Genomic DNA, 60,948 nt, shown 5'->3' with positions numbered 1-60,948 from the left:
AGTGAAAGGCCTAGAAATTAATTTTCAAATACTTTCCAAAGATTTCATAAAGTGTTTAGAATAGAATTCTTTGTTCAGGTAATTAAGTGAAAATAGGTTCTTTTTTCTTTTTTCCTTTAACATCTGCCAAAAAAATCTATATCATCACAAGAGCATTCTCAATTTTCTTAAATCATGAGAAGTCCTCTAGCTATGATGAAAGACATTTTATGAAAACACACAAACATAGGGAATCAGTTTGGTCTGGGCCCATGTAAAAAGTATACTTTTAGAGTGACTTGTCACAGATGAAAGGACACATAGAGAGCACACATAGCTAGGACAAATGGTGGTGGTGGGGGGATAATTCACATCTCCAACACTGTAGCTCTTGTCAGTCTTCTGATGTTCCATTACTGTTGGGGCTGCTCATTCTCCCTATATCATATGATTTCTGCTAAATGTATATTTTTTTGTCCAGATGCTTTTATTTACTGAATGTTTCTCCACTATACTTGAGTTTTTTGCTGGCCGTTGCTAGGCAATGATCTTTGATGTATGAAATTGTAAAGCTTCTTTCTCTTTCCAGCTTTTGGATTCAGCTGGACTGCTTAACTGGAGTGCTAATGAGAAGAATGGGCTCACTCTTTCTATTCATAACTTTTTTTTTTTTCCTTTTAGTAGAGGGAAGAAACATAAAACCCCCAAATCTTCCAAATCTTTTTTATTCTAGAGTGGACAACATGTTCTCTTCCTGTTCTTTCTGGAGCATTGGCTAAAACAAGCTTTTCATTTGCAGAAGAATTTTGCTTTAAATACCAAGCTTTTTTTCTTCTTCTATATGTCAGGGTCATACTCAACTAAATAATGCCTTCAAGGTTACTTTTATCTTTGAACTTAATTTCCTGGGGATCACAGCTAGAGTATTTTTTTAATAGACATTACTCTAGGCTAATATAAGCATTTCTTAGGCTTGCTGATAAAAACAAGTTATAGACTACACTTAATCAGCCTATATTACAGGGGCTGCTTTCCCACCATAATGTCAGGGCTCTTGAACCTTTATGTGACCAACAAAACCTTTTGAGATTCTTTCTCCAAGAGACCTGGCTTCAAATTTCCACTTTGATGCTTACTGGATGTGTGATGCTGAGGAAGTCACTTCATATCTCTGTGCCTCAGTTTTTTGTTTTGACACTCAAATGAAGTGATAATTGTAAAGCTCCTAGGACACAGTAAGCTCTGTAGCTATTATTGTTAAAGTCTTCCAAACAGTGCCTAACACATAGTAGGCATTTTATAAATGTTAGCTAAATAAAGCTTTTTTTTTTATTATAACTTTTTATTGACAGAACAATACATAATTTTTATTTTTTACAACATTATCCCTTGTACTCACTTCTGTTCTGACTTTTTCTTTCCCTCCCTCTGATGAGGTGTAGATTTGGTTAGAATTGGGTTGGGTTGGAATTAGGATTTCTGGTAAATAAGGTCTAAATGAGGTCTAGTAGCTGTGCAAGGATAGGGAGTTCTGGGATTCCCTTCTGGCGGTGCAAGAGTCCCCTGTAAAGGAATTTACAGACCCCAAAACCTAGATTGATAAAAGAGGTCTATTATGGGGATTGGAAGTAAGGTTAGAGTCTAGTTAATAAAAGGTATTAAGTAAAAAGAAGAGGGCACTGGAAACAGTGGGCAAAGGGTCCTTGGGATGCCAACCATGGCATAACTGGCATGTTTAGAGCCTCTGCCAAGAGAGGACTCCTGCTTGGCTCTTCTTATAATAAGAGATTTAGCTAAAGGGGCCCATGGGTGGAGACCCAAGTTGGCTCAGATCCGGTGGGGGCTGGGACAAGCCCAGATCTCCTACTGGAATTCAGAAGGGATGCTTTTGACCAGGATTTGTGAATCAAAGGTCCTAACTTCCTGAATTGATAATGCATCAGCGGGGGAGGGGGGAGGCTGGGAATCATCTGAATCACAAATCAATTTGAAAGGATCACAAATCAATTTCTTAAAGGGACCACAACCGCTTCACCTCCACTGAGAAGAAAAACAAAAATGCAAATAGTCCACATTCATTTCCCAGTGTTCCTTCTCTGGGTGTAGCTGCTTCTGTCCATCATTGATCAATTGGAACTGAATTAGATCTTCTCTTTGTCGAAGAAATCCACTTCCATCAGAATTGACCGTCATATAGTATTGTTGTTGAGGTATATAATGATCTCCTGGTTCTGATCATTTTGCTCAGCATCAGTTCATCCTGCTGGTCATTTTAAAGCTAATGTTATTATTAGTATCAAACAGTTGTTTCAATGAAAACATTCTGCAAGTGTTATATTAAGGTTAATTATCATTGACACGAGTTATATGGACCTGTGGCCCTTCCCATGTCCATCTGGGTTTAGATGTCTGTCCAGCCGGGTGCAGGGATTGGCCTCTAAGTCCCTCTCTTTTACAGTCTGCAGAAGGAGGGAACTGAAAAGTATCTCTGAGATATTGAAATATGAATCAGAAAAAAGTTCTTTTTTCTTGTCCTTGGGATGGTTTTTTCCAAGCCCCTAAGGGCTGTCAAAACGGTCACGTCCTTCTAGAGACAAATTGAAAAGTGAGAAGACCTTTCAGCTTCAAAAACTGGCCTTAGGGGAACAGCAACCTCCTTCCAATCCAATACCCAAGGGAGCCAATTTCCGTTTTCTTTTCCTACCAAAGCTGTCCTCGGTTTCCTACCCAGTAACCGGTGACTTCAAGAAATTTCAAAATGTGATTGGAAGATATTACCTAGTCACAGCCAATCCTGGGGATGGCCTTGTTAAAAAAGAAAATCTGAGCTCCGGGCTGGCTGGAGTGCAGCGTCTGGTGGGTGGAGACTCTTGTGAGCTTTCTGTTCCTGGAAGATAGGAGCCACAGCTGGAAAGGTCTGGGTCCGAACCGTCGTTTCCTTTCCCCCGCCCCCCTCCCTTCCCACACACCTAGCCGTGATCTTGTGCTCGGAGCTGGTGAGTAGAGGCCGTCAAGGTTAGAGCTTTCATAATTCTCTTCCAGTCTCCCCCACCACTGCCCGTCTCCCCTCCTCACCCCCACATCCCCCACCCCCAATGCCAAGATCTGGAAGAGCCAAATGCGGGCATCGGTGGCGGGGTTGGGCTGCCTGTATTACGTATGGATTCCTGATGAAGGGTTAGAGCTCTGGCAGCTCTCTGGCTTTCTCCCTTTTCTTTTAACCTCTGCTTTTCCAGGTGGGGATGTAGCTATCCCTTGTTGCCCAGCGACTTGCTTTTACAGTATGTTTCTTAGAAGCGTCAGAGCATGGAGTTATAAGGGAGATTGTGGGGAGGTCTGATTGCTTGGATCATCCTTTTCCCAAAGTGCATTATTTTTGTTTTTCAAAATGACCTGGTTTGGCTACTCATAAAGAACCATAGGATTGCTGATCTTTGATATAGGCACCGTTCTGGAAGGTAGATGTATTGTAATGGAAAGGAGTCAGGAGACTTTGATTTGAGCCTTGATTGTGCCATATATTTGTTTTGTGAACCTGGTCAAGTAATTTTACCCCTTTGTGGTGCTGCAAGTAAAGTGGGGATAATATCTGCCCTGCCTCCTGCCCTCACAGGGTTGTCCTGAAGAACAAAATTGAGGCCTTTGTAAGTGGTAAAATGCTATTAAATAGGAAAAGATTTTATGAGATTAGTAATGACTTCCTCCTTCATGTCAATTATTTTTCCATAAATATTCACTATGCTTTTTTCCCATCCCTCTCTCAAAGAATATAGAAATTACTCTCCATGAGGAAACCAAAAGGGGTGGTAAACATTGTTTTGACAATTCTGTGTCAGTACTGAGACACTGTACTACTACAGTTGATTTATAAGGCATTTTACGGTTTGAAATGCACTACTTTAAGAGATGTAACAACCTCATACACTCCTGAAGAGGAGGAAGTTGAGGCACTTAGAGATGATGTGAGCCCAGAGTCATATACTGAGGGTGTCCCTGATCTGGGCCTTGAGCTCAGGTCTTCTGATTCTGAGACTAGCATTTTTTGCACTCCACACACTGTAAACCCTGTTAAGGCAACAGTATGTGAATTTGTATGCGTTAAAAAAAACAACAACAAAAAAGATGAATTCTCCATTCCTTTCTGCCCCTTTGTCCTTCCTCTTCCCCTCCTCCCTTTCCTTTTCCTCATTATTATTAATGCTTTGAATCTGTCAGGTGCATTTTAGTTTTAGAGCATTTTCCCTCATAATTGTTGTCATTTGATTCCTACAAAAAATCCTATAAGTTGAACAAGATAGATAAAATTCTCATTTCATAGATATAGAAATTGAGGCCCAGAGAAATTATTTTTGTTGATCCTACCAAATGGGAGTGATAGCATCTGAAAGAACACCTTGGTCCTATGCTGTCCAGTTTAAGGCCCTGTCATCACATTGTCTGCATTTGATTTTGGGTGTAACTCAGTATCACATAAGGGAAAAAAAGAATGGAAAGAAGTTGGTTTTGGAAAGTGGAAAATGAACTTGGGTGGTGTCCAGGTTAAACTAGAATTTGCTGATCTAGTTGCATCAGGGTGTCCAGACTTTTCAAGGCCACAGGAATTTGAACTAAAGCTGGCTAATAAGGGAAGAACCTTTGGTGTCTTCGGGTAAAATAGAGATGGGGGTGCAAATTGAAGGAGGAGCCTAAGAAAGGGAGATAAATTCATAGAATTTGAAGCTGGAGGGGATTTTACAAATAATACAATTTAACCCAGTTTTCCAAATTAGGAAACCACAGCCCAGGGAATTTAGATAGCCTATTTGAATCCTATTCTTCCAGCTCCAAATCAACATTCTCTCCACTGCACTAAGCAGACAAAAGTGATTAGGTAAGAGGTAGCTGGGCTCAGCAATGGGGGAAGGGAGAGAAGAAGGGAAGGGAGGACTGAGAAGGGGAAGGATGAGAGGGCACTAGAGAGCAGTTTACAAATGGTGATTCTGTTTAGCTTTAGCGCTGAGAGGGAGGGTGATTGAAATGTGTTTTGTTTTTGTAACTCAGATTCTGAGTAACTTATATATTTAGTTTATTTACTCCATTTTTGAATTTAAGCAAATGAAATTTAATTAAAATTGATCGGGTAACCAATCTGAATCTTATTCTATAATCTGGGAGGTGAAAAGAGACCCCCTACTTCCCTAAAGAGGAGGAAGTTTTAAATTGTTTTTCTGATTTCTCATGTTAATTAATCAGTTAAGATTTGTTTCCATTCATGATGGAGTCCAGCTAGCACCAGCAGCACCCTTGTGCTAATAGTGAAGTCATGATGTGTAAAGAGACCTGGATTTTCATTTTATAACTCCAACTTTGTGATAAATGTTGACTTATTATTTTTATTGATACGATAATGCTTCTCAATTTGTTAATTTTATCCTGATGAGAGCCTAAAACAATATATAGGGTATGGTTTTTTTCCTTCTGTTTGACACATGGAAAAAAATCTAAGTCTTGGAGAGCTTTAATATCTTGCACAAGTAAATATTAGAAGTTGAACAAATATAAAAGTTTATGGATTCCCAGTAAAGGAACACTTTAGCTACAAACACTATAGTAATTTATTGTTATAGAAATCTGGTGAGATAATAGATGTTGAGGAGTCCTTTCTTCAGGATTTATATTTATATATAATAAAATCACAATCCATAAAATATTAATAATCATTATCATCATAATATATAGCTTTAAGGTTTAAAAAGTTTTATCGATTTTTTTTTTATTGTCATAGAAACCTGAGGAGTATTATTATCACCTTTTAAAAGATGAGAAACCTGAAGCAAAAAGTGGTTGAGTGACTTACTCAGGTTCACACAGCTTGCAATCCATTTTACCAGTTTCAATAACTCATATTTTATAGCCTTTTAGGCTATAAAAAAACCCTATAGAGTATTTTCTTAAAAACTGCCCTATGAAGGAGATTCTATAAGTATTATTGACGAAGGGAGCCCCGAAATTCTCTCTCTCTCTCTCTCTCTCTCTCTCTCTCTGACTTTGGGGAGAATGCTAAGCTGTCCCCTGAGAGACCCACCCAAGGGAATCAAGATAAAGTGCTTTTATTCTGTTATCTGCGTGGAACTAGTTGAGTCCAGGACCACTCCTACTTAGACCAAGCTGAAGATAGAAATTTCTATCCAACTCTATTGAGTCGGAAATTAGCCCAAAGACATTCATTCCAAGATTTTCTATTCTGATTCTAGCTCAAACTGCTCCCAGCCCCACCAAAAGCTGCCCCCAGCTTCTAGCCAAGGTTTCATTTATAAAAGGGGGAAGCTGGGCTCAATCCTTGGCAGCAGAGGACCTCAAAGCAGGAATCATGCCAGGCCAAGGAACCTCCCTTGCATTGCTACTTATGGGGAACTCTGCCTGCTGAAAGACATTCTCTTTCAGCGTTTACTTTATTTTTCTCACCTATTTCCCTAACAAGACCTTATTCACCTCTCTGTCTAGATTTCTCTGCTAGATCTTTAATAATAAGCTTCTTTTGCCAGTTTTACTTTTTGGGTTCGTAATTTATGAAGGACCTGCACTGCCAGAAGGGGGCTCCCACGATTCCCTGCCCTGCATCAAACTTCATCATTTGGCTCCCTGACCAGGAATCGAGGGGAGCTGAACCTCATCATTTGGCTCTTTGACCAGGAATCGAGGGGAGCCGAACTCATCATTTAGTTCCCTGACCGGGAATTGAGGGGAACCAAACCTCATCATTATTATCCCCAAGTTACAGGTTGAGAAAAATGAGGTTGGTTGTATCCACAGTGACATAGCCGAGTGTCAGTAAAGTGTCAAACCAGGTCTTTGAATCCCCAAATTTAGGATGCTTTTTACTCTACTGCCTTGATTTGTTTTTCTTCTGATTAGAAATTACTTTTTGACTTCTCTCAGATTTGTGATCATTAACCAGATTGGGAAGAATGCAAGAAATATAACCACTAATTATCTTTTTTCCATTGGGAATTTCTGTGAGTGAAGGCTTATAGAGAGTTAAAAATCATAGAACAGATGCTGTCAAAGGGCCTGTAGAGGTAATATGATTTAATTTTATAGATCATATTTTATAGGTAAGGAAAATTGAGGCCAAGAGGCTAAGTGACCTGCCCTAGATCAACTTATTTGACCAGATTTTAGTTCTTCTTATTTCCTGTGAAGTTGGGGAAGAAATTGCATTTAGATAATATTTGTGAAGTGCCTGTTGTATACAAAGCTTTGTTTGAGGCAGACCTTGGGGATTCATAGAAATGAAACAATTCCTGATCAGATTACATTCTATTTTTTAGATATAATATGTACAAAGAAAAATAAATACAAGGCCATTTTAATAGGGAGAAAACACTAATCCCTAATAGGATCGGGAAAGTATTTCCTCAGAGTCACTCAGCTAGTAATTGTTTAGTGTCTGAGGTCAGATTTGGACTAAGAACTTCCTGACTTCAGGGCTGGTGCTCTATCCACTTCTACACCTAGCTGCACCAACCTAAGCTGATTCTTGAAGAATGTTAGAAATTCTAAGAAGTCATGGTGAGTTGAGAAGAATATACATTCCAATGATTGTATAAAGATACAGACAGGATACTATTTTGAGTTTGAGGAACAACTTAAGAGTACAGTTTGGTTGTAACATACTGTATGTACAGGAAATAATAGGAAAAACAGGCTGGAGTCAGAATGTACTGGGCTTTAAATGCTAGATGAGAAGTTTGTTTTTTGTAATAGAGGCAATAGGGTACTACTTAGGATTTTTGAATGGGGGAGGGAGGAAGGGGAAGCAACATGATTAGACCTGTGTCTTAGGAACTTGATTTGGCAGCTATGTGAAGTGTGAATTGGAGAGGAGAACCCCATTATATAAGGAGATCAATCAATCAGAAGATTGAGTAGTTCAGGTGAAAGATGAGACCTGAACCAGAATAGTTGCCATGTAAGTGAAGCAAAAGTGATTAAAGTTGATAGATTCTGGGAACATAGACTTGACAAGATGTGGCCAGTGAGGGAGAAGGAAAAATCAAGGATGACTCCATGGCATAGAGTCATGGGAGGTTATGTTAAGAAAGTTATGAATGATAAGGACAAAGTCTAAGCTTAGGTACTTTGAGGCAAAGTGAGAAGAGTGTAGCAAAGTAGGAAAGACAAAATCATAGATTTCATGCTAGAAGAGACTTCAGAAACCATTGAATCCAGCCTCCCTTTCATTTGACAGATGAGGAAACTGAGGAACATAAAAGGTTATATGTCCTAAGAACATTATGGTTAGTAAATGATTGAGGCTAAATTTGAAACTCATCTTCCTGGCTCCAAGTATGTCCTATTAGAATTCCATTTTGGTAGGTAGGTATAGCAGTTAGAATGTGATGGTGAAATTGGAAGAAATGACCATTTTTATAGGTAACTGAGGTGGAATGATGGCGAACTGAGTAAGTTGATCAACTCAAAAGCCAGGATGTTCAAGTGGACTTTGACATGAATATGAGTGCCCCAAGTGTGAAGAAGGGAGAATGGAGAAAAACAGTTGAAAACAAAGGAGGATGTCTTGGAATCTGGTGGATGAATGACAAGTATTTGTATTCATGACATGGATTAGTAAATGTCAAAAGAAGAAGAGTTGCTAAGTGAAGGTGAGAAAAGGCAGTATGAAAATGAGAATGAAGAGCAAAAAGTATGCCCACTGGTGGCTTAGAGTGTTGGAGGGAGATGAAGGGAGTACCTACTCCTGAAAGAATCATTACAAGAATGGAAAAAATATGATATGAGAAGGTATTTTATGAAAGAGACTTAATAGAAACACAGTGATCCAAGACAATTCTATAGGAATCCTGATGAAAAATGGCTATCTTCCTCCAGAGAAAGAATATTTGTCTGAATATAGACTGAAGCAAACTATTTTTCCTTCCTTTCTTCCTCCTTCTCCCTTTCTCTCTCTTTTTCTTTTCCTCCCTCCCTCTCTCATTCCCTTGATCTCTTCCTACCTTCCCTTCTTTCCTTCCTTCCTCTCTCTCCCTTCTCTCTTTCTCTCCCCTCTTCCTTCTTTCATCTTATAAAAAATGACTACTATTGAAATGTTTTACATGATTGCACATGTATAATCTATAACAGATTAGTTACCATTTCAGAGAAGAGGGAGGGGAAAGAAGGAAGGATAGAATTTAACTCAGAATTTAAAAAAAAAATTAAAAGTTGTTTCAACATGTAATTGGAGGAAATAGTAGACCAAGGGTTCCAGGGCATGATAAAATAGGCAGTCAAAGAAGGATAGATATGGAGTTCTGAAGTAAAAAGGGATGAAAGGAAGGGAGAAAGGATTTTTTGCCTCAATGATAATAATTAGCTGGTATTTTTTTTCACTTAGTAATATTTTATTTTTCTCCAATTACATATAAAGATAGTTTTCAACATAAATTTTTATAAGATTTTGAGTTCTAAATTTTTCTTTCTCCTTCCCTTCCTTTCTTCAACACAGCAAATGATCTGATATACATTATAATGTATAATTATTTTAAATATATCTCCATATCATTCATGTTGTAAAAGAAAAATCAGAGTGAAAGGGAAGAACTATGAAAAAGAAAAAACAAAAAACAAAATGAAAATAGTATAAGCCTCAATCTGCCTTCAGTCTTCATAATTCTTTCTCTGGATGTGAATGGCTTTTTCCATCCTAATCTGTTGGAATTGTCGTGAATCACTGTATTGTTAAAAAGAGCTAAGTCTGTCATAGTTGTTATCATACATTATTATTATTATTATTATTATTTTTTAATAGCTTTTTATTTACAAGTTATATGCATGGGTAATTTTACAGCCTTGACAATTGCCAAACCTTTTGTTCCAATTTTTCCCTTCCTTCTCCTCATTCTCTTCCCCCTCACCCTCCACCCCCGCAGGTTGACCAATACATGTTAAATATGTTAAAGTATAAATTAAATACAATATAAGTATACAACACAGTGTTACTATTAATGTGTACAATTATCTCCTGGTTCTTTTCATTTCATTCAGTTGGCATTTTTATAGTGTGTTAAGGTTTGCAAAGTGCTTTACAAATATTTCATTTTATCTTCATAATAAGCCTGAGAGGTAATTGCTATTATTATCTCCATTTTTTAGATGAAAAAGCTTAATCAGATAAAAGTTAAGTGACTTGCCCAAGTTTACATGGCTGAGGCCCAATATTTGAACTCAATCCTGCACTCACTTTGCTACTCTATCACACTATTTAGCTACTCCAGAGCATGGGGGTAGAAGCTGGGAATTCATGCTTCTTAAAATGAAAAAAGACCTTATAGAGTCCTTGAATGGAGTCAGTTTCTATGTCTCTCCAAAACAGAGGGCCAGGGGTTGGATGTTAGGAAGTTTTCTTTAAATAGTTGGATAAATAAAAAACTGGCATTGCACACTTTACAGTTTGTACTTATATTTAATTCAGGCCCCATGTCCTTATCCCAGTATGAAGAGGCCTGAAACAAGGAGCAGGTACTCAATTCCCAATACCTAACTGGAAAAATGACAAAGAGAAAGAAGAAAAGTAGGAAAGACAACAGATTACAAAGAACTTTTTAAAAATCACAGTAAGGTGTAAGTATTATTGACTCCATTTTACAGATGAATAAACTGAAGTACTAGGTGCTGTGGAGAATTAATCCCTTCCTCTATTTTTTAGGGAATAAAATAATCGAGGGATAGCATGATATAGGAGAAAGAACATAAACTTGGAATAGGAAAGAATTAGATTCAAATCTTGCCTCCAATATTTATATTGCTGGTACCAAGCAAATCATAACCTTTCTGAGACCATAGGTTCCCCATCTATAAAATGGAAATAACATTATACATAGTCATTATCCCATAGTTTTATTGTGATCCAATAAAAACTATATTTTTGGCAAAGAAATGAAAACTGAGCTGTTGCTCATCAATTGTGTAATACCTGAACAATTTAAGTTATATGAATGTAATAGAATATCATTGCACTGTAAGGAATGATAAAAGGGATAGTTTCAGAGAAACTTGGAAAATCTCGTATGAAGTGAGTGAAGTGAGCAGGACCAGGAGAACAATTTATACAATAACAACATTGTAAAGAAAAACAACTTTGAAAATCTACTAATAATGAAAAAGACTGCTAAATAAAGGACTGATTTAAGATTGAGAATGGGACATGACATTTTCACATTGCTCAGGTAGGAATTTGTTTTTCTTAACTATAGATAGTTATTAAATTAAATTTTTATTTATTTTTTCATTCTAGCGGGGGTAGGGAGGTTGGGGGGGGAGTGAATATTACTTGAAAAAAAAGGAAACAAAGCAAAAGCAAAAAATATATAGTCTATTTCTTTTTTTTTTTTTTTCATAATTATAACTTTTTATTGACAGAACCCATGCCTGGGGAATTTTTTACAACATTATCCCTTGCACTCACTTCTGTTCTGACTTTTTTCCTCCCTCCCTCCACCCCCTCCCCCAGATGGCAAGCAGTCCTATACATGTTAAATATGGCACAATATATCCTAGGTACAATATATGTTTGCAGAACTGAACAGTTCTCTTGTTGCACAGGAAGAATTGGATTCAGAAGGTAAAAATAACCCGGGAAGAAAAACAAAAATGCAAACAGTACATTCATTTCCCAGTGTTCTTTCTTTGGGTGTAGCTGCTTCTGTCCATCCTTGATCAATTGAAACTGAGTTAGATCTCTTTGTCGAAGAAATCCACTTCCATCAGAATACATCCTCAAACAGTATTGTTGTTGAGGTATATAATGATCTCCTGGTTCTGCTCATTTCACTTAGCGTCAGTTCATGTAAGTTTCTCCAAGCCTCTCTGCATTCATCTTGTTGGTCATTTCTTACAGAACAATAATATTCCATAACATTCATATACCACAATTTACTCAACCATTCTCCAATTGATGGGCATCCATTCAATTTCCAGTTTCTAGCCACTACAAACAGGGCTGCCACAAACATTTTGGCACATACAGGTCCCTTTCCCTTCTTTAGTATCTCTTTGGGTATATAGTCTATTTCAATAGTTTATATAGTCTAAATCAAGTCTGATTTAAGGAGGTTGTGATATTCTTGAAATAGAGTTGTGAGGGACTTTAAAGATCATTTGGCTCAGTAATTTCCATAATTTTTTAAACATATGATATTCCCTGTTAATGTCTATTGATGCTGAAGGAAGGAGCTGCGTCATACGAGCAAGTATAAAGGTTCTCCCATTTCTGTACTCAGGGTTCTCTCTTCCCGAAAAGGAGTGGGACCTGCTTCTGGCCAGAAATGTTAAAATGGTTCCTTAAGATTTTTCTTTAATAAATTTTCCTTGATATCGGATTTTCAGTGTCAAGATTGTTATTTTTATCAAAAAGTTTAAAAACTACTCTTAACATAGATTTGACTATGTTATAACTAAGAGGATTCTTAATCAATAGTGAGCTTAATCAAACTTTTGATAATGTTTCAATATTATTGACTTTCTTTCAATTGAATCCCTAGTCTAAGCACTCTTCCCATGTTTCCACCTGCTTTTTTTAGTCTAGTTGAAGAGCTAGAAGACATATGTATATGTATAATAACTTAAGATTGCATCCAAAGTAGTTACAAATAAGTAAGACCAGATTATAAACTGAGTTTGTTAAGGTTGATGATGTGGAGTTGATAGGATTGTAAAATATAGAGTTGGAAGTGACTTTAGCTGTCATCTAATCCAGTTCCCTCATTTTACAGATGAAGAAACCGAGGCCCTTGCAGGCAAAATCCAAAATGAAATAGATTGTAAGGAATAGAGCTTTGACCTGAGCACAGGTCATTTGACTAGAAATTCAGCTCTTATTCTTCACTAGGCCAATTTTCTTTTAGGTTATCAAGGTTAGATGTGGTTTAGTAGGGGAAGCTTTCTGTAGGAGACATTTTATTTATATCCCCAAATATTGTTTTATTGGTCTAACATATACTGTCCAAGTTTTCCTCTTCCACATCTGTTCAATTCTCATCCATCCTAACCTATGTTCCCTAAGAAATGATTGAGATTTTCATGAAGTTGCAGAATACAAACTCACCATTGAATGGGTTACTGTAGCAGGACACAAATAAGAGTCTGGGGAAAGAGTCTGCTTTATGAATATCAGAGCCATTATCTCCAGACACTGAAGAAATTGATGACTCTTTACAGGGCTCCCTATGGAATAGCTATGATTGAGTAATTGTTTCCATTCTTGGCTCCCCTCAATTATAAAACAAAACAAAATAACTTTGTAACAAGTAAGCTTAGCAAAGTTAAGCAAAACATCTACAAAGTGGCCTTCTGATAAAAAAAGGATGTTGGTAATTTGTTTCCTCATACATGCTCTACAGACGTTTTTTAAAATGTGATGAACTTGTCTTTTTTCAACACTGAAGTGATTCAGGCCATTTCCAGTAGGTTTGTGATGGGGAGAGGCATCCAGACAGAGGACTATGGGGACTGAATATGGATTACAACATAGTATTTTCACCTTTGTTGTTATTATTTGCTTTCTTGTTTTTTCTTTCTTATTTTTTTCCCTTTTGATCTGATTTTTTTTTATGCAGCATGATAAATGTGGAAATATGTTTATAAGAATTGCACATGGGGCAGCTAGGTGGCACCATGGATAGAGTATCAGTCCTGAAATCAGCAGGACCTGAGTTCAAATCTGGTCTCAGACACTTAACACTTCCTAACTATGTGACCCTGGGCAAGTCACTTAATCCCAATTGCTTCAGGAAAAAAAAAATTGCACATGTTTAATTCATATTATATTACTTGATGTTTAGGGGAGGGAGGAGATAGGAAGGGAGGGAGAAAAATTTGTAACAAGGTTTTGCAGGGTTGAATGTTAAAAACGATCTTTCTGTGTATTTTGAAAAATAAAAAAGCTATTAATCTTAAAAAATGAAAAATCTCCATCATAATTTCTCATGGTATAAGACTATTCCCTTACATTCATCTACTACAACTTGTTTGGACATTCCCTAGTTGCTGGATACCCTCTTAGTTTTCAAGTGTCTTTTTTTTTTTTTTCTTCTTTAAATCATCACTGGAACTGGGAAGTTTGTTTTGCCTATGACTGATCCTTTCTCTCTCCTTTCCCTTCCTATTTTCTTATTAAGTTTGATGTATTTATGTATTAAATTCTGTGTGTATGTGTGTGTGTGTGTGTGTATGTGTGTGTATGTGTGCGTGTATGTCTGTGTATATCATGTATGGAACTCTTCTTTGGTTCAGATAAGAATGAGGTTTTTATATGATACTCCTTCCACCCTTTCTCCCATGTTTGAATATCCTTACTCATGAATCTCAATAATGAGATATAGTAAATTCCATCCCCTTCTTTCTAGCACATTCCTTTTATTCTTCTTTCTTTTCCCTCTCTTAAAACTCTCAGAACAGAACTAATCCATACTCAAGTTCTCAGTTTTTTCTTACTTAACTTAGTACACTTTCAAGACATCAAGGAGGGAGCCTGGTTTCTTCTCTCCTTTTCTCTCAATTTGAATGTTAGATTGCATCATTAGACTCTTTAAATTGCTCAAATAAAGTTTCTTTTCCTTCCTTCCTTGTGTTTGCATTTTAGAGTTCTGACTGGGTTCTGGTTTTTTCATTAAAAAAAACTTAAAAGTCCCTCATTGTGGCAGCTTGGTTGCACAATGGCTCTGTCACCATCCTAGTCAAGACCTGAGTTCAAATCTAACCTCAGATATTTACTAGCTGTGTAACCCTAGGCAAGTCACTCAATTCCATTTCCTCCCCTTCCCCACCCCATCCCCCATCCTTATTCCATTAAGATCCATTTTTGTTGCTTTTAGACTTACACATCCTTTCAGAGTAAAGTTACTTTGCCCCTTTGCCTTTGAACTCTTTTTTCTTTTGAAGTGAAGATAATAAATTTTATTTATGATATTTTTGGGATTTGGCTTTTTTTAGGAAGTGACTTTGCTTTAATTGTCATTTTTCCTCTTCCACCAGATATGTAGAGTTTTCATTTGTGTATTCATGAAATACTGGCAGATAAATGGTATAGTGGATAGAATGCTGGGCTTAGACTTGGGAAGCCTCATCTTCCTGAATTCAAATCCAGCTTCAGACAGTTAATACCTGTGTGACCTTGAAAAGTCATTTAACCCTTTTTGCCTCAGTTTCTTCATCTGTAAAATGACTTAGAGAAGGAAATGGCAAGGCACCCCAGTGTCTTTGCCAAGAAAACCCCAATGGGATCATGAAGAATCAGATATAACTGAAAAACTACTGAACATAAAATAGAGTATCTAGACTTTCTTTTTAGATTGTGGTTTTCAGAGGATCAGATTCTTAAATGATCTCTTTGATTTAATTTTTCTCCTCAATTTTTGATGGCAGATTCCTTACATGTTTTCAGTGTTTTGAGTATGTTCTTATGTTCTAATATTTCTCATTATTTCATGGTGTAATTTTCATTTAGTCTATTCTAGTTTTGAATGATTCCATTTCTTGAGTATCTACTCATTCACCTTCCAATTCTTTTTTATCAAGGACTTTTATTCATTATTTAATCTCTTCATTTTTGTGTAGTCCTTGTGTAAAATTTGTTTTTCCCACCTTTGAATCTTTACTTGTAGATATTATAGAGCTATTCTTCTAGGTTGGATTTTTGAAATTTTTGGATTTACAATAATTCTTTTTAAAATGTAGTATTTTATTCTAATCACATGAAAAGGTGCTCTAAATCACTATTGATCAGAGAAATGCAAATTAAGACAACTCTGAGACACCACTATACACCTTTCAGATTGACTAAGATGACAGGAAAAAATAACAAATGTTGGAAGAGATGTGGGAAAACTGGGACACTAATGCATTGTTGGTGGAACTGTGAATCGATCCAGCTATTCTGAAGAGCAATTTGGAACTATGCTCAAAAAGTTATCAAACTGTGCATATTCAGCAGTGTTTCTACTGAGTTTGTATCCCAAAGAGATCTTAAAGGAGATAAAGAGACTCATATGTACAAAAATGTTTGTGGTAGCCCTTTTTATAGTGGCAAGAAACTGGAAACTGAGTGGATGCCCATCAGTTGGAGAAGTTGTGATAGGTGAATGTTATGGAATATTATTGTTCTGTAAGAAAATATCAGTAGGAAGATTTTAGAGAGGCCTGGAGAGATTTACCTAAACTGATGGGAAGTGAAATGAATAGAACCAGGAGATCATTGTACATGGCAACAACAATATTATATGGCGATCAATTCTGATGAATGTGACTCTTTGCAACAATGAGATGATTGATGCCAGTTCCAATGATCTTGTGATGGAGAGAGCCGTCTACACCCAGAGAGAGGACTGTGGGAACTGAATGTGGATCACAACATAACATTCTCAACTCTTTTTGATGTTGTTTGCTTGCATTTTGTTTTCTTACTCCTTTTTTCCCGTTTTGATCTGATTTTTTTTTTATGCAGCAAGAGAATTGTATAACTATGTTTATATATTTTAGATTTAACATATATTTTAACATGTATAACATATATTGTATTGCATGCCATCTAGGGAAGGAAGAGGGGGACAAGAAGGGGAAAATCTGAAACACAAGGCTATGTAAGGGGCAGGGTTGAAAAATTGTTCATGCATATGTTTTGAAACTAAAAAGCTTAAAAAATAAATAAAAAGGAAATTAATTTTTTTCCAATTATATGTAAAGGCAATTTTATTTTATTTTATTTTTTTATTTTTTAAATAACTTTTTATTGATAGAACTCATGCCAGGGTAATTTTTTTACAACATTATCCCTTGCATTCACTTCTGCTTTGATTTTTCCCCTCCCTCCCTTCACCCCCTCCCCCAGCAATCCTTTACATGTTGAATAGATTACAGTATATCCTGGATACAATATACGTGTGCAGAACTGAACAGTTTTCTTGTTGCACAGGGAGAATTGAATTCAGAAGGTATAAATAATCCGGGAAGAAAAACAAAAATGCAAGCAGTTTATATTCATCTCCCAGTGTTCTTTCTTTGGGTGTAGCTGCTTCTATCCATCTTTGATCAATTGAAACTGAATTAGCTCTCTTTATCGAAGAGATCCACTTCCATCAGAATACATCCTCAAATAGTATCATTGTTGAGGTATATAATGATCTCCTGGTTCTGCTCATTTCACTTAGCATCAGTTCATGTATGTCTTGCCAGTCCTCTCTGTATTCATCCTGCTGGTCATTCCTTACAGAACAATAATATTCCATAACGTTCATATACCACAATTTACTCAACCATTTTCCAATTGATGGGCATCCATTCATTTTCCAGCTTCTAGCCACTACAAACAGGGCTGCCACAAACATTTTGGCACATACAGGTCCCTTTCCTAAAGGCAATTTTAAAATTCATTTAAAAAAAGTTTTAAGTTCCAAATTTTTCTCCTTCCCTCCCCCCTCTTCTTCCTAAAATGGTAAGCTATTTGATATAGGTTTTATATATATGTGATCCATATCACATATTGTTGTGAAAGAAAAAAAAAAACCCAAAAGGAATAAACCTACAACAAAAGCAAAAAGAAAATAAAAATTGTATGCTTTGATTTGCATTCAGACTCCATCAATTCTTTCTCTGAATGTGGATAGCATTTTCCATCATGAATCCAATCATGAAAATTCCAAAGGAATTTTCTTATATCAGTTGAATTGCTGAAAAGAGCTAAGTCATTCATAGTTGATCATCAAAGTTACAATTGCTATGTATAATGTTGTTCTTTTGTTCATTTCACATTGAATCAGTTCATGTAAGCCTTTCCAGATTTTTCTGCAATCCATATCATTTCTTATAGTTCAATAGTATTCCATTATATTCATGTACCACAGATTGTTCAACCATTCCCCCAATTGATGAGCATCTCCTCAATTTCCAATGTATTTGCCATCACAAAAGAAACTGCTATAAATATTTTTGTACATGGAAGTCCTTTCCCCTTTTTTAATGATTTCTTAGGGATACAGATCTAGTAGTCTGCTGGATCAAAGGCTGTGTTTTTTATCCTTTTTTAATAATCCTTTGGGCATGGTTCCAAATTGCTCTCCAGAATGACTAGATTAGTTAACAACTCCACCAACATACACATTAGTATCCCCGTTTTCCCGTATCTTTTCTAACATTTATCATTTTCCTTTTCTGTTATATTAGCCAATCTGATAGGTGTGCAATGGTATCTCACTATCTCTAATAGTGATTGAGTATTTTTATGTGACTATTTTAGATAGTTTGATTTCTTCATCTGAAAACTTCCTATTCATATCCTTTTATCTTTTAGCAATTGCAGAATGACTTGTCTTATAAATAAATTTGACTTAGTTTACTATGTATTTGAAAAATAAGGCCTTTTATTTTAGACACATGCTGTAAAAATTGTTTCCTAGCTTTCTGCTTTCCTTCCAATTTTGGCTGCATTTGGTTTGTGTATACATACTTTAAAATTTAATATAACTAAAATTGTCCATTTTATATCTCATAAATTTCTTGTCTGGTCAAAATTTTTTTTTCCTACTCCATCAATCTGGTGGATAAAATCCTTGTTCTCCTGATTTGCTTATGGCTTCACCCTTTATGTCTAAATCATGTACCCATTTTTACAATTCTTTATAGTGTTAGTCTTTTTTTTTTTTTTTTTTTTGATTTGTTCAAAAATCCATCTTTAGTTCCTAAGTTTTTGTGCTAAGATCATGTTTCACCCCCTGCAGGGCTTTTGGATGGGATTATTGCCCCTACTTGATCTCTACTAGTATTACTTGGGTTCTATACTGACTTCTATCTCTCATGATTATTTCTACTGGTTATCTGGGATTTAGAGTGTTGAGTCTCCAGACTCTCTATAGCATCTCAGGATGTACTAAAGACCTTGAAGCCTCTGGGTCCTGGTTTGGGGTATCCTAATAATAGTGCTGCTATGCCTGCAGTAGTTGCTGCTATTCCTGGTGGCTTCCAAATTCTTTACTGTGTTTTCCTGATCTTCTCCTAGGACTTTTTCTTAGAAGCCTTTTCTTCTTGCTACTTTTGGATACTTGAAAACTATACCTTTCTCTGGAAGGGGGGGAGGGTGTTTCTTTGGTTAGCTGGAAAGGTTATTAACAAGTTTTTCTCAGGTGGTCTTGCCTTGCTAGAAATCCCCTTTCCTTTTACCTGTGTGTGTGTGTGTGTGTGTGTGTGTGTGTAGAGGAGCAATATTAGTGTGGAAGTAGTAATTTCTTAATCGTTATTCAGCCTAGTGTGATTTTTAGGGTTTTACCAGGTATAAGTATTAAGTAACTGATCTTCCTGTTGCCATTTGGTCAGGCAGATATTTTTGGAGCTCAAACTGAGAACCTTTGTTTCCTGGTCTTAAGTATCTCTGATTCCTAAGGAATCAAAGTATGCATTCAGTTCTGACTCTTAGACACTACTAGTAGCTGTCAATCTGGGCATGATAATGTTTGCTTTAGTTTCCTCATCTGTAAAATGGTAATAATAGCAGCTACTTTCCAGAGTTGTTGTGAGAACAAAATGTGTTATTTATTAAATACTTTGCAAATTTTAAAACTGTATAAATTCTGGTTATGATCATGATTTTCATTGACACAAGGGTTGTTTTCTTCTAGAATAACTTCAAAGACCAACCAGAAAGAAGCATTGGTAGCCTGAGAGGCATTGCTATTCCTGGGCTCTTGGCTAGGTTGTTTATACCAAGTTCTGATGGGAGGTGGTAATTAAGATGGTAGTGGGGGTTTGACCCATCTAATCAATCTTTCTTCCTATCTTTTTCTCAGAATGCTTTGTTGCTTATGCTTATGATGATTTGATTATGGAAGGGAAAAAAGGTATTTGGGAGTATTAAAATTTAATTAAAATTAAAAATTAAAATAGTATTTTTAAAAAGGGATAATTTCAAGAGATGGGAAAGAGAAGAAATATTTTAACCAGTATTTGGTGAAAGAATAAATAGTAATCTTAACTTTGAATGTCATTGAGCTAGTCACCCATAAAATGTAACAGAGTGATGATAGTGGTTTAGAAAGCACAATCCAGTCATTTGTTGATAATGAATCACACTCAAAATCAAGATTTATGCAGTTAAAATAAGAAATTGGAGTAGTATATATCACACTACAGCAAGATCTTAAAAAACAGTAGCAACAATGTTAATCACAGACAAGGCCAAAGTAAAAATAGATACAATTAAAAGTGAGTCAAGCAAGGGAATGTGCTTAAAATCATCATTCCTAATGAAACTATCAGTATTAAATATCCACATTAGAGTCCTTAAATAGCACAGCACCTAAGTAACTTTAAAATAAGTTAACAGAATTACAGGAAAATCTAGATAATTAATAATTGTTAGAGATATTATTATTCCTCTTTCTGACTTAGGTAAATTTAATGGAAAGATAAACAGGAAAGAAGTTAAAGATATAAATAGAATATTGGGGAAAATAGAGATTATAGACATTTGGCAATTACAGAATAGGAATCTTAGGGAAGCTATTTACTTTTACAAGATTTGACCACATGCTTTGGGGGGAAAAATCATAAATTCAGAAGGGCAGAAATGTTAAATATAACTCATAGACCATAATGCTATAAATATTGTCATCAGTAAAATAAATATGAATGATACCTGGAAATAGAGGTAATGCTAATGCCAAATGAGACAAAATAATCTAAAAGAATGAATTAATGAATGAAATCAAGCATTTAAACACTTCCTATGTACAAATCATTGGGGTAAGCACTGAGGATACACAGAGAAAATGAAATCAATCCTTTTTTTCTAATAGCTTCCCATTCCATGGGGAGAATACATGGAACAATTCAGCTTCAAGTCAGATGGGAAAGTGCCATGGTTCTTAGGGTGTAGTTGTAAAGCATATGTTAATTTTTTTTTTTTAAGTCATTATTTAAAGTCACTATTCCAAGAGCGGATTCAGAATCTTAAGTTTTCCCTATCAGGATCTGAGGAGAGAAGATAGTCAAAATGATAGTGAAGGTTTGACTTTATTGGCATGCTTTGCCTCCTCTCTTGCCATAAGAATACCTCCCTGGTTCTACCAGCCTGACTTTCCTGCTTTGTTTAAGTAGTTCAGTATTATTTCAATTGTATACTACATCTTTTTCTTAAAATTTTAACTTTTTTCTCGCCTGATTGTACTCTAACAGCTGATTTAGGTTCTCGCCTGACTGTACTATAACAGCTGATTTAGGGGTACTTCTCACATTAATAGTGAGGAGTTAATCATTAAGTAACTTGATAGATAAATAATTGGACATTGCATGCATTTTAGGTTATTTTGAATGAATTTCCTCTTCCTCTATGTGTTGACAGAAAGAACAAATATATTTAAAGGTATAGAGATAGGGGTTAGACCTGTCATTCTGTGGATACAATAAACTTTCAATGGAGGATGCTTCCTCTACCTAAGGTTCCTCTACCCTTCTCAACAGTCTTAGGTAGTTGCTTAGAGGAGTAAGAGATCAGGGATTTGTTCAGGGTACATAGCTAATGATATGTTAGAGGGAATGTTTGAACTTAGGTTTTTCTGGCTTCAAGATGAGATTCATTCAAAATTACTATTGAAATTCAAAATTACATTAAATCTTTGGGTGTTAGTATTTGGTTACTAGGACCATAGAACTTTTTATAAATACAATTATAAAACACTCCTTAAAGAAATAGAGGGGGCAGTGGATAAAGCACTAGCCCTGAAGTCAGAAAGACCTGAGTTAAAATTTGGTCTCAGACACTTAACACTTTCTAGTTGTGTGACCCTGGGCAAGTTACTTAACCCCAATCACCTCAGCCAAAAAATAAACAAATAAATAAAATAAAGGAAGACTTAAAGATCAGAGAAATGTGGATTGGTCATAGTTGTATCCTATTAATTTAATATAAAATTGATGATTCTACCTATATACTTTTCTGATGAACTCATAACCTCTTTTTGCTTCAATTTCCTTATCTATATAATGAGCTGGAGAAGAAAATGGCAAAACACTCTAGTATCTTTGTCAAGAAAATCCCAAGTAGGATCATGAAGAGTCAGACATGATTGAAAAACAACTCAGCAAAAAATCTGATAACCAAGCTAGATGAAGAACTGAAACATTAATTTTCATTCCCAAATAGATAAGAAGTCAATAGTTTTCAGAAGAAATAAAATTGGTCAACAAACATGAAAACCAATCACTAATAGTAAGAGAATGCAAATTAAAATACATTGAGGTTTTATCTACTATCCATCATAATGGAGCATTCAGTATTGGAAGGGATATGGGAACTCAATTTTACATTATATACATTAATATTTCTGTTGGTTGAGCTATGAATTGGTGCAAACCTTGAAAAGCAATTTAGAATTATGTCATTCATTATGAGAAAAGTCACAAATTGCTTATAGCCTTTGACCAAGTGATTCCACTGCTGGACTTATACTCCAAGGAGTTTAATGATAAAAGAAAGATCCCCTATATACAGAAATATTCTTAGTCAACTTCTTTGTGGTAGGAAAAAACTGGGAACAAAGTAAGTGCCCATTGATTGGGGGAGTGACTAAACTAACTATAGAGTGTGAATACAATGCCGTGTCGTTGACAAAATGACAAATTATAAGGAATTCAGAGAAACACTAGGATACTTATATGAACTGACTCACAGAAAAGAAGTCAAAGCCAAGGAAGTGATATATATAATGGCAAAAATGATCTAAACAGAAACAACATTTAAAAGGAAGGAACTCGGATGATCATAATTACAGAGAAAAGATCAAGTGTACTTTTCTCTCACTACAGTTTGGGGTCTATAGCTATAGAATTTTACTTATGCTACTAGGCTCATTTGGTTTTTGTTGTTATGCAAGAGAATTCAGTTCATTGTATTGGAAAATGATCATTATTTAATATATAAGTGGACAATTCTGATTACATAAAATAACATTTTTGCACAACTAAAACCAATGCAATGAGAATTAGAAGGGAAGTAAGTAGCAGAGGAAAATGTATCTTAGCAAGTATTTCTGATAAAGTTCTCAGAACCAACATATGAACTACTTTTAAGCTATTAAAGCATAACTTAAGGTTTTTGGAAATTTCTATATAAGTGACTAATTCAAATTCATAAGACTCAAGAACCATTCCCTGGTTGACCATTGTCAAAGGGTAAAAGCAGTTTTCAGAGGAAGGAACTGGAGCTCAATATTATTCCAAATTATTAATAATTAACAGTTTGTAATAATAATTAAAATTAATTTACATAATGCTATAATTAATAATTTGCAGTAATTCATGAAATGCAGGTTCTATTTCACACACATTAGATTACAAAAGATGACAAAAAAAGAAATAACTAATGTTATATTAATATTATATATTAATTATAATAATATAATTAATATATATTAATAACGAATGCTTTTCCAGGAGCATCTGGAAAAGGAGATTTAATATTAATTCACTTTTGGCAGAATTTTGAATTGATCTATCCATTCTATAAAGTAGTTTATAATTATGTCCCCAATGTCACTAAATTTTGTCAACCTTTTTTTTTTTTTTTCTGGTGAGGTAATTGGGGTTAAGTAACTTGCCCAAGGTTACACAGCTAATAAGTGTTAAGTATCTGAGGCCATATATATATAATTTTTTTAAAGCTTTTTATTTTCAAAATATATGCACAGATAATTTTTTCAACATTAACCCTTACATAGCCTTGTATTTTAGATTTTCTCCTTCTCCACACCCCCCCCCTTTTCTTATCCCCCCCTCCCGCCTCCTCTCCTAGATGGCAAGCAATCCAATATATATTATACATGTTAAAATATATGTTAAATCCAATATTTGTAAACATTTATCCAATTATCTTGCTGTACTTTTGGAATCTTTACAAACTGTTAAGTTATTAGAGTTGATAGAGACAATAATTATCTAATTTAGCATGGTTCAGTATGATTGATTTGATCTTACAAGGAGATGTTATGGGCCAGAAGAAACAAGGTACTAAATAGAACTGATAAAAACAATGCTTGTGTTCATACCTTTAGAGAACTCATATAAGCAAGATGTATTTAAGTACTCATTGGAATTCACAAGTATGGGAGATTTCAGGATTTAGTATGAGATATCCGAATTCACACCTCCCTTGAAACTCTTAGGGCCAGAGAGCATGCTGGGAGGAAACCCATAATCCCACTCTCTTGTATCCCACAATCCCATTCTTGGAGAAGGAACATAAATAGAGTTTCAGGGAGTCAGTCAAAAGAATTACTTCGAAACATTCCCAGCGGTTGGAGAGGAGCACTCTGGGAGGAAGCCCACAAGCCCTCTCTTGGAGGCAAGAGAGATTCATTCTAACTTGGTGCTGGCTGGAGGCTGAAGAAAGCAGAACCAAAGGACAAAGCTGCAAGCGCTCTTAGAACCAAGGAGAATGAGAGCCTTTAAGAAAACTAATTGGGCTATTTTGAAGGACACAAAAAAGATTTGAACTTTTAGCACCTGGCTGCCTTTGGGTAATTATTACTTTCAACTGAAACTAAGACTGCCTCCAGAAAACCTCCCCAAGAAACCTACTCCCAGAGAGAACTATTATTATTTTAAAGAAGAAAAACACCACACTGCACAAGAAAAATTAGATCAAAAAGGAAAGAAAATGAATAAGAAAACAAAATGCAAGCAAACAACATCAAAAAGAGTGAGAATGTTGTGCTCCACATTCAGTTCTCACAGTCCTCTCTCTCTGGGTGTAGATGGCTCTTTTTATGTTAAGATGATTGGAACTGGCCTCAATCATTTAATTGTTGGAGTCATGTACAACGATTTCTTGGTTCTGCTTATTTCACTCAGCATCAGTTCATGAAAGTCTCTCCAGGCCTCTCTAAAATCGCCTTGCTGATCATTCTTATAGAACAATAATATATTTCATAGCATTCATATATCATAACTTATTCAGCCATTCTCCAATTGATGGACATCCATTCAGTTTCCAGTTTCTTCCACTACAAAAAGGGCTGCCACAAACATTTTTGCACATTAGGTCCCTTTATCTTCTTTAAGATCTCTTTGGTTATAAGCCCAGCAGAAATACTTCTGAGTCAAAGGATATGCACAGTTTGATAACTTTTTGAGCATGTTCCAAACTACTCTCCAGAATGGTTGGATCCGTTCACAGTTCCTACCAGCAATGCATCAGTGTTCCAGTTTTCCCATATCCCCTCCAATATTTTTCATTATCTTGTCCTGTCATCTTAGCCAATCTGACAGGTGTATAGTGGAATCTCAGGGTTATCTTAATTTGTATTTCTCTGATCAGTAGTGGTTTGGAGCACCTTTTCATATGACTAGAAATAGTTTTAGTTTCTTCATCTGAATATTGTCTGTTCATATCCTTTGACCATTTATCAATTGGAGAATGGCTTGAATTCTTATAAATTTGAGTTAATTATATATTTTAGAAATGAGGTCTTTATCAGAACCTTTGAATGTAAAAATGTTTTCTCAGTTTATTGCTTCCCTTATAATCTTGTCTAAATTTGTTTTGTTTGTTCAAAAACTTTTTAACTTAAAATAATCAAAATTATCTATTTTGTGATCAACAATGATCTCTAGTTCTTTGGTCACAGATTCCTTCCTCTCCACAGATCTAAGAAGTAAGCTATCCTATGTTCTTCTAATTTGTTTGTAATATTATTCTTTATGTCTAGGTCTTGAACCAATTTTGACCTCATCTTGATATACAGTGTTAGGTATGGGTCAGTGCCTAGTTTCTGCCATACTAGTTTCCCAATTTTTCCAGCAGTTTTTGTCAAATAGTGAATTCTTATCCCCAAAGCTGGGATCTTTGAGTTTGTCAAACACTAGATTACAATAGTCATTGATTTTGTCCTGTGAACCTAACCTATTCCACTGATCAACTAGTCTATTTCTCAGCCAGCACCAAATGGTTTTGATGATTGCGACTTTGTAATATAGTTTTAGATCTGGTACAGCTAGGCCACCTTCATTTGCTTTTGTTCCCATTAATTCTCTTAAAATTCTTGACTTTTTTGTTCTTCCAAATGAATTTTGTTATTTTTTCTAGGTCAGTAAAATAGTTTCTTGGGAGTTTGATTGGTAAAGCACTAAATAAATAGATTAGTTTAGGTAGTATTGTCATTTTTATTATATTCGCTTGACCAAAAATATCAAGAGTACTTGATATTTTTCCATTTGTTTAGGTCTGATTTTATTTGTGTGGAAGGTGTTTTGTAGTTTTGTTCATATAGTTCCTGACTTTCCCTTGGCAGATAGATTCCCAAATATTTCATACTATCGACAGTTATTTTAAATGGAATTTCTCTTTGTATCTCTTGCTATTGGATTGTTAGTGATGGATAAAAATGCTGATGATTTATGTGGATTTATTTTGTATCCTACAATTTTGCTAAAGTTATAGATTGTTTCTAATAGTTTTTAGTTGATTATCTAGGGTTTTCTAAGTATACCATCATATCAACGGCAGAGAGTGATAATTTAGTTTCCTCATTACCTACTCTAATTCCTTTACTTACTTTTTCTTTTATTGCCAAAGCTAGCATTTCTGATACAGTATTGAGTAATAATGGTGAAAGAGGGCAACCTTGTTTCACCCCTGATCTTATTGGCAATGGTTCTAGTTTATCCCCATTACATATGATGTTTGCTGAGATCATCACATAATCTTGCTGTTTCTTTGTAGAATATTCTCTTGGTTCTGTTCACTGCACTTAGCATCAGTTCATGTAAGTCTCTCCAGGTCTTTATGAAATTATCCTGCTCATTGTTTCTTATAGAACAATAATATTCCATAACATTCACATACCTTAACTTATTCAGTCATTCCCCATTCAGTTTTCAGTTCCTTTGTCATTACAAGAAGGGCTGCTACAAACAGTTTGTACATGTGGGTCCTTTTCCCTTATTCATGATCTTTTTGGGATGCAGATCAAGTAAAGACATTGCTAGATCAGAGGGCATGCATAGTTTTATAGCCCTTTGAGCATAGTTCCAAATTGCTCTCCATAATGGTTGGATCACTTCACAACTCTACCAACAATGTATTAATGTCCCAGTTTTCCTATATTCCCTTCACCATTTATCATTCTCTTTTCCTGTCATTCTTAGCCCATCTGAGAAGTGTATAATGATACCTCAGAGTTGTCTTAATTTACATTTTCCTAATCAATAGTGATTGAGAGAATTTTTTTCATATATATATGTATATATAAACTTAATTTTCAAATATCATAATTTTATTTTTACATCACAGTAATTTCCAAACAAATCTCTCCTTTTCTTACTCATCCCAGTGAGCCTTCTCATGTAATGAAGGAGAAAAACAACAGGTGAACAAAACCTTTGACACCTTATGCAACATTATATACCCATATTGTCTTACTTCTCCAGTAAAAGGTATATTTCCTCATCTTTTCTTAGGTCAAGCTTGGTCATTTTAATTACACAACATTTGGTATTGTTTTGTCCTTTTCATTTATACTGTTGTTGTCATCTATCTTATTGTTTTCTTGGGTCTACTTATTTTATTCTTTATCACTTCATATAAATCTAATCAATTTTCAGAATTTCTCAAATTTGTAATTTTTTATGTCAGATAATATTCCATTATATTCCTTTATGACCATTTGTTTAGCTTTTCTCTATTTACCATTTACCCACTTTTTCTCCCTGTAGGTCTTTGCCACTCTATTAAGTTCCCATGTATACTCTTGATTCCATCCTCTGGTCTACAGGAAAAAGAAGTCCAGCAATTGAGCAGAGGTCATTCTTGTGGATCAGGCATCATGGCTGCCTCTGCCCCTCTGAGAACCTTGGAAGAGGAGGTGACATGCTCCATCTGCCTTGACTATCTGAGGGATCCAGTGACCATTGACTGTGGTCACGTCTTCTGCCGTGGTTGTGTCATAGACATCCGAGCACCCCCAGGGGGCCGTCCAGCATGTCCACTCTGTAAAAAGACATTTAAGAAGGATAATATTCGACCAGTTTGGCAGCTAGCCAGCCTTGTGCAGAATATCGAGAGACTCAATGTGGAAAAGGGGAGAGAAGCGAAGGAGAAGCGACCTGAGCCAATGACAATGATGCAGTGTGAACGGCACAAGGAAAAACTACATTATTACTGTGAGGATGATGGACGATTTCTTTGTGTAATGTGCCGGGAGTCCAGGGAGCACAAATATCACACGGCTATCCTCATTGAGAAGGCTGCCCAGCCCCACAGGGTAAGACTTGGTGGTCCCTAGCTCACTTAACTTTTAGCCAGGAGGAGGGTCACAAACTTTTTCTTAGAGAATGATTAGAAAATGTTTTCCCCATACCTCCTGAGAATTTAAGCAAATTAGACTTGGGGGGCCCTGACATAAATAATCTAGACAGTTTGGAGTGAGAATGATTGTTGAATGTAGCCTTGCCCAAGGTCTCAAATTAGGTCCCAATTATCCTATATCTGCTTATTTTCTTTTTTCCCCAGGAAAAAATTTTGAGTCATCTGGGCACCCTAAGGAGAGACAAAGAGAAAGTTCACAGTTTTCAAATGAAGGGGGAAACTGAGATTCAGCACTTGCTGGTAAGTGAAGTCTTCAGGCCTCACATTTAGGCACATTCACTGAGTTCTTCCTGAGAGGATAGAATAAACATGTCAGATTAACCTACTTATAATAATAAACATTTATAATATATAATTGATATTTCAGAAAAAAAGAAAGGAAAAGATGAATTTGGCTAGTGAGTTCAGTCAGTCAAATTACATTTATTAACTGCCTAATATGTGCAAAACACTGTGCTAAGTGCTGGGGCTACAGTGAGTGACAAAAGAGAATCTCTGTTGTCAGGGAGCTCACAGGTTAATAATGGAGAGACAATATAAAGACAACTATGTACAAATAAGATATTAAGAGCTTAATTAAACACAGAGAAGGTACTAATAATAAGGGGAATTGGGGCAGGCTTTTTTGAAAAATGTGGGACTTTAGATCCAAAGGAAACTAAACTGAAGCTAGGAGATGGAAAAGAGAAAGAAAAAGAATTCCAGGCATGGGAATTCAATGAAGTAGAATAGAAATGATGAAGAAAGAAATGAAAAGCAGAGAGTGACCAAACCTGAGTGGAATGAATCAAGACGGACTGCTTAGAAAGGAGTTTGACATGGACTGATTTAAAATGCCATCCTTAGTGGCAGCCAGTGTGCAGTGGCTGTGAGACAGTCATCTAAATCAAGGAGAATATTAGTTTGGCTGCAGTAGTGAAGTTATATTTGAATGGAAAGAACATTGGACTTAGGAGTCATGCAACCTAAGTTGTAGGCTTGGCTCTTTCATTGAACAACTGTGTTACTTGACTTTAGGCAGATTCTGGATTTTAGTTTTCTCATCAGTCTAATGGCATAATAGTAACTAGGTAAGATTACATAAAGTACCCTTCATCTCTGATGTTTTTTGATTCATAGAATTTAGGGACTTTAATAATCATATATTTCAATCCACTTATTTAATAGATAAGAAACTGAGGTAGAGAAGTTGAATAAGTTCATGATCATATAGATTGTAAGGCAGAGATGGAATTGAAACTTGTATCTTATGCCAAAATTAGTCCTTTTTCCACTACTGCCTCTGTTAAGTTGGGAAGAGGAGAAAGGAAGTGAATAAGACTTCAACCGTTGTTGGGACAGAAGAAGCAAAATACAAAACTAAATACAAGAGGTTTCACAAAATGTACTAAGTTCTTCCCTAGGACCTAGTAAATGTGGTGCAAGGTAGTATAGTAGTTGAAATGCTGGATTTTAAATCAGAAAGATTTGTGACAATAGAGCAAATTATATAACTTGTTTGGGCTTCAGTTTCCTCAGCTAAAAAATCAAGGGGTTGGACTCGATTTCCATTAAAGATCTAAATTTATGATTCTCTAGAAAGGCATTCCTATTTGTAACATTTCAATGGTTTTGTATGTACCTTCATCCATTGTAGACCAAACTCCAGATGGAGAGGCAGAACATTGCCTCAGAGTTTGCCCAGGGGCACCAGTTTCTGAGAGAACGAGAACAGCATCTGCTGGAAGGACTTGAGGGACTAGAGCGAGAGATCATTGAGGGAAGAGAGAAATACAATGTCAGGACTTCTGGGGAGCTCACCAGGCTGGGGATTGTGATCTCAGAATTGGAGGAAAAGGCCCAGCAGCCAGCAGCAGAACTCATGCAGGTGAGAGATTCCTTGAAGAAAAGTAATCCTACCAATTTCTCCCAGACTGTTCTCATGGAAATAGTGCTTGAGTAGGAGTCAAGAGGTTTAGATTCAAGATCTTACTTTTCCCTTTTTCTGGACTTTAGTCTTTTCATATGAAAAAAGAATTTAATAGGGTTGTTTTAATAAGGAGCAAATAAGATCAGGAATATAAACATCATTATATACAAATATAAGATCTGCCTGATCTCTACTTTTGGTTATGATCTTTGAAAAATCTTTAAGCTTTTTAGACCTGAGTTTTCCCCATTTTTAAAATGGGTGAGTAACATCTGCTTTACTTGCATCCAAATTATATGTGAATTACAATGAAGTAGTAGTTGTATTAATCAGCTACTACTGTAAAAACTTACTCTACCTTGTTTTAGTTTTTGCATAGAAATTGCACTTAAAAAAACCATATTTCCATATATCATGTTGTATAAGAAAAATCAGATCAAAGGGGAAAAAACCAAAAGAAAGAAAAAAATAAACAAACAAATGGTGAAAATACTATGTTTGATCTGTATTCAATTTCCATAGTTCTTCCATAGTTCAAATTGTCCATTTGTGATCAGTGAAAAACTAGGTCTTATTCTTAGCCAAGGAGTTGACCTTTGAGATAAGTTGACATGTTCCTATATTAGGAACCTGCACTGATGTTACCTTGTGGTAAAGAGAGGAAAAGTTTTTATTTTATATAACTAAAATATTGTTTTAGGAGAATCATAGGCTATACATTCACAGAACAGTTCCCATGGGTTTTAACAATTTGAAGTAGATATACTTGTCTCTCATGAAAATTTACCATCGTAATTATTCATCTACAAGTTAAATATTTGTCAAAATCTCAGTTTTTGAGTTTCTTTGAAATTCATAATTTAGAAAACCAATAAACTATTAATCTCAAAATATAAAAACAAAAGTTATAGAAATTTCAGTATCATCTTCCCTCCAAAATTCCATCGCAGAAGAATCCCCTTGCATTTTTTGGTTATTGTTTTTAGGGGAGTTCAGGCTTCAGAGAACTAAGAGAATGACTTTATGAAATAGGAGATGATATTCTTTTAAAGAAAAAGTAGGAATTCAAGAAGCTGAGAGGGAGAGGCAGGATGTTCCATTCATGGGAAACTATTTGAGCAAAATTTTGAAACGCAAGAATGCCATGAGCCATCTACACTATGTAGATCACTTTGGTTGGAATCTAGAGTGTGCTGAAATTGTGATATAAAGCTGGAAAGGTAGGTTAGCACCAATTATTGAGGGTCTTGCATGTCAGTGAAGGAGTAGACACTGAGAGGAGTTTGGATGCTTTGAGGACCTCTCCATTTCTGAAGAGAAGAAAGTCTGGTCAGAAGAGAGAGAGAAATAAAGTAGAGGGCAAGGGGTATGAAGAAAGCAGAAAGGGGGAAGGAAACAAGGATAATTTAGATGAAAGAAGAAAAGGAGAAACAATCTCATTGTTTCTGTCTTTGAACAGCAGGGTAGGGCCAGCTAGTTTCCATATCATAGAATAGAAGAGCATGACTGAAATTAAAATAGAGTCAAGAGATAGGGATTGGACTTCTGATTTTATTGGTGTAAGGAGCCTCTGGCTGAGGAAATGCACTCTTTCCCAATGTAGATGGCACAGTACATTTAGTTTTACAGCAAAGTTCTTATTCATTACTACAATAAACCAGTGTTCATGGATCCCATGTTATGAATTCTTAACTTAGAGATATGACTTTAACTTAATTCAGAGATTCAAAATATCTTATTAACTCTTATTGTTAGCTAACAATTTTAGTAAGAGTTAGTTTGCTGATGGGGCAACTAGATGCTGAACTCAAATCTGGTTTCAAACATTTGCTAGCTGTGTGATTGTAGGCAAGACACTTACCTATTTGCCTCAGTTTCCTTATCTGTAAAATAATCTGGAGAAGGAAATGGCAAACAATTCAATGTCTTTGTCTAGAAAATCCTAAGTGGGGTCATAAAGAGTCAGACAAAACTGAAAATGACTGAACAACAACAAAATTTACTGATGACAGAGAGAATGGAACAAAAAAGTTGTTGAATGGATGAGAAGCTCTGAGGGAAGGAGGTATTCTAAGATGCCTTTTTAAATATGACAAACTCATTCCAAAAATTCAAAGATTTTGTCATGAAGTTTTCAGTTTGGCAGTTCCTAGCCAAGAATATTCTAATTCTTACTATAAAATACTATTGTCAGTGAGTTTCATGACTCTTCTACTGTGACAGTAATGAATGTCGACTGATTAGCATATTCTCCAAGACAATTGTCCCTATTTCCTGTTTTTAAATGGCCACTCCTTTAACCTTGGGTAACCTCTCCCTTTATCAATAGGTTAAACTCATTGTCTATCTCCTTCCTTTTTAGGACACCAGAGACTTCCTAACCAGGTAAAAGAACATATTTTCCCAAAATAGACATCATTCCCCTGTGTCCACATCCTTTTTATGTCTTAGAAACATTTTCACTTGCCACTCATCTAACCATAAGCTTTTAAAATGCCACAGTGAGAGTGTGGATGATGCAAGGGAGGTTATTACTGTTGTGTCCCTTGTCTCTGTGGCTTTGTTTTTGATGGAGTGGGAAGAGAGAAGAATCTTTCAGCATTGTGAATCCCTGACAGCTATCTATTTGGACCCTGACCCACACAAAGCAGAAATTTGGCCTTGCCCTTTCTGAAACAGTTTCATCAGAAGGCCTTTTCCAACTGCACCTGATGTGAGGGATATGTTCGAAGCCTCAGGAAAGTTTCCACCAGCAGGGGGGAATGACTTGATTCATGTTCATTCTTAGGTATCCACGGAAGAAGTTCTGGAGTGGGAAACCTATTGCTCCAGCTATTAGAAAAAGAACTGGAGAATTCTCTGATAAGCTTCATTCCTTGCGGAAAGGCCTAAGGGAATTTCAAGGTAAAGGTTAGGGATGGAGGAACGCTCAGATAGTTTCCCTATTTAACTGATTTATGATTCTTATCATAGTTTCTCTGGCCTCATTATTATACTCAGGATGGCTTGTCCTTCTCTGAATTTCTTTGGTGGTTCTTGGGCTATGCCATTTTAAATGCTCTATTACTCTGCTGCAGAACCTCTACTTCTACCACCTTCATTCCTCTTTTGCTCTCAAGGTCACTGGTCATCAGAGTCTCATCATTGTCTTTTTCTTCTCCACTAGGGAAGCTGCTGAGAGTCCTGGAATATAAGACAGGTAAATGTCCAGGATGTCCCCAAATAAAGAAAAATTTTCCCATGAGGCCCCTTGTGTGGCTAACATCTTTACATATATTATCAAATGATATTATATATGTAAAAGACTATGAATGGTAAAGCATTATGTAGATGTAAGCCATTATTCATGTTTAAGCTAAATTCCTCCTATTTAAAAAGCCTGAAATGGAGATCAGGTAATTCCTACAGTTTATATTTTGATGGTTAAGAAACATAAAGACCATAATTTGCTCTCCCTTTATCCTGATCTCTTCCCAGCCTCAGCATTATTTTATTCATATTTAAATATTCAGGTCTCCTTTCCTTACAGATCTTTGTGTTTGCTTCCTCCCTCTTCCTAATTTCTTTTCTCCATTTCTGACTTTCATATAATCCTTGTGGCATCATTATGTCTGGAAAAAGGATACAGTTTGACCCAACATCAGATCCAAATACCATCTCTATCCCTGACTCTGTTATTGGATTCTTGTTATGATGGCCTTGAATCTTGTGGGACTTCTATTCCCAGACCCCTTTCCTTATTTTTCCCCCTTCCTACCATCTTTCCTTCTTGTCTCCACAGTGAACGTCACTTTGGATCCTCAGACAGCCAGTGGATACCTTATATTATCTGAAGACTGGAAGTGTGTGTCCTTTACCAATATATATCAGAGTCTATACCAACACCCCCAGCAGTTTGATCCTGAACCTGCAGTTCTGGGTAGTAAGGGCTTCACCTGGGGCAAAGTCTATTGGGAAGTTGCAGTGGAGAGGGAAGGATGGGGGGAAGAAGAAGGGGATGAAGAAGAAGAAGGAGAGGAGGAGGAGGAAGAAGAAGAAAATGGATATGGGGAAGGAGAGGAGGACTGGGAGACAGATGAGGATGATGAATCGGGAGGAGATGAAGATGAAGATGATCTGGAAGAGGATGACATTGTTCAGGAGTCCTGTCTGGTGGGTATTGCCAGAGACACTGTGAGGAAGAAGGGAGAGCTCCGCTTAAGTCCTGAGGATGGGGTATGGGCTCTGCGTTTGTCCTCTGCTGGTGTATGGGTTAACACAAATCCTGAAGTAGAGTTATTCCTTGCCCAGCGACCCAGGAGAGTAGGGATTGCTCTGGATTATGATGGGGGTACAGTGACCTTCACCAATGCAGAAACACAGGAACTTATTTACACATTCTCAGCATCCTTCACAAGGCGCTTAGTTCCCTTCTTTTGGCTAAATTGGCCAGGAACAAGTCTTATTCTGAGACCCTGAAAGACAGAGACATTCATACACATAGATCCTCCCTTTGGTCCCTCACTTTCTTCAGTGCTCTGATTTCCCCTTCACAGAGGCAAATAGTTCTGGGAATGAACATGCTTTTTATTGAAGGGAGAGAGTATTCTCCTGGCCAGGATATCAGGAACAGGAGAGAGGAGGATTTTCTTGCCTCCTGCCAATCCTTATGTCCTTAGTTTCCATGGCTCCCATGTAGACTTGTACCAGGGCTAGTTCTACAACTTGACCTGTCCCAATTATGACATTTCTGATGGTCTCCCTTCTCCATGAGATGATAAACTTCACTAAGGCTCTAGCCTTGAATTCCACTTATTCAAGTTCTCTCTCTCAAAGTCATTCCCAGTATCATTGGAGTTCTAGGTAATTTTGATGATAAAATCCAGGAGACTTGAAAAATCTTTTTTCTCTCGTCTCCTGTCCCATGCTTTTTCCCTTTTTTCCATAATAACCACCTACTCTTATCTGATTAGCTGCTTCTCTTCCCTCCATCCCAAACCCTGCCTCTCTCCCAGTCAACCTTCCTCCATGTAGTAAAGAGACAGTTTCCTCAAAACATAAATGAAAATATCTATGGAATAAAATGGAATTCCCCTGGTTTCTTTTAGACTGAAAGACTCTTAAGATGTCAGAAGAAGAAAAGGGACTCTAAGGATCCCAGGTGCCACTGGGGATCTATTTCTCTTAGTACTTATTGATTATGTAAAGCCCTTGAGTGAGGTCCTGAATGAAGTTCATAGTCTGTATTGGATCGGGGCTTTGCAGATGAGGTTCTCAATGGTTATCAAGGTACCAACCTCAAGTCCTGATGTCCAGATGTGTACATAGACCCATTTGACTTGGGGAAAATTATCAAGATCAATAAATCACCTTTATGAATCTGTTCTTTTGAGTATGTGACTGAGCCCAGGGTGTCTTATTCCTGAGACTGGGTGTAGCACTTCTCACTTCAAAGGCCAGTGAATTGTAGTAGGTCCTCTATTGTTGCCTATAGATAGAAATCCCCCTGGTCTCTGGTGCTTTTCCAATCCTGACTGAGCTCCTCCAAAAAGGCCTTAACTTCTCCCTAAGAAGAGATAGGGGAAAGATATTCAAGGTGCCTCAGAGGTCCACAATCAGATCTCCAGTTCTCTATATCTATAGCACGAGAAGGGAATAAAATGACCACCTACCTCCTAGGGGATAAAGTCCTGGCTCCTTAACTAAGCATTCATGGTCTTCCACAATCTTCTGCTTATTCAAAACCAATTTTCATGCCCTAACAATCCAAAACAAACTCTGCTCCTGCCAAATTACTCTAATCATTGTCTCTGCAGCCTCCTTACACACCAGAGTCACTGCTTACTCATACATTCACAAGTCTCACCTGGAATATCTTTTTCCCTTTCCTGTCAAAGTCTTTGAGAGGCCACTCCAAGTCTAACTCTTCCAAGAGGTCTTTTTCAATTGCTTCTGCCCATAGTGACTTTGTCATTTCCTTTGTCCTGATGTGTGTATTCTTGTGTGTACCACGTGGTGGTATTTCTCAGATAGTAACTTGTATTGTTAATTAACATGTTTCATATGTTCATATTCCTCCTCCTTCCTCCCCCCCACTAGACTGTAAGCTATGGAGGGCAAGGACCATGTTTCTCATATGCCACAGTGCTAGATATATTGCATTACTAGTACTGAATAAATATTTGTCAAATGAACTGGGTAATGAAAAAGTAATTTCAGTTGAGCTTTGGAATATGTTCTGTATTTTGCAATATGCACAGTGGTGTAATACAGTGGGTCTCAAAGTGCAATCTGGGATTCCCTGGGGACCTCAGTCAGGGGGTCTGAAAGGTCAAAACTTTTCATAATACTAATTTCCAATATGGTAAATATTGATAGCAATAACTCACATAAACAAAAGCTCTTGGAGTAGGGTCTCAGTAATGTTTAAGAGTGCATCTAGGTCCTGAGACCTAAAAGTTTAATAACACTGATATAGAGGATAAAATGTTAGGTCAGGAAGACTACCTCCTAACATTTACTAGCTATGTGACTTTAGGTCTTTTTTATAAAATAAAGGGAATTTCTAAGTCCTTTAAGAACTCTGCCAGCTCTGATTCTAGGATCACCTTTTCCCTTCTGCCCAATACATTTGTGCCAAATTTGGAGCTAACTTGCTGGGTGATTTGAGCAAAGGATTTCCTTCTGAGTTGGACTTCTTAGTTGCAAAATGCTGATATCTTAAGGTCCTTAGCTCTGTAGTCTTTCTGTGATTCTATTAATTTTGGCTCTGGTTAATTTACATTGTCATTTTCTTTGCTTTATTGTAATCACTTGCCCTTTCTAGGTCATAGTTTTATCATTTTGTAGGGATAGGACTACGTGGTCTCCTGAGGTTCTAAAAGGCTACATGATTTATTGATTTCTATATAATTCATTACTTTTGCACTCTGGGAGAAAGTAGGAGAGAGAACAGAATTGTTGGAATGCTTAATTCCCAGGAAGAATTTCTTTAAAGTTTACTCTGATTTTCTGGCTCATACTTAGCAGTGATTTTCCAGGTTTTAATTCTTCTTAACCGGATATATTATTTTCACTTGGCAACAGCTTAGACTTCTCATTGGAGAAGGAAGCTGGGCAGAATCAATCCTAGGATTGGAACCTTCACACAAGCCCCCTGGACTCCTAGACTTATTACTCTTAAGTCTTGGTTCTGGGAAAGTGATTATGACACTGATATTGATATTGAAAATGAGCATGGCTGCCATGTTTGTCTCATATGGTTTATTGATATCAGGCATAGACATTGATAATGGAATAAACATTATGAGAAGCATAGGGAATAAATGACTTTTGGTAGAAGCAAAAAGGGTGTAATGAGAAAGCAAAATTAATGAGTTAAGATTGAGGAAATGATCAATGAAAAGAGCTTTAGAACCTCACTGTATCCAAAATAAACTCTCCAGTTTATTTTGTCACTTTTTATGAACAACTGTAACTACCTTGCTTTTAAAGGCCTTTACAACCTAGTCCCAACTTAAACTAATGTTTATTATATACATTACGCCCTTTTCCTTTTTTTGGTCAAATTGGCTTTTTTATTGCACTTCATATGAAACTCATTCTCTTATTTCCCTGCCCTTACACCGACTATCTCCTATGCTAAGAATGCACTCCTATTTCCCTGGTGCATAGGTGCTTTGCTTCCTTTAAAACTCTGGGGTACCTTCTGCATAGATCCTTTATTGAATGCTCTTCCCTCAGAAGGTAGTTGGCCTCTTTCCCAAAATATATTTATTTTTTATGTGGTTATTTATGTGCATATTTGTTCTTGAAGAGGACCAAAGGCATCATGAAGATGATGTCTTGACTTATGCATGAATTGTATTTAAGTAAGACAGAACTGCACAAAGTCCTCAGCCTCACTCGCTCCTCCAGAATCACTGAAGTCCAGCAGCAAGACAAAAAGCAAGGTGATTGGTAATGTCCTGGGATGCCTGGGCTCAGGTAGGTCTTACAGGGCAGAATAATTAAGCTGGATTTGCCAGATTTAGTCTCAGGGTTTGCATCACCACCTGCAGCACACTCTGAGATACATTAGTGTCAGCACATTGTTAATTTTCGTTTTCAGCAAGAGAATTCATACTCTTGAAATTGTATGTTTTATCTCCTCCAGTGGAATATAAAGTTTTTGAGGGCAGAGACTGTAACTTTTTTTTTTCTTTTCCTTTTATTCCCAATGTTTAGCACAGTGTCTGGTACATAGTAAGGAGTTTGCATTAAATTCAAAGACTAATAAAGTACTTTTATGAGCAGAAAGGCAAAGTGATTAAAAAAAAAAAGATGAAGAGGATAATTCAGACAGCTAAATAAAAGATCAAATGATCTTTTTAGTATAAAGTAATAGGTTTTAAAAAGAAAAAAACATCATATTATGGGTCTGAGAAATTAAATAACTTAGTCTTAAGTTCCTGGTTTGGAGAAAAAGAAGAGAGAGGGATTCCTAAAGAGATTTCCTTGCGGAAAAGACCCAGACAGTTTGAATAATGTATTTAGGGGATTCTTGATAAATGCTGAATTGATTTATGTGTGTTGGAAAATTTTGATCATGAACTGAGATTGGGTTGGAGAAGAATGGTTTTTATGAAGTTTACCTGAGATCTAAGGTTAGACCAAGGCACCTTTATCTTTTTTTATTAAAAGATTTTTCTTTTTTTTTTATTATAGCTTTTTATTTACAAGATATATGTGTGGGTAATTTTTCAGCATTGACCTTTGTAAAACCTTCTGTTCCAACTTTTCCCCTCTCCTATCCCCTCCCCCAGATGGCAGGTAGACCACTACATGTTAAATATGTCAAAGTATATGTTGAACACAGTATATGTATACATATCCATAGTTATTTTGCTGCTCAAGAAGAATCAGACTTTGAAATAACGTAAAATTAACCTGAGAAGGAAATCAAAAATGGAAGTGGACAAAAACAGAGGGATTGGAAATGCTATTTAGAGGTTCATACTCATTCCCCAGAGTTCTTTGACTGGGTGTAGCTGGTTAAGATTTTTATTTTCAAAACATATGCATAATTTTCAACATTCACTCTTGCAAAACCTTGTGTTCCAAAATTTTTTGCCTCCCTTTCCCGAACCCTTCTTTAAATGGCAAGGAATCCAATATATGTTAAACATGTATGGTTCTTCTATATAGATTTCCACAATTATGGTGCACAAGAAAAATGAAATCAAAAAGGAAAAAATGAGAAAGAAAACAAAATGCAATCAAACAACAATAAAAAGTTTTTCCTTTAGCCAATCTGAAAGGTGTATAGTGGTACACCTTTATTTTCTCTGATTCATAATGATTTAGAGCATTTGTTCATATGTCTATAAATGGTTTTAATTTCTTTATCTGAAAATTGTCTGTTCATATCTTTTGACCATTTATTGATTGGAGAATGGCTTAAATTCTTATAAATTTCAATCAATTCTCTGTATATTTTAGAAATGAGGCCTTTATCAGAACCCTTAGATGTAAAATTTTTTCCTTATTTTTTTGCTTTCCTTCTAATCTTGTCTGCATTGGTTTTGTATGTTACAAAAACTTTTTAACTTAATATAATCAAAATCTTTCAGTTCTTTGCTCACAAAATACTTTCCTTCTTCACAGATCAGAGAGGTAGATTATTCTTTGTTCTAATTTGCATATAGTATCACTATGCCTGTAATATAATTATGTATCACTATGCCTATAATGTAATTATGTCTAAATCATGAACCCATTTTGACCTCTTGGTATAGGGTGGTAGATGTAGGTTAGTGCCTATTTTCTGCAGGGCACCTTTATCAAGTCAGTTGAAGACATAAGTTTAAACTAGGCAACCAGGTCTTTCCTTTTCATTAATTACCAAAACAGTGTTCCTAATCTGAAAATCTTCAGTGGCTCCACATTGCTTAGGAGAAAGAATACACAGGTCCCAGCCTAGCATTCAAGATCCTCTAGTTTTTAACTTCCAACCTATTTTAATTTAATTACCCTTCATGTATTTTTCATTGTACATGAAGTAGACTGGTATCAGTTTCCTGATCTCTTCCTGTCATCATTTCTTAAGCATCCCAACATTCTCTGCCCCATGCCTACAATACCATGTACTCTTCAGCTCAGATGCCAGCATGAAGAAACTTCTGGACAATAGTTTCCTCTGCAGCTTCTCCCCACCCGTTTTCACAACTAGCTAAAAATAATCTACTGGACCTTTGGTTTCTTAGGGATTTTTTTGTCTGGATCTCTCTTTTGTCTTTGTTACTTTGTGCCTTAAAATCTTAGCTGTTTGTATACATGTCCTTTGGTGGACAGGATACTGGACTTGTAATCAGGAAGACCTAGGTTCAAACTCTGCTTTGAACTTACTAGATATGTGATCCTGGACTTCAATTTCCTTGTCTTCAAAAAGAGGAAATGGTCTTAGTCCCTTCTAGCTCTAAATCTGTGATCTCTTTCCATTGTATTATAAGGTAAAGGGCAGATTGTGCTTTCTTCATCTTTTGTTTTCCCCTTAGCTCTTAGGTCAGTGTCTTGCACATAGCAGGGTTCAGTATTTGTTAATTCTCTAAAAAGAAGAATTCTGTTCCTGGCCATGCCATTTATCTTTTCTTTCTAGATATTTATTTCCTTGCAGTGATGGAGATTTTACAGCCTGGGGAGGTGATATTGCCAAACTACTAGAAAAAAAAATGGAATAAGAATGGACTCAGCTGACACAGAGGCCAAGTAAGGAGAACAATCCCTTAAGCAGAAATGACTGGGAATATGAGAGAGATTTATAGATCCTTTTATCTGAAAAAGGACCACTGAGAAGAAGTGACCTTCCTATCCTCCTACTCTTTAGTCTCACTCTGTCTTGGTATAGTGCCTTGCATATAGTGGGTACTTCCATATTAAATGTTTATCAGTCAATATGCATTATTAAATATCAACTTATTATCAGGTCAAATTGCCAGCATTCACTGGGTTGTGGAGAACGCATGGGTGTTCCAGAAAAAAAAAATCCATTTCATTGACTACATTAAAACTTGTCTGGATCACAACAAAATGTCTTCAAAGAGATGAGAGTGCCAGATCATCTTGTTTCCTGAAGAACCTGTATGCAGGTCAGGAAGCAATAGTTAGAACTGAATATGGAAGAACTAATTAGTTCAAGATTGGCAAAGAAATATGGCAAGGCTATATATTGTAACTTTATTTATTTAACTTATATGCAAAGTCTATCTTATGAAATGCTGGGCTGGATGAATCAAAAACTAGAATTCAGGTTTCTGGGGGAAATATCAGTAATCTCAGATATGAAGATACTACTTTGGTAGAAAAACAAATTGAAGCCTCTTGATGAATTTGAAAAAGATGTAAAAGTTAGCTTGAAGCTTAACATTAAAAAACCCCAAACAAATAGACAAGATGCATGGCATCTGGTCCTATTGCTTCCTGGCAAACAGAGGGAGAAGAAATGTAAGCGGTGTTGGATTTTATATTCTTGGACTCAAGATCACTGCAGATGGTGACTGCGCCATGAAATGAAAGATGTTCCTTGGACGGAAAGCTATGGAAAATCTGGACAACATACTAAAAAGAGGAGACATACATTTCTGACAGTCATAGCTGTCATAGCCATGATTTTTGTAGTAACAGTGTGTGACCAGCTATATGTGTGGTTGAGTATAAGGAAAGCTAAGTGCTATAGGATTGACACTTTTGAATTGTGTTGGAGAAGACTTTGAGAGTCCCTTGGAAAGCAAGGAAATTGGTCAATACTTAAAAAAATTAACTCCCAACTATTTGAAAGAAAGAAACTGAAGCTGAAAAAGAACTTGTTGCTGGAAAAGATTGAAAAAAAAAGAGAAGGGGACAGCAGAGGATGAATTGGATAAGTTTCTGTCATGTAAGTAATGGATATGAGCTTGAATAAACTTGAAGAGGAGGAGAGAAGGGCCATGAACCCTATGGTTCATGGGGGTCATGAAGAATCAGGAACAATTGAATAAACACAATGTATCAGGCACTGTCCTAAAGGCTGGGTATTAAAAAAGAGACTTAAGGACAGTGCTTATCCTCAAGGAACTTGCAAATGAATGATTGGTTGCTTTGATATATGTATTGAAGGAGATTTTTGGAAAAGACTTCCCAAGAATGAGAGGAGCCAAAACCCATATGTCACCTATGGTGATGGAAAACTTCAAGAAAGACCTATCCCATCCTTCTTGCTTGGATTATCAGACCAAATCCATGAGTCTCCAGCACAGAAACATCTTTTGTCATGACAACCTCATCACCATAAGAAGCAGTATCAGTTTTCCATGACAATATTGTCCTGTCCCCTCCACAAGAAGCCATATACGAAACTTAGCTTTCAGCCACTTTGGCAGATGACTGGTATGGGGGGAAGGGGACTTCAAAAAGCTAAAGAGGGATGAACTAAAAATGTCCTCTGTTTGCGTTACATAGGGGAAAACCTTATTATGTGGGCAGAGAGAGCCTTTAAAGGGCTCTATGTAGGTTGAGGATCCCCAGAACATAAAGATCCTATAGAAATCTTTATAGAAGACACCAGTCCGCACTACAGGGTAAGATAGTGGGTCTTTAGGGAAATGAATTGGAGTGTGGAGCTGCTCCCTCCCTTCCTCTTCAGGGCAAAAGGAATATAGCTAGAGTTCCCGAGTAAGTAGCTGGAGAGGCACAGGATAAGGTGTGGTGAGGATGGAAAAGTGATTTGCCAAAGACAGAAATGGTGTCTTAGAATTGGGAGAGATATGTAATGGGAAAATATTCTATAGACAGTGGAAAGAGTTTAATGAAGTGTTTATCTTGAGGGTTGGCAGAGAAGGGATAGAAGTTTAGTGAATTTTGTACTAGATTTGGGAAGGTGGTGGCAGTAAAAGTGCTAGTTTTACTTCTATGATTCGCCTTTAATGATGAAGGAAATGAAAAGAAACTTGAGTTAGACTGAAGGAGTACTGTAATAATTTGCATTATATAATTCTTCATATACTATTACATCTGAGGTGGAAAGGGCAGGTGGTATTATTCTTATTTTACTGATGGAAAAAGTGAACCCTAAAAGATGGAATGATTTCTCTCAAGATGGCACACTAGTGAATGCGGGAAATGGTACTGAAGCACAGTTTTGTGAACTTTATGTCTGGTGATTCTTGCAGAATAGATAATATATATCATCATTTAATTTTGTTAAGGTAAATTTTGACTAGCAGTATTATTAAAACATCAGGAAACAAAAACTTAAAATGACAAATTTTTGTAAAAAGAAACAGTGTGATGGAAAGGAAAAGCAGCCCATATTTAAAATCTTGGAACCTGTGTTCAAGTCTACTTGGGACCTTGTAGCAAGTCACTTCCCTTATCCAAAAACCCTCAGGAATCAGAAGATCTGGCTTCAAATCTGTGGTTGAGAAGTGTAGTTGAAACTGTTAGGGGAGATACCATGTGGCATGGTGGAGTAGTAAGGAGAAAGACCATGAGGCAGAGTGCTGGGACAGATTGATCCAAAGATAGGCAGCAGGGATGGCCCATAAGTAGATTTTATGGGGAAAATTTAAACTAAGGATAACTTTTGTGACTGGATGACCTCCTCAAAAACTATTCTTTCTCTGCCTTTTCCCTACCTTCTGTTTCTCTGGGCTAACCACACCCAGTATCGAAGACCTCATCAACATCAGCCACTTCCCTGCCTGCCAAGTAAGTAGAAATCTACTGGTTCTGAGCTACTTGGAATCTAAAGATGATGCAAGATAAATTCAGATGTTAATGAATAAAAGAGAGTCAAAAATCTAAGTCTTATCTCCGTCCAGGAAACTTATTTCTACTGAGGAAAGCAATTTGAAGACTATTATCATAAGATAATCAGGAGCAGCTAGGTGGCGCACCAGTCCTGAAGTCAGGAGGACCTCAGTTCAAATCTTATTTCAGACACTTACCACTTCCTAGCTCTTGATCCTGGGCAAGTCACTTAAGCCCAATTGCCTCAGCAAATAATAATAATAATAAGATAATCAACAAACATCTGTTGAGCATACTGCAATTTCTGGGCTTTGGGTTTGGTGCTGTTTTCCCAGGATGATGTTAGAGGACACAGTCTCAGAGAATTTATGGTCTAGATGAGAAAATGGAACACACACACTTGGAAATAGCTCATTTAAAAAAAAATTAAGTTTACAACCTGACTCTAAACAATCCTATGGAATATGTTGGTATTATCCTCATCCTTTTTTTTTTTTTTTAATCTTTAATAGCTTTTTATTTACAAGATATATGCATGGTTAATTTTACAGCATTGACAATTGCCAACCTTTTGTTCCAATTTTTCCCCTCCTCCTCTCCCCCTCCCCTAGATGGCAGGATGACTGATACATGTTAAATATATTAAAGTATAAATTAAATACAAAATAAGTATACATGACCAAACCATTATTTTGCTGTACAAGAAGAATCGGACTCTGAAATAGTGTACTATTAGCCTGTAAAGGAAATCAAAAATACAGGTGGGCAAAAATATAGGGATTGGGAATTCAATGTAATGGTTCTTAGTCATCTCCCAGAGTTCTTTCGCTGGGTGTAGCTGGTTCAGTTCATTCCTGCTCCATTAGAATTGATTTGGTTCATCTCATTACTGAAGATGGCCAGGTCCATCAGAATTGATCATCATATAGTACTGTTGTTGAAGTATATAATGATCTCCTGGGCCTGCTCATTTCACTCAGCATCAGCAGCAGTTCTCCAGGCCTTTCTGAAATCATTCTGTTGATCATTTCTTGCCGAACAACAATATTTCATAATATTCATATACCATAGTTTATTCAGCTGTTCTCCAATTGATGGGCATCTATTCAGTTTCTAGTTTCTGGCCACTACAAAGAGAGCTGCCACAAACATTCGTGAACATAGAGATCCCTTTCCCTTTAAGATTTCTTTGGGATATAAGCCCAGTAGTGACACTGCTGGATCAAAGGGATGCACAGTTTGATAACTTTTTGAGCATAGTTCCAAATTGCTCTCCAGAATGGCTGGATGTGTTCACAATTCCACCAATAATGTTTCAGTGTCCCTGTTTTCCCACATCTCCTCCAACATTCCGCATTATCTTTCCCTGTCATAGCCAATCTGACAAGTGTGTAGTGGTATCTCAGAGTTGTCTTAATTTGCATTTCTCTGATTAATAATGGCTTGAAGCATCTTTTCATATGGCTAGAAATATATCCTCATCCTTTTTAGGAAGAATTGAGTCTAGAGAGAGGTGACAATTGACTGGTTCAGTAAAACTGGTAGTGTTAAGTATTAGAATCAAATTTTGAATACAGATGTGCCTATTACAAGACCAGCATTCTTTCCATTATAACCCTAGTTGCTTCTTAAAAAAAGCAAATTTTAAAAGAGGAGGAGAAAAGTCAGTCTTGATTTTTGTGATATAAGCACCAGATGATGATAGGCACCAAAAGTTGGGATTCTGTTATGTGAAGAATTCACAATAACCATTCTCTTTGGCAAAGATGGAAGGATTCATGTGTTGATGTTCAAAGGAGATCCAGAAAAGTTGGAGTTGCAGGCTAGTGTAATAAGTTGTCTCAAAACATTTTGCAGGCTTGGACCCATGTCCAAATTAAGAGGCAAAATTTATTATAATTGTAATGCCAATTGAAAGGGGCTGTTTCAAAAGAATTTAGCAAAGGATCTGGAGTAAGAAGATAAATTTATAGGAAAAAGCTAGAGATACCAGATCCTTCAAGTCATTGATATATTAATTTTATGGCTTATAGGTGGATTTGAGGAGTGGTCTGATGTGCGCCTTATTATTGTCTCAGAAACTTTGTTATTATTGACAAACATATTGTTGTTTTACAGCCAGCAATGTTTGTGGAACTACTAGGGGATCGTGGGGTTATTGCTATATCTTCCCTAAAATCTCGGGGAAGAAATATATAACTACATTACTCCTGAAGTCAGGGGATCTTAGGGTTATTGCTACATTTCTGAGACCCAAATTCATTTGGAACAAAGTAAGATTTCATCTTATGGAGTTGTGTCAGGCTGATAAGGGTTGTGGAGCTGGTTCAGACTGAGGAGGGGAGAAACATGACTTGAAGACGATGACATCCAGGGCAGGTAGCAGGTGATATTCAAGTTGAATAAGAAGTTGGAAGTTCATGGCTCTGAGTCTGGAAGAAAGAAAGCTCACAAGTAATTTAAAATGCAGGGACCAAAAATGAGCAAAAAAAAAAAAGAACAAAAATAGAGTTATTATGGGGGTTACAAGGGACAGTAACCAGAAACCCCACCAAGAAGAAGACTTGAGTACCCTCTCGGTATGAAGCTCAACCTTCTCTGAGTTGCCATCACTAGAGGCAAAAAGATAGTTCAAGGCTAATCAGTTGTCTAAAACCACGATAGCAAGAGAGTCCAGAGATTCTTGAATTTCTTGGAGAGAGAGTGCAGTTTCCAAGGGACGAGTCAAGACCCCTAAGCCCTGGCTCCACCGTTCATCAACAGAGTTCAGGCTTTTCTAAATGAGGTAAGGCTAATGCTGAGGCAGAAGTCGGTTTTGCTTTCAGGGTCATAAAAGCCTTAGCCTGATAAGGGCCCCAATGGAGGGGAAGTGTGTCAGAGCCTTGAATAGCTACAAAATCAAGCCATTCTCAGGAAAGTACACAGTTGTTTCTTTGAGGCAAATTCAGGGAGTGACAAGATGTAAACCGTACTGAAGATGTTTCAGATTTTGTTTCAATAATCAATAGAATAACAGTTAGGTCCATAGATAGTGTATCAATTTAGGGACCTAATTTTATACAGGTATATATCTAGTTACTTACCTAATTATTTAGGATGTAATGACTATATATTTTAAAGTTGAAAGTAACTTTAAGGTATTTTTCTTTTCTTCTTTGAGTTTAAACTCATCCTGGTGCAAGGACCAATCATTATTATTTCTATATAATAAACACATTCCTTGTTATATACATATCCCAAACAGGTTCATTTCTCAGGGCTTATGACCTTGCTTACCCTGAGGGTTTTAAGAAAACTGTCAAGCTTACAAATTAAGGGGAGTTGACAGAGCCTCCAGGGAAGGGTTGAGCTTGCTGTTACCCATCATCAGTTTCTGTGAGCTGTGCTGTTTGATACCTCCCCCCACTCTGTGAAGGGGGAAAAGGGTGCTGCACACCCTCATACTTGAAAGTGAACTGATAAGGCTTTCACCCCATTCGTCTCATTCCACACACAGTGATTTCCAATTTTAGGTTAAATATGATGACAAAAACTCCAAATAACTTGGATAACAATCTTAGAAATAGTCTTAGCTGCAATTTCCTCTTAATTTTCTATCAAAGGTGGAAATACCGAATTTTTAAGATTGCATTTACAAAACACTAAACAGGATTAGTAAAACTAAATAAACTTTCTACCTTCTTTTAGTTCAGTTTATTCTGTCTCCAATCTGTTGCAGCTTTAGGAATTCTCAAGGAGGGTTCCGGCTTCCCCTCCTATTCCCTTAAACAAGTCTCCCTTTTGTTTTAGGGAGAAAACAAGACAATTCTTAAAATTCAGATAGAGCAGAACCTATTGCTAAAATGAATAGGAGTTTCATATAATTTACAGTTAAATTTCCAATTTTAACATACACACTGCTTTAAAAGTTACTTTAAAATTGACAACTTTAGCTTTTGAGATTCCCTAAATTCTAATTAAATGTTCCAGACAAACTGAATTGTCATTTAATTATTTTCCAATTCACACAAATCACTTCTCTTTTGTGAGCTAGGAAAGAGTTAAGTGTTGGTTTATATTGACAAGACTTCCCAGAAATCTGACACTAGATAATGCTCTAAAAGCAGGCCGTTTGTTGCCAGTTTTAAAAGCAATAGCGAATTGCTTCTGTGTTTTCCTAAAGTTCTCAAACTTTTAAATCTTTTGTTAACATTGTCAGTGAAAATAGATTGCAACTTACATATCCCATTAGTAGGTTTTGATTAAAGTCCATTTAAAACTGCTTTTACTATCATTTCTCAAATAACAAATTTCATTGAATTGAATTTATTTTCTGAAAGATTTTTCTTTGTATTATACTCTATCCTTGTACTCTTAGGGAGCCCAGACATAGTAATTTAATTTAGTTGAATTTTCTTCCAAATTTACACACACACACACAAATATTCTTTATCCCAACATTGGCATTGTATGTTAGTCACATCTCAAAACCCATATAAACTTGTCTAATATGAAGCAATTATATCCACTAAAAATTAACATTCATATAGCATTTGATATATTAGCACTTTTGTAATCATGTGATTCACAACCATTATTAATTTTCTTTACAAATCAGAAAACTGCAGAGATAGAGTAATTTGCCATAAATTACATAGCTAATACATTTTTGCAATTAAAGCAGAATGGTGAGCTTACCAAATGCAGAGGCTGGCTGCTTTCCCACTACATACTTCATACTGCCTTGGTGCTGCCAGAGGCACCCAGATTCTTCCCAGTCAGTTGCTGGACAGAACTTGTTGAAAGGTAGAGTGGCTGGTGTCAGGATCTCCCTTTGATGGTAGTTTCAAGTACCAGGGCCCAGAGAATGCTGACTTTGGGGCTCCATCCTCACTTTCCGAAGCTGGATTGGGGGTGTGTGTGCTTGGGCAAGGTGTATGTGAGGCAAACTAGGATTAAGCTTCCACAGAATAGTTAAAATTCAATTCTTCAGAAACTAAGCAAATAATAAGAAGTACTGAAAAACTAAGTTTCCACAGTCTGTTGTAAGCCTCAAGGTAATGTAAGGCAATAACTATCTCTGACCATTGAGCTTTCAGGAGAAGAGATTCATTTGGCTTCAAACTTTTGATGAAGATGTCTAGGCTGGAAACTGGTTTAAACTGACTAGATTCAAGGACTGGGAAAAGGCTTTTCTTTATTGCACTTGCTTAATAATCCTCATGCATATAAGCTGACACATCCCATATAGAATTACAACCTCATTAACAAGATGGGATGTGTGACAAGGGAGGGGGAAAATATTTAGGAGTAGCATGTAAGAAATCATGTTATCCTAAGGGGAACTGACCAATATATTCTTTGAGGGAAGGAACTGCAGTGAACTAACAGCATAAAGCTTGTCTGCTTCTGTACCTAGAGCTCCCTCTTCCCATCAGAGGTAGAGCCCGCTTCTGGCCAGAAATGTCCAATTCCTCTTGACTTTCTCAATAAAATTTCTATGTTACCTGACTTTTGGAGTCCGCTTGTTTCTAGCAGTGGTGAGGATTGCCAACAAAGAGCCACATAGGCCATGTCCCATCTGTTAGCCCCTCTCATCTCAGATCAGATTAAGAGAATTCTGAAGAATTATAGGGAAACTCCAATTCTGACCCAGGGGTAGAAATGATGGAAGCAGCAACAGCAGTGATGTTAGAAACAAGCTGGCCTCTGGGGAGTGGAGCATGCTAAGTAGAGGGTTTCTTAATATCTTCTGGGATGTTTTCCCTTTATATAAAGTGAACCATATTTTCCTTTCTCAGTGGAACAGAAGGGGACTCCAGACAAAATAGGAGTCAAGGAAGTGACAGGGGAGCCCCCAAACTCTAAAACTCCTTCAAGGAGAAAGTCTCCTGGAATCCTACTTCTGTGAGACCCACCCCAAGGAACCAAGATAAAGTGGTTTATCTTGGTGGGACTAGTTGAAGTATTCAATTCCAAGATTGAATTGTTGACTCAAAACCACTCCCAGTAAGTGGTCTCATCTAGGCCTGGGGGCAGTGACAGCATTAAAGGAAATTTCTGTCTCAGATTTCCTTATAAAAATGGCGATTTTACACTCACTCCTTGCAGAGGACCTAACATGCCATGCTATTTCATGCCAAGGAAACCTCTGTCCGCTAGAATGATATTCTCTTTCAGCATTACCCTCTCTTTATCTCCCTCACCTATTTTTCTAACAAGACTTTATACCTCTCTGTCGAGATTTCTCTACCAGAAACTTTACTTCTCTGCCGGGACCTTGCCACTAAGGAATTCAGTCTTATTATTCATGCATAGCAAAGGCTGACTTCCTGAATGCCAATAATAAACTTCTTTTTATCAGTCCAGCTTTTCGGGTTCATAAATTTCTTTACAGAGGACCTCTGCGCCATCAGAAAGGGGGTTCCCATAATTCCCATCTTGTGTGAATCCTAAAGAGGATTTAGGGGAGCCAAACCTCTTCATTTGGTTCCCTGAACCCCAAGCCTGCTACTAACTTTATCATCTAACTCCCTGACCACCAGGAACCCTAATCTCATTATTTTGGTTCCCTGAATCTAATCTCATCAGAGGGATTAGCAAAAAGTTGCAATTTACCTAGTTTTTCTTTTTTTTTTTTTTTCTTTTCTTCAGTTAAGAAATCTTTCCCAACGTTCTAATGAGAGCATAGAAACTTTTTCTTACTGGCTGCACTTTTCAAGGTAACAAAATCTAGCTCACAGAAAAAACATGACATATACATTGTGTGCAGAGACGCAGACACAAACAAAAACGACATGGAAGAGAACTGTCCAATCTTTGCCAAAAGCCAGAAATTTTAAATTTCTATAGCACCTCACCTTTTCTAGCGTCCCAAGGTGGCCGAAAAGGTGGCAAAGGTTTTCTAGTTAGAAAGGAACTCTGCTGAAAATTGCAGATGCTCAAGATCAGGCATTCTCAGTCAAAAAAAGTTGGCTGAGTATGGAGCTCCTAGCAACCTGACAAACCTACCTAGGGACTTGGGATGTCCCAGTTATAGAATACAGAAAGAAAAGACTGGGGTTTACTTTGAGGAGGAGAGAGTGAAGTCAGAGGAGACCAGACTCTCCTTGTACAGGGTCAGCAAATGTTGGTGTTCAAAGGAGACCCTAGAAGACTGAGTTGTCTCAAAAGATTTTGTAGGCTTGGGTCCATCTCCAAGTCAAGGGGCAAAGTTTATTATAATTGTAACACCAATTGAAGTAAGTAAGTTCCAAAAGAATTTAGCAAAGAATCAGGAATAAGAAGATACATTTAAAGGAAAAAGCTAGAGAGACCAGGTGCTTAATGTTACTGAGATGCTAATTTTATGGGTTACAGGTGGATTTGAAGAGTGGTCTGGTAGGTATCTCATTATTATCTCAGAAACTTTGTCTGCCAGCCAGCAATGTTTGAGGAACTACAGCACTCTTAAGGTCAGGAGATCTTGGAGCTATTGATAGATTGCTATCTGACAGCCAATCATGTTTGTAGAATTACAGCACTCCAAAGGCCAGGAGACCTCAGGGTTTTATTGCTATATCTTCCCTAAAATCTAGGGAAAGAAATATATAACTACATTACTCCCAAGGCCAAGAGACTTTAGAGTTATTGATACATTTCCCCTAAAAGCTGCATCCCATCACATGGAAAGAGATGCTTAGCACATAGTAGGCATTATAGATATTAGCTATTATTACAGTAATGCATGTATATAATTTATAAACAAGTTATACAAATACTTAGAAGTATGTACCTTTTAATTCATGGGATACACTATCCAAAATAACATGGTGCCAGCTGTTTCAAATTATTGTTCTTTTTTTCCTTTTTTCTCTGACTAGTAATATCTTTTGAATATTGAGGCCATTTATCTAGAGTTCCTTTTTTTCCCCTCCTCCTCATTCCATATCACTCAAATGCCTTCTGCCACTAGCTCCTCTTTTACACAGTCTCATATGAAAGGTGGTCATATTCCTTGCCATGGCAAATCCCTATATCTGCACAAGTAACCTCACTGTAACTTTAGATGTACTAAACAATTAAGACTTTGAAAACAAGTGAATATATTCACCTGTAAAAGCTTTAAACTTTTGGCTGCCTTTTACTAATTCATGTATCTTTGTCATGCTCTGCAACGAATCAGTGGAAGATAATTATATCTTCTGAAGAGATCTGGGCTTATATGCTTCTCTCCTAGTAGAGGAGTTTACACCTGTTGAATTACAAATCCAGCCTCCAATATGTATTCAACCAAAATCTTCTCCTAGAATACTCCAGAATGGTGGGAAAATCACTGGGCTAGGAGTTATAAGACTTCTTTCTAAGTATTGTGTCCCAATTTTATTATTATTTCTATTTTCAATAGTATTTTATTTTCCCCAATATATGCAAAGATAGTTTCCAACATTCATCCTTGTAAAACCTTGCATTGCAGATTTTTCTTCCTCTCTTCCCCTCTCTTTCCTCCCCAAGACAGGAAGCAATTTGATATGGTTAAAAATGTGCAATTCTTCTAAACACATTTCCATCATTCTGAGCACCCCCCCAAAAAAAATCATCATATAATCTTGCTGTTTATAGCCTTCCTTTTTTCCTTTCGCAATTGGGGTTAAGTGGCTTGCCCAGGATCACACAATTAGGAAATGTTAAGTATCTGAGACTCAGATTTGAACTTGGGTCCTCCTGACTTCAAGACTGGTACCCTATCCACTGAACTGCCTAGCTGCCCCTAGGCTTTTCTGAATTCAGCCTGGTCATCATTTTTTATAGAACATTAATATTCCATTACATTCAAATACCATAACTTATTCAGCCATTCCCCAACTGATGGGCATCCACTCGATTTCCAGTCCTTTGACACTGCAAAAAGGTCTGCTACAAATATTTTTTGCTTCTCAAATAATTTTCCCACAATACAATGAAATAAGTTGGACAGGAATTATTATCCTATGGTTATGCAACCAAAAAGCACTAATTAAGTTATGAGGTTTATATGCCAGACCTTATCCTTAGGCTATGGGGATAAAAAAAAAAAAAACAAACCAAAAAAATGTAACATTCCCTTGTCTCTAAGAGCTCACTCTATCAGGATAGTTAAGTACACATAGAAATATATGTGGAATAATTATAAAGAGAATAGATGTAAAGAAATGCAAAGTAGTTAAATACAAAGGAATCAGGCAGGGAGGGCACTAGCATGAAGGGTCCACTCGCTGAATGAAAGACTTGCAGTGCTGGGAGGAGAGAATGCTGTATTGAATTTTGCAGAAGTGAGGAGTAACATGCAATGAGCCTGGAAAGATGAGTTGGGCCAGGTTGTGAAAGGCTTCTAAATTATACAAAGAGATTTATATTTTATCTTTATAAATATCCTGTTACAAGAATTCACTTATATTATAGCCTTGGGGTAATAGAATGGTTCCTAAGGTCTTCTGCAGCTTTAAGGAGTTTATTTTAGACAGAAAGTTATGAGTAGGATCATAATTACTCTAAGATCCCAATAAGGAAAATTCTTAATATTTAGGCGGTTTGGCTCTTTGCCTTAATTTACATTTATATCTATCTCTATTTTACCCCTGGCCTTTTTGTGTTTGAGGTGAGCTTCAAGTCGCCAGAAATGTTTGGGTAACAAAGCAGTGGATTATATTAAAGTGTTTGGATTCCAGGCACCAGGAGGGGAAGTTTGAGAAATGAGTGGACCTTTACCCTACCTTGTGAAGTATATGTGAGAAGATAGTGATGAGAGTTATACCAGATGAGTTGTGGAAGTGTAATTTGCACTATTGGAGGAAATACTTGAAGATCATTAATCAATCAAAAATCATTTATTAAGTGCTAGCTACCTGCCAGGCACTATGCACTCTGATAAGATTATCATTATGGTATTGAAGCATTAGCATTTGATTCAGGAGACTGAATACAGATCAAAGCATACTTGTTTTTCACTTTTTTTTTTTTGATGGATTTCTAATATGGAAATATGCTTTTCATGTTTGCACATGTATAACTTGTTTCAAATTATGTTATTATCCAAAAAAAAAAAAAGAAATATGAACATTTTTACCTAATAATGTAGGTTGCTGCTGCTACTGTACTATTACTATTACTATCACTGCTCCATTCCCTTCAAGGCAGCATTGTATAAACACTATCCTATGGTAGATAAATGTTGAACCTGGGAGTCAGAAAGATTTGGGTTCAAATCTAAGTATTTACTAACTGCATGATGGTGTGCAAATCATGTAATAGTCCTTTGAGTTGCTGTTTCCTCTACTGTAAAATTTTTAGTATTTTCATAGAATTGTTGTAAGGCTCAACTGAAATAATGTATGTGAAGCTCTTTGTAATCCTTAAAGCACTTTCTAATGTCAGTCATCATTATTAAATTATAACTAGAGTGTTTTCCTGTGTTCTGAGATTGCTAGGGCAGGGTCTAAGTTTTAGACTCAGGGCTGAAGGGAGAAAGTAGAGGAAGCTGGTTTTAGTTCCAGTGACATCCTGACTTGGGAAATTATTTTCAAGTGCAAGATGTCACTATGTGAAAATAATAATGTAGGAATAAAGGTATGAGCATGGATAGTAGAATGAGAACTGACTCTGAAGTCTGAGGACTTGGGTTCGACTCCTGCCTTTAATTAATGAACAACAATTGTTCTTGTAAAATTCTTAACGCCCCTGAATCTCAGTTTTATGATTCCATAAACATCTGATCTTTGTGAATAATTACACTTACCTGAATTATAGTAGCAATCTATCAACAGTACAACTAGGTTAAACAGTGGATAGAGGACTCAACCTGGAGTTCAAATCCAATACTAATCTGTATGACAATGAGCAAATCACTTAAGCTTACTCAATCTCAGTTTTCTAATCTATGTAATAATAATATATTATGTATGTAATATAACATAATAAGAGCGCCTACTTCCCAGTCAAGTTATAAGGATAAAATGACATATTTGTAAAGTGCATTGAAAATCTTAGAGTGCTGTATAAATATTATTTGTCATCATCATGATAATCATTATAGTTGTTAGAATTAGAGTAGTTCTGTGTATCTCCAGTCTATAGACTGATGGAGTAGAAATTACAGGCAACTAAATCTCTGCTCTGGAAATAAAATATACTGCTTTGGATAATAATGTGTTTTGTATTCCTGGAGGGTGTCAAGCAGAGTCTGAATGATCCCTTGTTGAAATGTTGTTCAACAAAATAGACATAGGAGCATTAAGCACCTTTTATATGTCAGACTCTATTCTAGGTGTTGGGGGAATAGAAAGACAAAATTGAAATATTTCTTCCCCTCAAGAAATTTATATTCTATTGTTTGAGTAAATAATCTATAACGATCCTCCTAAGTCCAAAATCTACTTGTAGGACTCTATGGAAAGGATCACAGAGTCAAGAGATTTGGAATCAAATTATATTCTCTCACTATCTGGATGAATTTTGAACTCAGTTTCCTTGTCTAAAAAAAGAAGGGATCAGATTAGATGACCTCTAAACTTCTGATTCTAAATCTTATGATCCTATTAATTATGCTTATGTCATCAGGAAGACAGTAGGCTAAATAATAAGCAGAGTTTCTAGAATCCTATGAGCTTCATATCTATTAATGTATTAGTCCATAGAGATTCCTTGGCATCTCATGGAACCAGGATTTTGTTGAGAGGGGATGAATTGGCTGTCCTGAACTTCTGCAGAGTGTGAGCCACTTCTTTGTGCTGGGTCTATTTAAAAAAAAAAGTAACAATTGTAGTCATCCTTTTTAGTTTTTATTTTTTGGTCTGTAGTAGCCTAAGAGAGCTGGGCTCAGTGCACCTGGAATACCATTGGGGGGAGGCGGGGTGTATGTAAAGGTAGTTCCTGGGGAACATTGCCTTTTTAGGGAGAAAACAAGATTGTTCAATGTGTTTGCAGAGCTCAAAAACAATGAGATACTAAATACATGACATGGGGCAGCAGAATGTCTGGACTTTGTTCTTTATTATAACTCTGAGTTGTTTGAACAGTGCAAAGAGTCCCATTCCTGTCCAATAATCACAAGTTCTTTTTGTTTCAAAGTGAGATCACTCTTCTCATTGAATCATAAAACCAGATGCCTACGTGTATCACTGTAATACAGGAATTATTTGAAGGTCAAGGGAGTTGTCCCTTTAGCAACTCCTGTTTTGTTTCCCTTATGAATGGAGCCCAAGACTTAAGGATTTTATAAAGATGGGTACCTCTCTGGGTCTCCAGGGTCAGAACATGAATTCACTAGAGAAGACAGAAGAACTATATTGATTATAGGCTATTGGGAGGGCTTTATGGTTTTCTGCCCTTTTGTAAGGTCTAATAAAGACTATTCTGAATTCAATATAAGCATTGTTATTTGAGGACTCATACAGTACTCTTTTTACCCATATGTGGATACCAAGACATGAGCCATATTTGAACCACATTAAGAAATTTTTCAGAGGAAATTTTGGGTGAGAGCAACATAAACCGATTTTTGGAAGTATTATCTGAAATATTATAAGTCCAAGTAAGTCCGTACCTTGGGGGACAGGGCCATGTTTTATCTAAGATAAAATGTATAAGATGGATATCGAATGACATCTACTAGGAACAGAATGTTAGAACTGACAAATTCTAAGAGAGAACTAGTCAAACACTCCTATTTTCTAGTTAATGAAACCAAAGCCTGGACTTAACTATTTTCTTTCCCATTAGGTGACCCAGGAAGTATCCTTTTTTAACACTCATTCTTTTCCTCACCCTCCATATTCACCATCCTCCACCTTCTCAGTACCATTAGGAATAACAATTTAGTTCAATAGACATTCAGTAAATTTTCATTCAATTCTACCATTACTGACATTATGTAAAAGTTAGGTTAATTTGTCTCAGCATTGGAAGTGAGACATTCTTGGAACAGAATCTAGAGAGTTGACTAGAAATGAGCTGAAAAGGAAGGAAGTTGAAACCTGCTAGAGCTCAGGGAATATAGGGGTCTAGGGAAGTAGAAGTAGGGAGAGCATTACCTTCAGGTTTTCAGAGTCAATTGGGAACCCTTTTTCCAAACAGCAAAGAATGGAAAGATTTTGCCTGAGAAGGAGGTGGGAAATGTAAAGATAGTGGTCTGGGTCTCAGCATTGGAGAGAGTCACATGTCCTCCACTGTAGTCTAGAGTCACCTGAACTCTGCGGGGAATTTCATTCAGTTGTAGATCAGTACCTGGGCAGGTGCTGGCCCAACACTGGTGATAAGAGAAAATCACAGCCCAAACCCCCTCCTCAGTGCTCAGGCCCATATCCCCTTTCCTCTTCATGTCTTCTCGGGCCACACCCACAGTACAACCACCTCCATCACCTAGCACTACTTCGATTTCCCAGGAATGTTTTCCAGAAGAGAAACCTTGAGCACCCAATACGGCAGGTAGCCTATCAAAACGCTGGGGATTTTCTAGCAGATTTTGCTTCTGTTTGGTATATCTCACTGATTTCCTGTCCGTGGAGAGGATCAGGCTCCAGCTAGCAGTCAGGGGATCCAGAGTGATACCTCCTATAGAGAGAATAGCAGAATATTAAAGTCTAATCTTAATCTAGGCCAATAATTTTCTTTCAGCTTCTGATAGATCCTTGGATAAGTGCTCCCTTTCCTCCTTTGATATGGCTACCAATCTGGTACAGGGCCTTATCTTGCATCAAATCTGGATTATTGCAATAAGCTTCCTGGTGGATCTCTCTTCCCCTTGTCTCTTCTTATTCCAGTTCATCCTCTATTCAATTGTCAAATTGATTTTCCTAAAATGCAAGTCTGACCATTATTGCCTGTTTAATCAATTCCAATAACTGGCTCTCTATTGTATTCAAGATCAAATATAAAATCCCATCTTTGGCTTTTAAAGTTCATCCTAACTGGGTTTGTTCCTGGTTTTTTAGTCTTCTTACACCCTCACCTTCTAGCTTGCTCCTCACACAAACACTTGTATCTCCTGACGAGCCATTTTTATGGGCTGTCCCTCATACCTGGCGCTTTTTTCCTTTTCATCTCCATCTCTTTACTTCTCTGACTTCCTTTAGTTTCACCTAATGTCCCATTTTCTTTAAGAAGATGTTCCCCAACTTCCTTAGTCTTAGGGCCTCATCCTATATATCTCTTGTTTGTATGTAATTGTTTGCATGCTATCCCTCTAAGATCTGTGAGCTCCTTGAAAGCAGAGACTCTTTTTGCCTTTTCTTGTATCCCCAATATTTAGCACAATGCCTGACACACAGAAGCGCTTAATAAATACTTCTTGACTTGATTTGACTTGACAACAGAAGTGGTGATGCTATCAACAAAAGGATTTAAAAACATTCAATTTCGGAGCTGAACAATCCTTAGAAAAGAGAATGGAAGTCAGAAATGAGGAGACTAGGTTCAAATCTCAATTCTGACTGCATTGCCATGACTAAATCCCTTACATCGCTGAGTTTTAGTGTCTTCATCTGTAAGGTTGTTATCATCATAAGACTGTTGGGAGGAAAGCGCCTTGTAAACTTCAAGTTCCATGTAAATGTGAGTTGTTGATCTTTCTTATTTTACAGATGAGTTTACAGAGGCCCAGAGAAGGCAAGTTGTTTGCCTAAGATTCCACAGCAAGTTAGTGGCCACAAAGAATTATAGGACTTATAGTTAAAAGAGATGATTAAACTCATCTAGTCTAGTGTCCCTTTCTCTCTCTTACTGTACATTTTCAAAGAAACTGGGGCCAAGAACTACATGAGAAATCAATCAGCCAATCAATCAATAAAAATGTATTTATTGTTTACCATGTATTAAGAACTTGCTCTGAAGTCAGAAGACCTGTGTTCAAATCCTGCCTCTGACATCACTTATGTGACTTAGGACAAAGGCCCTAATATCCCAAGATCTTATCTGTAAAATCAAAAGTTGGATCAGATGGCCTCTGAAGATTCCCTAATAGGTCTAGATCTATGATTCTATGATTAAGGGACTTGTCTAAGGTCATATAGCAGAACTAACCTTCAGATTCTGAGTCTAGTATTTTATTTATTATTTTATGCTGGTATCATCAATCAGAAGATAAAAATGATTTTTTGGAGTGGGGGAATTGGCTGTAATTCAAATAATTACAAATTGACAGTAAGTTTGAGGTAACCAGCTTCACCCAACTCTTCCCTTCCACCCCATCATCTCCATATGTCTACCTGCATTGTTGTCCAGATGAAGCAGCAAGTTTTCTGGAGGAGAGTGAAAATAGAGAGATGAGATTGGATTCAGTGTAGTGCATTAGTCAGATATCCCCTCTGTACTGAGGGCCTTTTGAGGACAGAGCTCTTTCTGTCCTGGCACTGTGGGGAAATCAAGAGGGATGAAAAGTTTTGGTTTAATGGAAGAAAGATGGTCCTCTTCAGGAAACTTGTAGTCTAATGAGAAGAGGGAAGAATAGTACTTGCTCTTCATGAGTAGGGTTGCGATATTAGAAAATGATTGAATAAATAGAACAAACAACATATATAGGGTCAATTAGGGAAGACTTTCTGGAAGAAGGGAAGTTTAAAGCAGGTTCTAAAGGCAGAGAGGGAAAGGGCTTGGTAGAGAAGTGTTCTTAACTCTCCCTTCTCCCAAAGTTGGGTAGGTGGAATTTAAAAAAAACTATAGTCCCCTTATTCTTTTTTTTTTTTTTCTGGTCACCATTCCTTTTTTTTTTAATATTTTATTTTATTTTATTTTATAATAACTTTATATTGACAGAATCCATGCCAGGGTAATTTTTTTTTACAACATTATCCCTTGCACTCGCTTCTGTTCCGATTTTTCCCCTCCCTCCTTCCACCCCCTCCCCTAGATGGCAAGCAGTCCTATATATGTTAGCTATGTTGCAGTATATCCTAGATACAATATATGTTTGTACAACATTATCCCTTGCACTCGCTTCTGTTCCGATTTTTCCCCTCCCTCCCTCCACCCCCTCCCCTAAATGGCAAGCAGTCCTATATATGTTAGCTATGTTGCAGTATATCCTAGATACAATATATGTTTGCAGAACCGAACAGTTCTCTTGTTGCACAGGGAGAATTGGATTCAGAAGGTAAAAATAACCCGGGAAGAAAAAGAAAAATGCAAATAGTTCACATTCATTTCCCAGTCCCCTTATTCTTTACCTGAGAATTTCCCCATCATCTCTGGTAGAACACGCATTTTTTGGTGAAGATCATGGATCCTTCTTGCCAGACCAGGAGAAATAGATTCTGGACTGAATCTCCTTTTTTCATACCTTCAGACACAAGTTAGTAATAAATTATTCTTAAGTTCACCGAAAGATTAAGGTAACACAATCCCTGCTTGTGCTGATTTTTTCCTTTCCTTTTTTTTTTTTTTCTTGTGTTTAAAAAGAGCATTTGTTATATGGAATGGCTCTCTGGGAAGAGGAGAGGAAGGATTCTTGGGGAAATTATGATGATTTAAAAATAAAATACATCAATAAAAACTTAATAAAATAAAATAAAATACAAAGTGGAAAATGGGAGAGATCTGTTTTCAAAAAAAAAAAAAAAAAAGCTTGATTTCAGGCTTCATTTCAGCCAAAATAATTGTTGAACATCAAGAAAAGGAATTGCTGATCACAGAGTTTGCATGACTTTGCCAAAAGCAGATAAAGCTAGATTGAAGGTTATTTAATTTTTGACAGAAATACTAATCTACTAAGTAAGAGTGTTGTAGATATGGTTTATTTAGATTGTAGCAAAGCATTTGATAATCACTATGTTAGTCTTGTGGTAAAGATGTGGAAAATGTGGACTAAATAATTAGATTGCTCTGGAATTGGTTGAATGACTGGATCTAAAAGTAATCTTTAGTAGTTTGATGTCAACATAGATTACAAAAAGAAATATAAATGTTGATAAAGAAAACAAAGATGTGAAGAGAAGCTATTCTAACT

At 36.6% G+C, this 60,948-nt stretch overlaps 2 protein-coding genes across 3 annotated transcripts in view; one reads left to right on the top strand and one right to left on the bottom strand.

Moving 5' to 3' along the window:
• Positions 1-2,862: 2,862 nt before the first annotated feature.
• On the top strand, positions 2,863-49,505 carry TRIM26 (tripartite motif containing 26). Of its 2 annotated transcripts, none has more exons than XM_051996110.1 (8): positions 2,863-2,975; positions 27,771-28,259; positions 28,508-28,603; positions 30,000-30,230; positions 32,635-32,657; positions 33,061-33,176; positions 33,439-33,471; positions 34,054-49,505. In XM_051996110.1, exons 2-8 carry the CDS (start codon positions 27,822-27,824, stop codon positions 34,728-34,730), a joined length of 1,614 nt encoding a protein of 537 aa, XP_051852070.1. In that variant the 5' UTR covers positions 2,863-2,975; positions 27,771-27,821; the 3' UTR covers positions 34,731-49,505. The 2 variants fall into 2 exon arrangements, with proteins under 2 accessions (XP_051852070.1, XP_051852069.1); XM_051996109.1 differs by having other exon boundaries at positions 27,712-28,259.
• Positions 49,506-55,981: 6,476 nt separating this feature from the next.
• TRIM15 (tripartite motif containing 15) overlaps positions 55,982-60,948 on the bottom strand; it is a 17,412-nt gene continuing 12,445 nt past the window's right edge. Inside the window, exons 5-7 of the mRNA XM_051996108.1 lie at positions 60,170-60,282; positions 59,213-59,245; positions 55,982-57,560 (exon numbers count right to left, since the gene is read on the bottom strand). Coding sequence (XP_051852068.1) covers positions 57,043-57,560; positions 59,213-59,245; positions 60,170-60,282 — 664 coding nt within the window. The 3' untranslated portion in view covers positions 55,982-57,042. The remainder of the gene's footprint in view (positions 57,561-59,212; positions 59,246-60,169; positions 60,283-60,948) is intronic.

This window comes from Antechinus flavipes, chromosome 4, assembly GCF_016432865.1.
Source record: "Antechinus flavipes isolate AdamAnt ecotype Samford, QLD, Australia chromosome 4, AdamAnt_v2, whole genome shotgun sequence".
Lineage (NCBI taxonomy): Eukaryota > Metazoa > Chordata > Mammalia > Dasyuromorphia > Dasyuridae > Antechinus > Antechinus flavipes.
The sequence above is the reverse complement of the archived record's forward strand: the minus strand, read 5'-3'. Positions and strand labels throughout refer to the sequence as shown.

What these genes read in the sequence shown, in the direction of transcription:
- TRIM26 (XM_051996110.1), top strand. Translation starts at nt 27,822, where the DNA reads ATGGCTGCCTCTGCCCCTCTGAGAACCTTGGAAGAGGAGGTGACATGC. An exon ending in CTGAGATTCAGCACTTGCTG is followed by an intron (nt 28,604 to 29,999) that starts GTAAGTGAAGTC and finishes CATCCATTGTAG; the next exon opens with ACCAAACTCCAGATGGAGAG. An exon ending in AGGCCTAAGGGAATTTCAAG is followed by an intron (nt 33,177 to 33,438) that starts GTAAAGGTTAGG and finishes CTTCTCCACTAG; the next exon opens with GGAAGCTGCTGAGAGTCCTG.